The sequence below is a fragment of the Lathyrus oleraceus genome, chromosome 5 (genome assembly GCF_024323335.1).
Source record: "Lathyrus oleraceus cultivar Zhongwan6 chromosome 5, CAAS_Psat_ZW6_1.0, whole genome shotgun sequence".
Taxonomy (NCBI): domain Eukaryota; kingdom Viridiplantae; phylum Streptophyta; class Magnoliopsida; order Fabales; family Fabaceae; genus Lathyrus; species Lathyrus oleraceus.
This window is the reverse complement of record NC_066583.1, coordinates 565,829,492-565,901,580: the sequence shown is the minus strand read 5'-3', so window position 1 is coordinate 565,901,580 and position 72,089 is coordinate 565,829,492. Positions and strand designations below refer to the sequence as shown.

Below are 72,089 nucleotides of genomic sequence, written 5' to 3'. Positions count from 1 at the left end.
ATGAGAATCAGAGTCTTCGTAGCTCGGCTACCTATGGGTTAAAGAGGAGTGTGCTCGCTAAGACATCGCGTCTCATGCCTACGTATCTCATCTGGAATGAGAATCAGAGCAAAGCCGTAGTTCGGCTACCTACGGGTTAAGGGTTGTGTTTTTTAGATGAACGACGTTACTATGCAATCTACTGGATGCTCGACCTTTGGAGACTTACTCGCCTATAGTAGAAGGAGTTAACGTGTTCTTAGGAGAAGAAAAATCAATGAGTTTGTTTGTGTTTTAGGAATGCTCATGCAAAAAAGGAAGTCCTAGACGAAGGAACAGTGCTACCTTAATTGACATGCAAACGAGAGACTATACGAAGCCTAGCAATCCTATGGGGAGATGATCACACCATACAAAACAAACATGCATAAAGTAAAATGCCACCAAGGGGGCTCAAACATACATGGATAGGGTTTTAGTCAAGAGGGGTCATATCAACCTCGACAAACAAGCCATGGAATAGGTAATCAAATGGGCTCTGAACCACTGACACTGAACGTCAGGGTGAGCAGATCAGAAGGGTAATGAGGATAAGACCTCATAGCTCTTAGCCCGGGACAGGGTGAGCTCATGACAAAGCGTGGGGGTTCAGAAAGATGGAACCCTCTCCACTGACTGACCGGACAAAAGATCTTGGGCTTTTGTTTTGAAGCATCGACACGTAGTGCGAGCTTAAAGAACAACACACTGAATAACGGGGGATTGATTACTAATCCCTTTTATCCGTCAATTGCCTCTTCAGGGAGGTCTTTAGCACTGATGCCTCTTCTTGGAGGTCTTTGGGCACAAAAGTAAACAAACAAAAGAAAACATTGCCTCCTATTGAGGTCTTCCAACTAAGAAAGCGGTAAAATGCGGGAAAGATAAAGGATCAAGAGATCTACCACACGGATAAAGATCCAAAGTAATAGCAGTTAAAGAAATAAGAAACCCAGAGATCTCTCGAGCTGGAACCATCAAAGAAAGCAAGTCAATACAGGTAATCGGAATAAATCTCCAAATGGTATCCCACAAATAAAGTGGAATGCCAAGCAAGCTATCCTTTCAGGAGTCATGTGAGCCCTCACAAAAAACTGATTGGGGAGGATCGATTGAAATTGAATTGCACCGTTGGCTTTGCAGAACAATCTTAGGGTTTATATGAGAGGGAATTGGTTCTTTGCAAATGAGTTCCCTTCAGTCTCTGAAGGTTGCTCTGAATTAGTTAGAATCTCTCTAGGGTTTTTCCACTGATTTTTTTTTTTTGAATTTATAACCTGATTTTCGTGGCTTTGTGGGTTCAAATGAGAGAGGTCCAAGTCCAAGATTTTTCTGTTATATTTTATTTATTTATTTATTTATTTATTTACTTATTTTCGTTTTTTTTTTCATTTTATTTTATTTTATTTTTATTTTATTTTCAAAACGCGTGGGCTTCGCCTAGCAAGCATGACAGTTCAAGAAATTCCTCTGAGCGTACGTGATTCTGGTGGCTTTTCTTGGGACTCGCTAGGCGACCCATTCTGCTCGCCTAGCGAGCATGACAGCTCATGAATAAACTTTTGCTCCTTCAAGATTAACGTTTTGACTGATGAATAGACCCCATTTGAACATGTTGGAAGTATCTCAAGCCATTCCCTTGTGTTGACTAATCACCCAGATAGGACCCACAAAGTGTCTTGGATGATAATCAAGCTTCTTGGATCTAATTCCGATTGACATGATGAAATGCAATATGAAATGTTAAATGACCTAAAAATGAATGCATGAATGAGGGGGGCAAATTTTGAGGTATTACAGTATGGACTGTTGGATGTGATATGAGCTTTGGACTTAGGATTAGGCAACATTCCCTATAAAAAAAGGACTTGGCTAATGCCAACATTTCTGAAACCAAGTTCTTGTGATTTGAATTTTCATCTGATGCAAGGATTGAGATCCACTTGAGTTCATCTGCTACAAATGTTACTGTGAACCTGTGTCTAATGCCTTATTCTGAGTTATTCAAGGAGTATGTCATCTGATACATGGGAAGATTATGAAGAAGACTATGAAGTTTCTAGCTTGTACGTGGCTATCTCTATTTGATGCCTTGCTCTATATTGTGCTACTTGCTTATTGATATTTCTTAAGTTTAAAGTCCAAAGGAAAAGTGGGTTTCTATATGACATTCTTGTCTATTGGATTGCATCCCATTGGTCAGATCTTTTCAACTTTTAACTTTTAAATTTTTGCTTAGGATTAATCTCTCAATCTCCTCCCACTTCTTAAATTTAAAATCTCTCCCCCTTTTCAAAACCTTATTTGCTTGTGATTTCAAACTTAGACTCTATTGCAAACTATAAACTTTGGCCTTATGCCATTGCATTTTTAAACTTTTTTTATTAATCAGATTTGTGAATGAACCTAACCATATTGACTTAAAATTTCAAAAGACAAAAAAAACTAATACTCATCCAAATTCTTTTAGATCCCTTTGTGCCTCTCTTAAATTTTAATTTTTGTTAAAAGCAATTCACTCACTTTGAAATTGATACCACGAACTACGAGGTTTTGATCCCCCATTTTATGTTGGTACGTAGGCACAAGTCCGAAGATCTTGTCAAACACAAAAATATAATTAATGAATTATTTTCTCATCCCCACACTCTATTTATTGCAAATATCTTTTATACTAAAACACATACACACATAAAAAAAGGGCTCCCTAAGAGTACCTAGGACACTTTGGGTGCTAACACCTTCCCTCTGTGTAACCAACCCCTTTACCTGTAATCTATGGCATTTTATTATTTTTGATTTGAAAACTTCTTATCTTTGGGTTTTGTTCGTACTTTTCCCTTTTCCTTTGGAAACAATAAAAGCGCGGTGGCGACTCTGGTTTTATCGATGTTAAGTTTATCCATAGCTTAATGGTCATGAATTTACGTTAGAGAATTTTAGTGGCGACTCTGCTGGGGAGTAGTCCTCAGTGGGTTTAACCTACTTTTTTTATGTGTATATATTTATGTACTTGATGTTTGTATATTTGTTTGTGTGTTATAATATGCTTGTTGTGCTTGGTGATCTGTGAGTGGTGAGATAAGTTCTAACCCGAACTTGAGTGCAATTAAGATATGAGGCTGGTATAGTCATGTTCGACTTGTGTGGAGTAGTCCTTAACAAGTTGGCTTGAGACCCATCTACTCAATGGAAACCCTTTTGGAATTATTGATGTCACACAAGTTATTTGTGGTTAGGCATTACTTTCTCTAATTTGGGGTCCGAGAAGTTGAGGGCCGTAGTACATTTAACCAAACTTAGCCTATTTAGGACGTAGTGCGGAGACTGTCCATGTGTAGACTTGATAACAGTTGTTACGCGATACTACACTCAGACGAGTTTCTCTTGAGAATATTATGGGTTGATGAGTCAGTCATCCTAACCTGTAATATCCGATAGATGGAATTAAGACTATGGGAACTTTTTAGAACATGCTATACAGGTTTTATCCTTAGTACACTCCTTTGGGATGGTTCTTAACCTGACTTCATGCTCGTGACTTACAACAAACCCTTGATTCTTGGTTGATCCAATCAAGTCTTGTCAATATTAATGGAACTTGGGTGTTGATAAGGTGAAAACCATAATCCACCAAAATGGATGATTGATCTTGACAATGACTTGGTTCATCCCTTGACCTTTGTTTGTTTGCCTTGTGTGTGATCCCTTATTTATGATTGTTGCATTCATGCATTCATGCGCATCATAACATTCATCACACAAAAAATAACTTCAAGGAACTGAGGTTTTATTTGCAAATATTTTCAGACCATGGATTATGGATGAAGGAACACTAAGAAGTACAATTTCAGATGTCCCAATTTGAAAGAGTTAAGGAAGTTATCATCCTTTGTATTAGATCCCTTGGACTTCAAACAACATCATGGGAAGCTTCTATCTGTATTGTCTGCTGATGTATTGGAAGGACTCTTGAGTGTGTTGGTTCAGTTCTATGATCCTCTCTACCGTTGCTTCACTTTTCCCGATTATCAGCTTGTGCCTATGTTAGAGGAGTATGCCCATCTCTTGGGAATACCTGTTTCTGACAAGGCGCCTTTTAATGGATTGGAAGAGATTCCCATATCTCATCTTATAGCTGAAGCTCTTCATCTGAAGAAGTCTGAGATTGAGGCTCATTGGGTGAAGAAAGGAGGTATTTTTGGGTTAACTTCGGAGTTCCTTATTGGTAAAGCTACTACTTTTGCTCAAGCCGGTAGCATGGACGCTTTTGAAGCCATCTTTGTGTTACTCATGTATGATTTGACTTTGTTCCTTAACATTGACGACTTTGTTGATGTTAACGTCGTTAGAATCTTCTTGATTGGGAATCATGTGCCTACTCTGTTGGGTGATATGTACTTCTCTTTGCATTTGAGGAATTATAAAGGTGGTGGAACTATTGTGTGATGTGTTCCCCTTCTGTACAAGTGGTTTACTTCGCACTTGCCTCAGACGCCTGCTTTTATGGAGAACAAATAATGTCTATGATGGTCTCAGAGGCTTATGTCTCTCATTAATGATGATATTGTTTGGTATGATTCCATGATGAGTAACTTGGATATCATTAATTATTGTGGTGAATTCTATAATGTGCCTCTCATTGGTACATAAGGAGGAATTAACTACAACCCTGCTTTGGCTCGTCGTCAACTTGGGTTCCCCTTGAGAGACAAACCTAATAACACTCAGTTAGAAGGTCTTTTCTATCAAGAGGGTAAAGATCCCAAACATTTGAAGCAAAAAATGGTACATGCTTGGCATAATGTGCATAGGAAAGGAAGATTCGAGCTTGGTCCGTGCAACTGTGTAGCTTTGGAAGGTTACACTACTTGGGTGAACAAAAGAGCTTTGGAATTGAAGATGTCATATGCTTGTGAAAGACCTATGTCTATGGTTGTGGTTGAGCCATTAACTCTCCCTAACCAAGATGTAAAGGAGTTGGAAGATGCACTTGCCAAGATGAAGCAAGAGAAGGATATGTGGGAAGATCAGTTCCATGGTTTGAGTCGAAAGCATGAGGAGTTGCAACTTGAGTCAAAGGACAAAGACGTGCTTATTGAACTTCTTGAAGACCGAGCAGTGAAGAGATAGAGAGAGCCAGAGGGTCCATCTTCCTCTAGTATGCCTCAGCCTTCCGGTGCTTGGAAGAAGATTATCAATCAGCTAGTTCTTGAGAAGGCTCAAATGAAGACTTCTTTTGAGTCCAAGATTCGATGCATCCGAAGGAATTACCCGTCTGCAGTCAGATCATCTGACGCTGTTGTTAGGGGATCCTTAGGATGATTAGTTTCATTTCCTCTTGTATTTGTATTTTGGTTTCTGAAATTGTACTCAGTGTATTCCCTCCAAAAATTATATGAATAAAAGAGATTTTTATGGTTAATCAAATTGTTGTTATTATATATTTGCAAATAAAATAAGTATGTTCCTTGAAAATAAAAAAAAATAAAAACATTGCATTTCATGCATCATTTACATAACATGTTTTCTTTTACCAGATGTCTTATTGGTTATTCTTCTACGCTTCAGCCAAGCTGACTCATCGATATAACACTCGCGTCAATCAACCGAGAATCATGGAACACTTAGAGCAAGAGAATCGAGAGTTGAAAGACGAGATTGCTCGTTTGAATGACATGATATAGTATGTGCTAGTCGCTCAGAATCAGTCTTCCCCAACGCCTGCAACTCCTCCTCCTCAAAGGACTGTTATCTCGGAGGTTGCTACCTCAACTATGCCTGCCACTCAGTCTGGTCCAACTATGCATGCCGGATTCCCGTGGGGAATGCCACTGAACTTTGTGCCTGAAGGGTTTGCACCTAAATTTGCTTCCATGCCGGCATCTAGCCCGGTCATGTCTGTACTGCCTCCAATTGTTCATACCTTGCATCGTATTGAGGATACCATCTACCATTTCGAGCCGTCTGAGGACCCTGATGTTTATGAGAAGATGAACGAGATGAAGGATCAGTTCCTTGAGTTGCGGAAGGAATTGAAGACTCTGAGAGGAAAAGATTTATTCGGTAAGAATGCTGCTGAACTTTGCTTAGTGCCGAATGTCAAAATCCCCGACTTTGAAAAGGATAAGGGAAAATGTCAGGAAAATGTCAACGCAAACTGATAATGATCAATTATTGATTCACTACTTCTAAGATAGTCTGACTGGTGCCACTCTGAAGTGGTATATGGGATTAGATAGTGCAAGTGTTCGCACATTCAATGATTAGTGAAGCTTTTATGAAGCAGTACAAGTACAACATGGACATGCCGCCTGATAGAGACCAACTGAGGTCTATGTCTCAGAAGGACAAAGAGACATTCAAAGAGTATGCCCAGAGATGGAGAGAGTTTGCTGCTCAAATCAATCCTCCGTTGGAAGAGAAGGATATAACCAAGATTTTCCTTAAGACCCTGAGTTCGTTTTATTACGAACGCATGATTGCTAGTGCCCCCAGTGATTTTACCGAAATGGTAAACATGGAGATGAGGTTAGAAGAAGGTGCCCGTGACAGACGTTTATCTAAGGAGGAGGTATCATCGAGCAAGAAGTATGGGAGCAGTTTCGCCAGAAAGAAGGAAGGTGAAACCAATGCAGTATTTATAGGGAGGCAGAGGAGGCCTCATGTCAAAAGAAATATGAAACTACGTCAACATCATCATCAAGTTTCATCCGTTATTCCAGTATTTTCAAACAATTAATCAGCACCAGTTCAACAACAACGTCAACTACCGCCGCAACAAAGAACAAACAACTATAATAACACCAGTAATCAACAACAACAACAAAATTTCGAGAGGAAGAAGGTCTCTTTCGACCCTATTCCCATGTCATACGTTGAACTCTACCGGTCTTTGGTTCTTAAGAACCTACTCCAACCAAGAAATCTGCCTCAAATTCCAAAACCACTTCCATGATGGTATAAGCCAGAACTCCGTTGTGCCTTTCATCAAGGAGCTCCCGACCATGATATTGAAAATTGTTACCCTTTGAAGTATGAGGTCCAGAAGTTAGTGAAGAGTGGGATGATGTCCTTTGAGGACTGTGCTCTGAATGTAAAAGCTAACCCATTGCATGCACATGGTAATTCCTCTGTTAATATGGTAGATGGTTGTCCAAGAAGTTTCCGAGTGTTCGATGTGCAACGTATTCGTCAGTCCTTGGTAGAGATGCATAAGACCCTGTGTACCATCAGTGATTCTGAGAACGACCATGTCGGTTGTGCGATTTGCAGTGTAAACCCCTGTGGGTGTTCAATCATCAAGAGAGATATCCAGAAGTTGATGGATGAGAATGTAATCCAGATTCAGCAGTCGAGGGATATAGATGATGTCAATGTCATTGTTCCAGTGTTTAAGACCCATGAGTGGGTAGTGATTCAGTTTGACAGCAGCAGCATAACAACGCCAATAGATCGGTATCGTCGTTAGTAATACGGTTAGCAGGCCCCGTCCCGTATGCATCCGATAGAGTTGTTCCTTACCAGTATAATGCCACTATGTTGAAGAATGGTTAAGAGGTTCCGTTTCCTACAGCCGATTCCGTTGTGAACATTATCGATATAGCAAAGGTGACCCGTATCGGCCATGTGTTTGGACCTGTCTTTCCAAAGGAGGTGATAGAAGATGTGTCTGTTGGTAAGAAGGTTGATGTACCCGCAGTGAATCCGGTTAGTGCTCCAAAATGTCAATCTGGTGAATCCAGCAATTTGAAGCCTAGTGATGATGATGATGAGGTACTGAGGTTGATCAAGAAAAGTGAATTCAATATGGTGGAGCAGCTACTCCAAACTCCTTCGAAGATTTTAGTGTTGTCTCTGCTTATGAATTTTGAAGCGCACAAAGAAGCACTACAAAGAGTGTTGGAGCAAGCCTATGTAGAACATGATGTAACTGTGGATCAATTTGACCACATTGTGGCTAATGTCACTTCCTGCAACAATCTGAGTTTTTGTGATGAAGTGCTTCTTGAGGAAGGCAGAAATCACAATCTGGCACTACATATATCAATGAATTGCAACGAAGATGTGTTGTCAAATGTGTTGGTTGATACCGGTTCTTTGTTGAATATACTCCCCAAATCAACTCTGTCAAAGTTAACGTATTAAGGCGCCCCTATGAGGTTCAGTGGCGTGATTGTCAAAGCATTTGATGGTTCTCGCAAGACTATTATTGGTGAAGTGGACCTTCCAGTGAAGATAGGTCCGAGTGATTTCCAGATTACTTTCCAAGTAATGGACATCCACCCGACCTATAGCTGCTTGTTGGGAAGGCCGTGGATATATGAGGTTGGAGCTGTTACATCCACTCTGCACTAGAAGTTGAAATTTGTGAAGAATGGAAAGCTTGTCATTGTTGGTGGAGAGAAAGAACTGTTAGTAAGTCACCTGTCGTCTTTTTCATATATGGAAGTTGAGGAAGAGGTTGGAACTCCGTTCCAAGCTCTATCTATTGCTGAAGTGAAGAAAACTGGGGCACCCATGTCCTCTTTCGAAGATGATAACATGAAATAATATCACATTTTTGGACTCGATTTAATTAAATTGTATTATTATTTGTTTCGATTTATTTCATTTTATTCGATATTACTTGGTATTTTTCCTTTTATTTGTCTCAGGTAGCTTATTTGAAGCACAAGTGAAAAAGGAAGAAAAGGAGGTGCAAAAAGAAATGAAGAGAAGCAAATTTCACCAAACCAAAGCCCAGCCCAAAAGTACTAGCGCTGAGCCTGTGACGAGCGCCACACATGGTGTGACGAGCGTCACGCCCTACTGCCTTGTGTTACGAGCGTAACACATGGTGTGACGGACGTCACACCATTCTCCTATATTTTTGGCTTCAGAAGCGCAACAGAGGCACGTTGAAGCCTATTGTTACGCTTGATCTGGGAAAGGTGAAGACCATTTTTTTACGGAAAGAGTTTTGGAAACCGTTACAAGTAGACTAGTATAAATAGTCACTTCCTTCAAACCCTGCAGGCTCTTTCTTCTTCGTGCTTTTTCTATTCCAGCCGTGCAAGCATACTTTACAACATTATTTTTTATAGTTTTTACTTTTCTTTGCAATTTCTATTTTCTTTTTCAGTCAATCTTTCAGCACTTAATTAATTTTTCACGCAATAGTTTCTACACCGGAAACTATTGTGTATCTTTTACCGGATCTAACCTTACGTTAGACCCTAGGTTTTTTTTTCCTTCACTTTTATTTTCCTGTCCGATTGAAGAATTCAAGAACAAATCCAACCGGTTTGTGGTGGAGTGTTCAAGACTGCTATTAATTACTCAGGTTCTTTAATTACTGTCTGAATTTATATATGCCCTGCTTTATTGTTTATTTGCATTATTTGCCTGAGATGTTTCTATTTAAGCATGATGATTGTTTAGATCTGTTTAGCATGTCTGGCTAATTTATTTAGGTATCGGTATGTAAAGTAAGCGGAATGAAGGAATCAAAACTAAGTTGATTTAATTACACTTAAAAATAAAATCACTCTTTTTATGGTCTCAATTTACAGGTTTAATACCAAGGTTTTTGTACGAAAGTAAAAGACTAAAGAAGTTAAAATCAATAGAACGAGAGTTTGAGGTTTTAACTGGACAGTGTAAATTGGACATTAAGTCTAGATCAGGGCGAAAGCAATTTTTAGAGTTAATTAAATTCTAATCTTTTTCAAAAAGTATTTTTAAAAGTTAAATGTGAGGACGAGAGTTAAGCATTTGAATTTAATTATATAATCTAAGTCAACAGAGCGAGAGTTTGAGACGAGGGTATTTAAACGATTAGTATTTTCTTAAAAAGAGTTTTTATGGATTCTATTGTTTTCAAAAAGTGATTTTGGACTTAACTAATAAGTGACAGCTACGTTAATATAAAGTCATAATCTATTCAACAGAGCGAGAGTTTGAGAAAAGATTTTTAATCAATAGTATCTACTGAAAAGATTTATTTTAAAACCAAGAAACCAACGAAGATTTGATTCCCTAATTACGACGAACTACATACCGATATCCGCTTAATTGATATTTAATTTAGATCTAGTTTTAGTTTTAACTTTTCCCCCAAAACAATCAAAATATCATCCGCCTTAGCTTTACGAAGTAACCTTAGAAAACGGTATATCGATTCATAAGTCCCTGTGGGATCGATATCTTTTAAAACTACGCGATAGAACTGTGCACTTGCAGTTAGTACCCCAATTCGACTCATAAAGTCGCGATCAAGTTTTTGGCGTCGTTGCCGGGGACGTTTATTTAGTCGATATCGTAACCCTTCTGTTACGCTGTAGAGACTAAGGCAATTTTTATTTTTTAATTCTTTCTTTCGTTGATTTGTATGCCACACACTCGCTCACAAGGCGAGCCGTTTTACTTACGAATCAACGACATCGAACTATATCTCCGAGTCTTACGACGAATTCGGGAATATCATGCTGCAAACAATCTCCCTCCTATCGAAATTCCTGATCTCAAAAATATTTTTCCTTCACCAATACCAGAGATGGCAGAACCAGCTCGTGCTCTTCGAGATTACGCCGCTCCATCGCAAGATGAGGCGCATTCGAGTATTGTTCCACCCGCAATCGAAGCAAACAACTTCGAACTTAAACCTTCTCTGTTGCAGGCAGTGAAACAGAATCAATTCTCTGGAAATCCTACCGAGGATCCAAACCTTCATTTATCCGTATTTGTCCAATACGCTGCTGATACTGTTAAAGCTAATGGTGTCACTTCAGAGGCAATTCGACTTCGCCTTTTTCCTTTCTCGTTAAGAGATAAAGCTAGAAGATGGCTTCAGTCTCTTCCTTCCAACTCGGTTACCACATGGAACGAGTTGAAGAAAGTCTTCCTTGCCCGATATTTTCCTCCAAGCAAAACAGCTATGTTGAGAGCCCAGATAAATGGATTTAAACAGAAAGATAACGAGTCTCTTTTCGAAGCATGGGAAAGATACAAAGACATGATGAGACTTTGTCCACACCATGGTTTAGAGGACTGGTTAGTAATTCATACCTTCTATAATGGTCTCTTGTACAACACAAGGTTAACAATAGACGCCGCAGCAGGTGGTGCACTTATGGATAAACCTTATGCCGATGCTTATCAACTTATCGAAAGCATGGCCCAAAATCATTATCAGTGGGGAAGCGACCGAGCAATGGTAGAGAAACCTCAAACGAAAAGTGGCATGTACGAGATAAGTAGCCTTGATCATGTTAATGCAAAAGTGGAAGCCCTGGCCCAGAAAATTGAAAGTTTGAATGTATCACCTCCAACCACCGTGGTTGCCGCAACTCAAAATTGCGAAGTCTGTGGAATCCAAGGTCACACTCCTGCAGATTGTCAACTCCTAACAGGAATCCAAGCAGAACAAGTGAATTATGCTCAAGGAAATCCCTACTCACACACCTATAACTCAAATTGGAAGAATCATCCTAATTTTTCATATAAGAATAATAATGCTTTATACGCACCAGGACAAGCTCCAAATCAAGCCCCAACTATACCTCCTGGATATCAAAATCCGACCCCATCTACACCTAACAATAATGTTCCTAGGAAATCCAACTTGGAAATAATGATGGAGAACTTCATAGCTTCTCAACAGCAAACCAATAAAGATTTCTTAAACCAGAATATACACACTAGTGAACAAATCAAACAACTAGCAAGTAAAGTAGATGCCTTGGCTACCCATAACAAAATGCTGGAAATACAAATATCACAAGTAGCTCAACAACAAGCGCCTACTGCTGCCCCAACTGGTGCATTTCCTGGACAACCCCAACCTAACCCGAAAAGCCACGCTCATGCAATCATACTAAGAAATGAAACGGAAGTGGAAGGACCAGTAGATCCAAGAAATGAAAACCAAAACTCTAAGAGGTCAATTGAGGAAGAAAGTACACCAAAGGAAAAGGAAGAGAGTAATAAGGAAACTGTAGAAAAGAAAAAACCTTATGTACCTCCACCACCTTATAAACCACCTATCCCTTACCCTCAAAGGCTTATTAAAACCAAAGATGCGGGCCAATTTAAAAAATTTGTTGACCTACTGAAACAGTTAAACGTCACAATTCCATTTACAGAAGCTATTATGCAGATGCCCTCATATGCTAAGTTCTTAAAAGAAATTCTTTCTAATAAAAGGAAACTTGAAGATAGCGAAACTGTTACACTCACTGCTGAATATAGCGCTATAATCCAGAATATGCCTCCTAAACTTAAAGATCCAGGTAGTTTCTCTATACCCTGTCACATAGGAAAATTTGTCATAGATAAAGCCTTATGCGATTTAGGAGCCGGTATTAGTGTTATGCCCTTATCCATATGCAAGAAACTTGAAATGGGAGAATTAAGACCAACTAAAATGTCTGTGCAATTAGCAGATTGTTCTGTTAGATATCCCGTAGGAATTCTTGAAAACGTTCCCGTGCGCATAGGTCAATTCTACATCCCAACCGATTTTATAATTATGGACATTAGAGAAGATGAAGTTACACCCATTATACTGGGAAGACCATTCTTAGCAACTGCCGGTGCGATCATAGACGTAAAATGAGGAGGACTCACTTTCGAAGTAGGAGAAGAGAAAATTGAGTTCATTCTTTCCCAATTTTTGAAAGCACCTGCAATAGAAGATACATGTTACTTCATGGATATCATTGATGAATGCATAAAAGAAACAGAGTTAGAAAAGGACAAATCGTCTGACTATCTTGTAGAAGACAAACTCAACCAATGTTTAGCAACAACACCGAATCCTACGCAATGCCTTAAGAAACCAACCCTAGACCTGAAAACACTTCCCAAAAATCTGAGGTGTGAATTCCTAGACTTAGAACTTGAACGACCAATGATAGTTAATGCAGACCTAGGAAAACTCGAAACCAAAAAACTCCTGCATATCTTAAGAAAATATCCAACCGCACTAGGATACAACATCACCGACCTTAAAGGAATAAGTCCTTCTATTTGTATGCACCGCATCATGCTAGAAGAAGACTGTAAAACTTCTAGGGAACATCAGAGGAGACTGAACCCGATCCTGAGTGAGGTAGTGAAGAAGGAAGTAACCAAGTTATTAGAGGCAGGTATCATATATCCTATATCTGATAGCAAATGGGTTAGTCCTGTACACGTAGTACCGAAGAAAGGAGGTATAACAGTTATTGAAAATGAAAAAGGGGAAACTATAACCAAACGAATCGAATCGGGATGGAGAATGTGCATTGATTATAGGAAACTAAACAAAGCAACCCGAAAAGATCATTTTCCTTTACCATTCATTGACCAGATGTTAGAACGATTAGCAAAACATTCTCATTTCTGCTATCTAGACGGTTACTCAGGTTTCTTTCAAATACCAATTCATCCTGATGACCAAGAAAAGACAACATTCACGTGTCCTTTTGGCACTTTCGCTTATAGACGAATGCCGTTTGGCTTGTGCAATGCTCCCGCAACCTTCCAAAGATGCATGATGGCAATATTCGCCGATTTTCTCGAAAATATCATGGAAGTATTTATGGATGACTTTTCCGTATGCGGGAAAAGCTTTGAAGAATGTCTTGAAAACCTAGAAAGAGTTCTAGAACGATGTGTAAAAGTAAACCTAGTACTTAATTGGGAAAAATGTCACTTTATGGTACAAGAAGGAATTGTTCTAGGACATATCATCTCAAGTAGAGGAATTGAAGTAGACAAAGCCAAAATAGAGGTAATCGAAAACCTTCAACCTCCAAAAACTGTAAGAGAAGTACGAAGCTTCTTAGGACATGCCGGTTTTTACCGACGATTCATTAAAGACTTCTCTAAAATAACTAAACCTTTGACCAGACTATTGATGAAAGATGCTGAATTCATTTTCGACAACAAATGTTTAGAAGCATTCCAGACGCTTAAACAAGCATTGATCTCCGCGCCCATAATGCAGACACCAGATTGGAATGAACCATTCGAAATAATGTGTGATGCCAGTGATTACGCCGTGGGCGCTGTTTTAGGACAACGAAGGGATAAAAAGCTTCACGTCATATATTACGCAAGTAGAACTCTAGATGAAGCACAAATGAATTACGCCACAACCGAGAAAGAACTATTAGCAGTAGTGTTTGCACTAGATAAATTTCGTTCTTACTTGGTTGGAGCCAAAATAATCATTTACACCGACCACGCTGCTATCAAGTACCTCTTAACAAAAAAGGATGCTAAACCTAGACTCCTAAGATGGATCCTGTTGCTACAAGAGTTCGATTTGGAAATCAAAGATAAAAAAGGAACTGAAAACTTAGTAGCAGATCACCTCTTTAGACTTGAAAACCTGGAACCGGAAACAACATCGATCAACGATGATTTCTCGTACGATAAACTTATAGCTACTTTGGAAGAAAATAAAGTTGATAAACAGGTAGAAACCACCTTAGCTATATGTGTTACACCATGGTACGCTGATCTCGTAAATTATTTAGCTGCCGGAATAGTTCCATCTACTTTATCCTACCAGCAAAAGAAACGATTCTTCTATGACATAAAACACTATTACTGGGATGACCCTTTACTTTTCAAAAAAGGCCCCGACGGTATTTTCCGTAGGTGTATACCTGAAGAAGAGGTAGAAAATATAATCCAACACTGTCACTCCGCTCCTTATGGTGGACATGCAAGTACATCCAAGACCTGCTCCAAAATCTTACAAGTCGGTCTTTATTGGCCAAACATATGGAAGGATGTGCATACGGCTATCAAGAAATGTGATAGATGTCAACGCACAGGAAACATATCTAGACGTGACGAAATGCCACAAAAGGGCATTTTGGAAGTAGAGATTTTCGACGTGTGGGGAATAGACTTCATGGGACCTTTTCCATCTTCTTTCGGTAACAAGTACATACTCGTAGCAGTTGACTGCGTATCAAAATGGATTGAAGCTATAGCTTCTCCAACAAACGACACACGAGTAGTAACTAGACTCTTTAAGAATATAATATTTCCGAGATTTGGTGTCCCAAGAATAGTAGTCAGTGATGGTGGACCGCATTTCATATCCAAGGTACTCGAAAAACTACTGTTTAAGTATGGCGTAAGGCATAGAGTAGCGACACCTTACCACCCTCAAACCAGTGGGCAAGTGGAAGTGTCTAACAGAGAAATCAAACAAATATTGGAAAAAACAGTCACCACCTCAAGGAAAGACTGGTCATTGAAATTACCAGAAGCTTTATGGGCGTATCGAACTGCTTACAAAACTCCCATAGGGACAACCCCATTTAAGCTTATTTATGGAAAATCCTGCCACCTCCCGGTAGAATTGGAACATAAGGCCTACTGGGCTATTAAAAATCTAAATTTAAACTATAAGGCCGCCGGTGAAAAGCGAATCCTTGATATAAACGAATTAGAAGAACTCAGACGAGACGCTTACGAGAATGCCAGAATCTACAAAGAAAGAACAAAACAATGGCATGACAAGCGCATATCAAGGAAAATCTTCAAACAAGGCGATACAGTCCTGTTATTCAACTCTAGGCTAAAGTTATTCCCGGGAAAACTACGATCTAGATGGTCAGGTCCATTTCAAATTACCAATGTTTTCCCCAGTGGAGCGGTGGAAATTAAAGGAAAATACATTGAACCGTTTATCGTAAACGGGCAGCGTCTAAAACATTATCATCATACTGAGAACATTGAAGATTCACAAGTCCTGCACTTAGACGTAGTGCCCCCAAATTTTATAGATTATATTTGATAGTTTATTGTCGAGCTTGCGACATTAAACAAAGCGCTTAGTGGGAGACAACCCACAAATATTTATATTTTCATTTCTTACTTAATTATTCTTTTAAAATTTTATTTAGTATTCATTCTTAATCTATTTTAATTTTTCTTCTTCTATTCTTTCGGCATTTGGCCAAATCCTGACTAAAACTCTTGTTTTTCCTTTCTCTAGCTAACACTAACCTGATGGGACAAATTGATCGTATGGGTATCAAATTCAGAGGGAAAGCTCAGAAACAAAGGTTTGAGGAACTAGCAGAAAGAGAGATGCTACCTAGTTTGTATGCTGATGATTGGGCAATGACTGCCCTTGGACTAAGAGAGAGTGTCTTGTATTTGCTGAGTCAAATAGGGTGGGAAACCACTCCTATCCGTAGACAATTCGTCACTTATCGGAGACTGACTTTAGAATTCCTTAGTTCTCTGATCTATCTACCCAGCCATGGAAAAGGAATAAGCAGAGGTTTCATTCAGTTCAGAATGTTCAACATGGAGTATCAATTTAACATCCAAGACTTTACCAACCTTTTAGGTTTTCCTACCTCCTTTGATACATTCACAGTGAGCCAAGAAGAACTTTTTGAATATAGAGAACTTGAACACTTTTGGGGAAGCTTGACTGGAAATGACGATCCCGAGGAACATGAGTTTCTCTCTGGAAACATACATAATCCGGCCTTTCGTTATTTCCATAAGATCCTGACCCACACCTTATTTGGGAAGAAGTCAAACAGTACCTTAGTTTCACGTGATGAACTCTTCATCATATTTTGTGCTTCCCAGAACCGTCCAGTAAACGGTGCCACTTTTATGTTGGCAAATCTTGACCACCTTATCCAAGATGAACGAGCACCAATTCAAATAGGCGGATTGATAACCATGATTGGTAATGCTATCGGATTACGTCAGCCTATGCTTGACTTAAGCCCTTTCTGTGGCATTGCGACTATGAGTATACCCTTCCTCTTCAACACTATGTTTATAGCAAACCTAGGGTCTGAAGAGTTTGAGCTTATAATTAACAACCAAGTTCTTTGCCTATTCACCTTGCCTAGTCCAAGGACTAGTGTTCACAACCGCAATAACTGGCTCTACAATCTGAACACAACACCCTCTCCTGCTAGATCTACTGAATCCATCCAGGACTATGAGATCTGTGACGACCAGATCCCTTATGCTGAATCTGACCCTCAGACACCATCTGGCTATTATGATATTGATCCTCCTCCTCAACTTGTCCCGACCGAAGAATCGGCAATACCCGATCTTAGACATCAAGTGCCCGGAGCTAATTATAACACCGCCATTCAGGCTTTGATGTCAGAACAGGACGCCCTCAAAGAAGAGCTAGCTAACATGGGACAAGAATTTCTGGGATATATGAACAGTATGACAAATCAGTTCCACGAGTTGCTAAACCGTGTTAACTCCTTTGCTCCTCCGGCCAGAGATCATGCAGATGGATAGAAGTTGTTTTTCTTAGTTACTTAGTTTTAGTTTAAGTTATTCATTAATTTTGTTTCAAATTATTTTAGTATTTGTTTTTCTTTCGCATGTTTGCTTTTGTCTTCGAATGTTACATTATGATTATTTTATGAAGCTATTGATTTATTTTACTTTATTATGACTTATGCAAATATCTATCAATAATGCTCTCTACTGTTGCCACCTACATGACTTATTAAAGATATACATATATTATGAAACTAGAATAGCATGCAAGGCAATTTAAAAGTATCACAATAGCAAAATAAAATAAAATATATGTATAACAAAATAATAACAATAATATATAATGATAAAAACAAAGTACGGCTGTGTGACGCCCGTAACATCCCTGTCACGAGCGTGACACCGTCTGGCTATGTGAACGTTACTAACCGTTGGGACACGACCGTTACACCATCCCACCTTTTTACCTTCCCCATTTATTCACATTTACCCACATTTATTTACTTTTCAACCACTCCCTTTCCAACTCCCAAATTTTTTCCTATAAATACCCACCATACCTTTCTCCCATACACCACAAACCATTCTATAAAATCAATCTTATTTCCCTTCTCTCCTTATTACCTTTTTCAAACCACTTATCGGTATGGCGGGAAACCAAGATTTCGAAAATATCATCTTCCGATCCGAAGATGAAAATTATCAAAGGGAGCAGTTTGAGCGTTTCCAACAGCGAGGCGTCCAATCCACCAGGTATCCTGATTTACATTGTTTACAAGAATTAGGATTACTTCAAGGTATAGAATGGATGCTCCGCCTGGCTGATTTAACCTTTCTTTGCACTCATAATCAACCTACCTACCCCGCTCTCACCTTAGAATTTTTAAGTTCTTATTCGTACAACACTCTTACCGGTGAAGACGAGTACTTAACCGGTACCGCGACCTTCCGCATGTTCAACACCGAGTACTCCCTATCTCAAAACCAATTGAGCACCATGCTACAATTCCCTGTAGAAGGTCAAGTCCACCCTAGGATACCTCCGAACTCCCAGTGGCATATAAACGCCTTCGACCTCTTTAGAAAAATTTCCGGTGTGGAAACCAACAACTGGGATGTATTACTTGCTTCACATATACATAACCCAACCATCCGGTACTTCATCCGCATCCTGCAAAACACTATTTTTGGTCGACCGAACAACAACAAAGTCAACGCCAAGGAATTATTTTTCCTCCACTGCGTCTTTGCAGCAGATACACAGGTAAACGCTGTCTCCTTTCTATTTCATCATATCCGTACCCTATGTGCTAGAGGCCGTCAACCTTTTGTAATTGGTGGATTAATCACCACTATAGCACTTGGCTTAAATCTTGGGGATCGACTTCAGAATTTACAATCTCTCCCACCCCTATTGATGGATATAAGCTATTGTCGGTCCAGCCGCCTAATCAAAAACAGGGTAGGCGGAGGGTATTACCTTATGGTGAACAACCAGGAAGTCCCAAGTGTTGTTCTACCCAACATTGCCCTAACAGATGTCACCAATCCCAACCGCCACATCTATGATCTGAATGCTCCCGAAGCCACCGAGCCTACACAAGCAAACCCGCCTTCAGACGAGTTTGCCGAAATGGAGCAGGGTGATCAGGTTCTTGCACAACAATCAGTCCCGCTCAACCCTTCCGATAATGCAACTGGTCCATCCTCACGACGTCGTCGACGAAGAAGGCCAGCAACCAACGACGACATCATGGATGCTATCGATGGTATGCAAGCGCAGAATCTCGAAGTGATGCAGATGATGCGCCAGATGCAACAACAACAACAGGAAGCGAGGAATGCAATAACCGATCAGCGGTTCGCTCAGTTGCTCAGCAGGTTTGATGATTTGGAAGTACGTCAAAGATCACCAGGTCCAAGAACACACGGCGGAAGGCAACATTGACTCTAGTTTTTTTTTTCTTTTTGTATTTCTTTTGTTTTCTCTGAAACATTGGGGTTTCATTTAAGTGTGGGGGGGGGGGGGGGGGAAACCTTGTTCTTTAAATCTCCCCTTTTCAAGTATGTTATCTTTCCCTTTTCATTGTTATTCCCTTTTCTTATAAACAAAAAAAAAATTTATTAAGTCCCTAGTGTGAGAAAAATTTCAAGTATCTATTCCCTCAAATTTTCATGAGCCATAACAAAAATTCAACACACTCAGTAAATATAAAGGTTGCTTATTTTATCAAACTTGAGTGAAATCAAGACAAAATTATTACCATACCAACGCTCTAAACAAACCTCAACATGTTAGATCAGAAAGGTACCTGTTATACAAGTCCCTGGACTTTTAACTTTATAGTAACCCCGAGTAGTTTATACAAGAAGTCAGCACCATCTTAATAGCAAACTACGTGGAGGGCCGATGAATATAAGTGAATGATTCCCAAAATAAAAAATATATATATCAGGAAATGCACTAACTAAGTTAGGTGATCCTTACCAGATCATTTAATCTAAAGGCTGCATATCATATGAAAGCATAATACGAAAGATCCATTATGAGTTGGTTCAGCAGGTATCTGGTGCTGAACTTGGTAGGGCGGACTACGATCCGATCCCCCGCAATTTGCAATGGACTAAATAACGAAGTTACCCGACTTATGTACCAGAGCTTCAAGCTAAAAAGGGGATCATAATCACTAACCGGTCACTCCACTATGTGCGCAAAATGATAAAGGGCTTAATGTGATTTCGCTAGAATGAAAACGGGTGAAATAAGAGTAAAAGAACTAGGCTGGTTATAATAGCATGACTCAAACTGATTTGCATGAGGTAAAGTTATCAGATGTTGTAACGGTAGTTCTTGATGTCAAGATTAGACTCAGGTTATTTCTAAACAGGGTTTACCTGCAACCTATACGAATTGATATGTGTTTTGAAATTTCATCTGGCCAAATTTTTAAAACGATTTCTATACTTTATCTTGCTTGAGGACAAACAAAGGTCTAAGTATGGGGGAGTTTGATAACATGAAATAATATCACATTTTTGGACTCGATTTAATTAAATTGTATTATTATTTGTTTCGATTTATTTCATTTTATTCGATATTACTTGGTATTTTTCCTTTTATTTGTCTCAGGTAGCTTATTTGAAGCACAAGTGAAAAAGGAAGAAAAGGAGGTGCAAAAAGAAATGAAGAGAAGCAAATTTCACCAATCCAAAGCCCAACCCAAAAGTACTAGCGCTGAGCCTGTGACGAGCGCCACACATGGTGTGACGAGCGTCACGCCCTGCTGCCTTGTGTTACGAGCGTAACACATGGTGTGACGGACGTCACACCATTCTCCTATATTTTTGGCTTCAGAAGCGCAACAGAGGCACGTTGAAGCCTATTGTTACGCTTGACCTGGGAAACGTGAATACCACTTTTTTACGGAAAGAGTTTTGGAAACCGTTACAAGTAGACTAGTATAAATAGTCACTTCCTTCAAACCCTGCAGGCTCTTTCTTCTTCGTGCTTTTTCTATTCCAGCCGTGCAAGCATACTTTACAGCATTATTTTTTATAGTTTTTACTTTTCTTTGCAATTTCTATTTTCTTTTTCAGTCAATCTTTCAGCACTTAATTAATTTTTCACGCAATAGTTTCTACACCGGAAACTATTGTGTATCTTTTACCGGATCTAACCTTACGTTAGACCCTAGGTTTTTTTTTCCTTCACTTTTATTTTCCTGTCCGATTGAAGAATTCAAGAACAAATCCAACTGGTCTGTGGTGGAGTGTTCAAGACTGTTATTAATTACTCAGGTTCTTTAATTACTGTCTGAATTTATATATGCCCTGCTTTATTGTTTATTTGCATTATTTGCCTGAGATGTTTCTATTTAAGCATGATGATTGTTTAGATCTGTTTAGCATGTCTGGCTAATTTATTTAGGTATCGGTATGTAAAGTAAGCGGAATGAAGGAATCAAAACTAAGTTGATTTAATTACGCTTAAAAATAAAATCACTCTTTTTATGGTCTCAATTTACAGGTTTAATACCAAGGTTTTTGTACGAAAGTAAAAGACTAAAGAAGTTAAAATCAATAGAACGAGAGTTTGAGTTTTTAACTGGACAGTGTAAATTGGACATTAATTCTAGATCAGGGCGAAAGCAATTTTTAGAGTTAATTAAATTCTAATCTTTTTCAAAAAGTATTTTTAAAAGTTAAATGTGAGGACGAGAGTTAAGCATTTGAATTTAATTATATAATCTAAGTCAACAGAGCGAGAGTTTGAGACGGGGGTGTTTAAACGATTAGTATTTTCTTAAAAAGAGTTTCTATGGATTCTATTGTTTTCAAAAAGTGATTTTGGACTTAACTAATAAGTGACAGCTACGTTAATATAAAGTCATAGTCTATTCAACAGAGCGAGAGTTTGAGAAAAGATTTTTAATCAATAGTATCTACTGAAAAGATTTATTTTTAAACCAAGAAACCAACGAAGATTTGATTCCCTAATTACGACGAACTACATACCGATATCCGCTTAATTGATATTTAATTTAGATCTAGTTTTAGTTTTAACTTTTCCCCCGAAACAATCAAAATATCATCCGCCTTAGCTTTACGAAGTAACCTTAGAAAACGGTATATCGATTCATAAGTCCCTGTGGGATCGATATCTTTTAAAACTACGCGATAGAACTGTGCACTTGCAGTTAGTACCCCAATTCGACTCATAAAGTCGCGATCAGAAGACGCTCAAAAAATTGTTGAAGATGGCAGTTCAGATCAGTGGGCCCGTATGGTAGAGGTCGCCGAGAACAAGAGTAGAACTGGTTTGGGATTCCAACAAGGGTCGTCTCATGTTAGAGTTGAAGATGTGCAACATAGTTTCCGTTGCAGAGGGTTCTTGCATGGTAATGCACAACACTCAGTTGCTGTGATCGAGGGTGATGAAGATGAAGACTGCGCCAATTTTGTGACGCACAGAAAGGCTTGCAATAATTGGATCGATGTTGATGTTCCTATTATCATCCACCACTCTAAGTAATTTGTTTTTATCATTTTTAGAAAAATCTTTTTCCTATGCTTAAGGGAGAAGTGAACATTTTTGGGCATATTTCAAATTAATCATAAATAAAATACAATTCTATTCATCCACATCTATGATATTTTTGTTTTTACTTTTTGCTTTTCTGAAAATGGTAATCACAAAAAAAAAACATAAATAAATAATAATTGTCCATCTGCATAATATTTGGTCAAAAATCACTTATCTAAAATCAAAATATCAAATCATTATGCAGGTATGTATCTAAACCCATTGAATACAATGATCCTACTCCTTCTCCAAACTTTGATTTCCCTGTGTTCGAGGATGAGGAAAAGATTGATGAAGAAGTGTCTAATGAATTATCTCGTCTACTTGAGCATGAGGAAAAAGCCATTCAGCCATTCGAAGAACATATTGAGCTAGTCAACTTGGGTTCAGAAGATGATAAGAAGGAAGTCAAGATTGGGTCTCAACTGTGTCCAGAGGTTAAGAAAGGGTTGATTGATCTTCTCCGAGAGTATTCAGATGTGTTTGCTTGGTCCTATCAATATATGCCTGGTTTGGATTCTGAGATTGTGGAGCATAGATTGCCGTTGAAGCCAGAATGCCCGCCAGTCAAGCAGGAGTTGAGAAGAACTCATCCTGATATGGCAGTGAAAATCAAAGAAGAAGTGCAAAAATAGATCGATGATGGTTTCCTTGTTACTGCTGAGTATCCATAATGGGTGGCCAACATTGTGCCTGTTCCGAAGAAAGATGGAAAAGTCCGTATGTGTGTTAATTATAGAGATTTGAACAAAGCTAGTCCAAAAGATGATTTCCCTCTGCCACATATTGACACGTTGGTAGACAATACAACTAAATTCAAAGTCTTTTCGTTTATGGACGGATTTTCCGGATATAATCAGATCAAGATGGCACCCGAAGATATAGAAAAGACCACATTCATTACACCCTGGGGAACATTCTGTTATAGAGTAATACATTTCGGTTTAAAGAATGTTGGTCCAACATACCAGAGAGCTATGACCACTCTTTTTCATGATATGATGCATAAAGAGATTGGAGTCTATGTTGATGATATGATTGCTAAATTCAGTGATGAAGAAGAGCATGTTGAGCATTTGTTGAAGCTATTCCAGCATTTGAGGAAGTACAAACTCCACTTGAATCTCAATAAGTGTACATTCGGTGTTCGTTCTGATAAGTTGTTGGGCTTTATTTTCAGTGATAAAGGTATTGAAATTGATCCTGCCAAGGTCAAACCAATATAAGAGATGCCCGCGCCCAAAACTGAGAAGCAAGTCAGAGGTTTTCTTGGCCGCATGAATTATATCTCAAGATTCATATTGCATATGAGTGCCACGTGTGCACCTATATTCAAGCTTCGGAAAGATCAGTCTTGTGATTGGATCGAAGATTGCCAAAAAACTTTTGATAATATCAAAGAGTATATGCTTGAACCTCCAATTCTGTATCCACCTATTGAAGGAAGACCATTGATCATGTACTTGACTGTGCTCGAAGAGAGTTTGGGTTGCGTTCTAGGTCAGCAAGATGAAACTGGAAAGAAAAAATATGTTATTTACTACCTCAGTAAGAAATTCACCGACTGTGAGACTCGGTATTCTATGCTAGAAAAGACTTGTTGTGCATTGGCTTGGGCTGTTAAGCGTCTGCGTCAGTATATGTTGAATCATACCACTTGGTTGATATCTAAAATGGATCTAATCAAGTATATTTTTTAGAAGCCTACTTTAACTGGGAGGATTTCCCGTTGGTAGATGTTGTTATCCGAGTATGATATTGAATACCAATCTCAAAAGGCAATTAAAGGTAGTCTCTTGGATGACAATTTGGCTCACCAACCTATTGAAGATTATCAGTCTGTGCAGTACAATTTTCCTGGTGAAGAGATCTTGTATTTGAAAATGAAAGATTGTGATGAACCATTGCTTAAAGAAGGGCCAGAACCTGGTTCCCGTTGGGGCATGGTATTTGATGGAGCTGTTAATCAGTATGGTAATGGCATTGGGGAAATGATTATTACTCCTCAAGGCACGCATTTCCCGTTTATAGCTAGATTGACTTTCAAGTGTAAAAATAATATGGCTGAGTATAAAGCTTGCATTATGGGGCTTGAAGAGGCCATTGATCTCAAAATCAAGTATCTTGATGTCTATGGAGATTCAGCTTTGGTTGTGAATCAGATTAAAGGTGAATGGGAGACGAATCAACCCGGTTTGATACCATATAGAGATCATGCGAGGAGGATTTCAACTTTCTTTACAAAGGTTGAGTTTCATCATATCCCTCGAGATGAAAACCGGATGGCAGATGCTCTTACAACATTGGCTTCAATGATTATGGTGAAGTTCTGGAATAAAGTTCCCAATCTGACTGTGATACATCTTGATAGGCCAACTCATGTGTTTGCTATTGAAGAGATCAAAAATAAAAAGCCGTGGTATTTTGATATCAAGTGTTTCCTCCAAAGTCAGATTTACCCGTCTGGGGCATCTTTGAAAGATAAGAAGACTTTGAGAAGATTAGCTGGCAATTTCTACCTGAATGGTGATGTGCTTTATAAGAGAAACTTCGATATGGTTCTGCTTAGATGCGTGGATAGACACGAAGCAGACTTATTGATGACTGAAGTCCATGAAGGTTCCTTTGGTACTCATTCCAATGGACATGCTATGGCTAAGAAGATGTTGAGAGCGGGTTACTATTGGCTGGCAATAAAGTCTGACTGTTGCAAGTTTGTGAAGAAATGCCACAAGTGTCAAATATATACAGATAAGATTCATATTCCTCTGACACTATTGAATGTCATTTCATCCCCATGGCCCTTCTCCATGTGGGGAATTGATATGATTGGCATGATTGAACCTAAAGCTTCAAGCAGACATTGTTTCATTCTGGTGGCTATTGACTACTTCACAAAGTGGGTTGAAGCGGCATCGTATGCAAATTTAACCAAGCATGTTGTTGTGAGGTTTATCAAGAATCATATTATATGTTGGTATGATGTGCCAAGTTAGATCATTGCTGATAATGGATCTAACTTGAATAACAATATGGTTGAAGCTCTTTGCAAAGACTTCAAGATTGCACATCATAATTCTTCTCCCTACAGACCCAAGATGAATGGGGTTGTTGAAGCTGCAAACAAGAACATCAAGAAGATCATTCAGAAAATGGTTGTGACGTACAAAGATTGGCATGAGATGCTCCTGTTTGCTTTGCATGGGTACCGTACATCCATCCACACTTCAATAGGGGCAACCACTTTCTCACTTGTTTATGGTATGGAAGTTGTGCTCCCTATAGAGGTTGAGATCCCATCATTGTGTATCTTGATGGAATCCAAGTTGACTGAAGTTGAACGGTGTCAGACCAGGTATGACCAGCTGAATTTGATTGAAGAGAAAAGGTTAACTGCCATGTGTCATGGTCAGTTATATCAGCAGAGAATAAAGAAATCTTTTGATAAGAAGGTCAGGCTCTGTGTATTCAGAGAAGGTGATCTTGGGCTCAAGAAGATTTTATCTTTCAAACCAGATGCTAGGGGCAAATGGACTCCTAATTATGAAGGCCCATATGTTGTTAAGAGAGCCTTTTTAGGCGGTTCTTTGATTATTACAACTATGGATGGTGAAGAGTTCACGCATTCTGTGAACGCCGATGAAGTCAAGAAATACTTCGCCTAAAAATAAAAGAATAGCTCGCTAAGTTGAAAACCCGAAAGTGTGGCTTAGGAAAAAATGAGCGTCTCGGTGGATTGAAAACCCGAAAGGGCGATCCAGGCAAAACTTAGAGACATAAAATTGAAAATAATTATCCCGATAAATTGAGTACCCCGCCTTGGGGAAATTTATGCAAAAATTAGGGATTATTGCATGTAACTGTATCCTACTGATCTTCAATCTTGAAGACATTCTTGAGCACAACGTTTGGTTCTGATTCATATTCAACCAAAGCCAGGAGCATAGTGGATATTGAAGTCGGTAGAAGGATTAGTGATCATTGTATTCAATGTATCCCTTTTCCATGTAAATTACCATTTTTCAATTTTTGTAAAGATATATGGAGTCTTGTCATTTACATACTACCATTCAATTAAATAAAGTTGAGCTTTTTATCCAATTGTTTCTACTCTTATTTATTCAGCAAAATAGAATAAAATTTTATGGTGATCATTTTGAAATTGAATTTTTAAAATCAAAATCTTATTTTTCTTAAATAATAAAAGCAATTACTTTTAAGAGCAATTGATTTCATTTAAGGAATATCAACAGTGGTCTGAGAACAGGTGGGCCCTAAAATGCGAAGCATAATTGGTTTTCCCCCAAACAGTTGGCATGATCCATGTTTCCTCGCCAGCAACATTTCAGCATCTCCAGCCGAATTTTGTTGGTTCCCCCAGCTGAGTTTGTAATTGCCTCCTTCGTTTGTAAGTGCATTTTCTCAGTGGTTTGCATGGATCCAGCACAAGATTTTGATTCCCCTCCGGTCTCCAGCAGATTCCAGTTAGCATTGATTCTTGAGCAATATGTTTGATCCTTTGCATGGTTGACTCCCATTTGATATGGTGTTGACCTAAAATTCCCCGCAGAGTTGATGGTGCAGATCCTCAGCAGATCTTCCCCTTTTCCCCAGTCAGGGTTGAGCCTTTGAGATGGATAATTTACGTTCATCCTTTAACTCTCTTTCTCCAGTTGATCCCCTCCTGTTGAGATTGGTTGAGTTGTTGCATTGATGATTCAAATCGACGGTGTTTGTATCCTTTGTGATTGTTTGTCAGCATAATCACCATATATACATATACATATACATATACGTCCATTATTACATTATTGCATTTTGTGATTCATTATTTCTCTAATCCTCTGCTATGGTGGTATCCTTCCCCCCGTGCAGTTTCGGTGTGTCTGTCCTCTTTCAATTGTAGAGTGTCAGCCCCTTCAGCCGAAAGAATTCAACATTTCTCATTCCCCACTGAGTTATTTCCTCATGGATGATTATTATTTCAGCTTCCTCCCCAGTTGATTATCTGGACGGAACCATTCCCCCTAAGTTATATCCTCATCGGGTTGAGTCTTTGATTGACCTTATCTTTCTAGATCTTGCCTAGATAGATGCTTTTGGATCCCCTGAGAGTCTGTTACCCAGTAATTGGTAATATTCTTCTCAATTTGTGAGTATTTTATTTTTGCCCAATACCCTGTAAAAATAATCTATTTCCTCTTTCTCCTCAATGGATTCGTTTTCATATTCCCTCAGGAAATTTATCCTTGATATGTTCATCTTAACCGATGATGGATATTTTCTTCCCCTACTTTGAGTTTATCCTTGATATGTTCATCTTAACCGATGACAAATATTCTCGTTTTGGTGTTCTACCCAATAAATGTAGTTGTAATCCCTATTTTCCCCAGAGGGCTAATCCTTGATATGTTCATCCTAACCGATGACGGGTTTCCTCCTCTCTTTGGTCTTCTGCCTAGTAGCCGGTAGTTGTAAATCCTGTTTCCCCTTTTGCAGAGTCTATCCTTGATATGTTTATCCTAACCGGTGGCGGATATTCTCTCCTTTGTTATTCTATCCAGTAGGTGATAGATATAATTCCTATCTCTCCCATCGGAGTCTATCCTTGATATGTTCATCCTAACCGGTGACAGATATTCTCTTTTCGGTATTCCATCCAGTATTCAATAGATGTAATTCCTACTTTTTCCGGCAGTTTATCCTTGATATGTTCATCTTAACCGATGACGGATATTCTTCCCTTTGAGTCTATCCTTGATATGTTCACTTTAATCAGTGACATATATTCTCTCTTTTCGGTCTCCTGCCCAGTAAATTATTCTTACCCAGTAGCTGGTAATGGATACACCTCCTGGTTGCCCTCGGTGAGTCATCCTTGATATATTTACCCTAACCGGTAACGAATATCCTCTATGACAGATTTTATTATCTCCTTACCCAGTAACCGATAGTAGATAATATACTTCTGATACTCCTGTGTTGAAGTTCTTTTCTTCCCCAGTTGAGTTTGAGTGCGTATTTTCCCGGTGAAATCGTCGTTTCCTGTTTGGTTCAAGCATTTCAGCTTTGTTTTGATTTACCTATTTCCCCTGCGGATTTTTCCTTTTATCCCCGACTGAGTCTTTCCATTGATTTATTTTCATGGAATCCCTCGTGTCCCCCAGCAGTTTTAAGTCGTAGCCTGGCCTACGCACAACCTTTTTATCCCCCAGAGTCTTTGTCTTCCTGGTGAGTGTTCCTTATGGAATGCATTATGCTCCAACGGACTTTCAGTCTCTCCGGATTCTTTTCCTTTGTCGAAACATTTTTCCACAGAGATTATTTTTAACATTTCATATCATATGCATCATGGGGTCTCTTAGGGACCAAAATTTGCTTCTATTGTTGTTATTTAAGCCCATTCTACTGAGTCGATACGTAAATTTTAACCTTCATCTCCTCAGCTAGAACATCCTTAAATAGGAGCAGCTGTAAGACCTCAATTTTGACCCTAAGACCCCTCATGCTATATCATCATATGCATTAGCATTGGGATCACAACTTGGCATCCTCCTCACCCCTCATTCATTGGGTTTGCATTGGGAGAGGTCACCAAGCATATTTGGTTGTATCATACTTTTTTTCATTATTTACTAACCAAAATACCAAAAATATGTCAATGTATAGTTTGTTGCTTTTGTAGGTAGTGTGCATGCTCACCTATGCTCTATCAAGTTCATATCTAAGGTTTGAGACCCTCAATGCAAGGAGCTTAATAAATAATTGGTTTAAATTGGCTCTAAGTGTCATATATGAATCCCCATGATCTTCACATATCATTTTGATCAAGAAATTATCAAGAGTTTGGAGTTTGTTTGCATTGGAAACCCTAGTTCATCCGGGTATCTTGTGTGACTTCTTCAGCAAGTTTCTTCAATAATTGATCAAATATTTCAAGGGATACTTCATGTTACATCATCTTATGCATATATGATCCTCAATGAGTCCCATAAGTCAAGAGAATGTCAAGCTAGCAAGTTGGTTCATGATGGTTGATCAGAGAAAGTCAACTAGTCAAAACTGGGGTTCCCTTGACCCTATCTCCTACAATTTTTGTCATGTAAAAATTATTCCAAGAGATAATTTACTCTAAATTACATTTCAAACAATTTTCATATTGAGGTCTAGAGCTAGTTTTTCTTGGAAATTCATTTTTTATGATGAAATATTATATGTCATTTTGTCTAAACCCTAGTTTGGAGGTCAGCTTCCCAAGGCCATAACATGCTCATTTTTTATAATATGGAATCCATTAAAATTCCATGATCAATTTAAATATATCTACTTAAACTTTTATGTTCGTAGGAAGTAAAAATTCAACATGAAAATGCATGTGCTAAGAGGAAACATTATAGGTCATTTTGAGCCAATACCATTGAACAAGTGATTTTCCTTTACTTCTAAAATGAATAACTCCTTCATGATAAACCCAAATAAGGTCAAATTTGTGACCACATTGAAGAGGTTTGAAAGATTTACAACTTTTATGAAGGAACTTTTCTCATTTGAAGTCCATAGAAAAAGTTATTCAAGGTGAAAGAAGTGAACATTTGACTTGGGACTTAGAAATTTTGTAAACATGTTTGATTTCCCAAACTTACACCTCAAAATTCACCATGATCCCAACTTCAAATTAAACATTGTTCAACATGAAAGTTGTTCCCCTTGATCTCACCTTTCCAAAACATCCAATATCATCTCATTTGGATTAAAATTGAGGGACTTGCGCATGGGTGTAAGTTAAGGTATCATTTGGATAATTTCAAGTTCCACTTTTCATATACATTTGCATAAGCTTCTAACATGATTTAAGCATGAAGTATATTGGATTATGGATCAGAATACATCATTTCATTTGCATAATGCACGACCATGCATCCATGCAAAGGAGAATTTGAAAATTTGCCAATTTTGGAAGTGTGCAAATATCATTCACATTGGCTATAAATAGAACCCTTTATGATCAAAATTGAGATCCCTTTGGCCCAAGCTTCGACCCTCTCCCCCCCCCCCCCCCTCAAACCCCATTGAAAGGAGAATCTTAAAGGTTTCTTGAGAAACCGAGTTTAATTCTTCTTCTGTTTTAGGATTGAAACTCTAAGAGTCCAAGCCTTCTAACCATTAAAATCATCTCCTGCAAGATTCTAGAGTCAAGCCAAGCCAAATTAGAAGCCAAATCAAGCAACTTTGAAGCTCCTCGAAGGTGAGATTTCAGCAACTTCTTCTCTTTGATTCTCTCTCAATTCTTCACTATTCTTGTTGATTTTTGGTTTGGTGAAGTCCTACCAATGTAGGCAACAAGATTGAGAGTCTTTGAGGTCAAATCGAAGCAACTCAGTTCATGATCCTCAAAATTCAACTCCCTGTATCTTTTCATATACTTGGAATTGAACAAAATTGAGGCGAAATTCGATCTCCTGAGCATTTTTTCTTTAAATCCATGTCTTACGTTTTCATTTTGGTGATGGTTGAAGGTGGACCATTCCGGTGAGGTCCACCGGAGAAGAAGACCGGAACTCTGGCTCCGGCGATGTGTTGGCAAGCATCTCAACAACATGATCCATTTAAATTGTTTTAATCTTGGGCGTTGCTTTTGATTACCACGCGTGTGTCTCAGTTGACCAAGGCATATGTGGGATGTGCGCTTATCACCATATGATATGCCACCTCAATTATTGAGGGAGATCAGATGACCCACTTTTTTGAATTTTTGAATATTCCATTTAATTGCTTATTTTTAATTAATTCATATTAATTTCATTATTTATCCAAAAAATATGGGACTTTCACCAAAAAAAATCAAATATTTTTTCTCTTTCATTTTATGAATTAAAATTATTTTTTGGATCAATATTGATATTTTTCATGATTTAATTGTTTTTATGTATATTTTTAATTGTTTAAAAATACTTCTTACTTTTCAAAAATAATGAAATTTTTTCTCCAAGGTCCTTTGACCTTATTTGACCTATGATAAATATCTTTGCCATTTATTTGGTGTTTTGAAGAGGTTTTAGGTTTTGGATAAAACATAATTTGATTTAATACATTTTAATTTTATTTTTAATTGTTTAATTGTGTAAAAATTATGTTGAGACATTTTTATTGACTTGTGAAGTTTGACTATATGCTTGGGTCTTGGTCAAGGTTGATTTGACTTTTGTTGGATTAAAATCATTGGATTTTGGGAATTGATGAAATGTACACTTCATCTCCCAAAATGAATGACTTATTTTTTTTTGATAAAATTCCTCCCATGACCAATTTCTGTTTGTCTCATTTTCCCTCCCTCTCCATCTTTAATCACATTCTATCTCATCCCTTCCATTGACCAATGACATCTCAATATCCTAAGGTTAGTTGGTTCATCAATAACTTTATGTTAGATGAACCAATACAAGTATGGATGAGATTAGGTCCATCCTTTGATCATTTTTTCTTTTTGTGTGTGGTATGTTTTAGGAGTATGGTTCATTATACCATATATCTAACATGCATTAACACCAAAAAATTTATTGCCCAACCTCAGATAGTTGTGACTTCTACATAAGTCCAATTACGATTGCTTAGCATAGCGCTAAATTTTGACCCAAAGGTATAACATTCTAGTAAGCGATATTGTAAGTCTCCCCCCTTTTATGGTATTGTGTGGAAACTTGGCCTTTTTCCTTCCTTTGGAAGATGTCTTGGTTCAAGGATCCATGCTTGTGAATAGAGGGTTGAGTGTTCTCCAAGAGAATAACTTAATCAATTGAAAAGTAAAACACCACTAACATCTAATCAACTAACATTTGACTAACTTCTATTAATCTTGCTTTTATTTTCAAGTCATTTACTTTATGCAATTTAAATTCAAGCCATTTATCATTTATCATTATACATATCATTTAACTTGTTTATTTTAATATCATTTTCCATTTGCTCACTTGAGCTATATATTGTGATTGTATATATTTGTTTGTATTATTTTGTTTGTGCTTGTGGTATTAGGACCTTAAAATACTTAATAAACAACAAAAACCCCTAAAAAATGTTTGTGTGGACTGTTGGATGTGATATGAGCTTTGGACTTAGGATTAGGCAACATTCCCTATGCAAAAGGACTTGATCATGCCAACATTTTTAAAACCAAGTTCTTGTGATTTGAATTTTCATCTGATGCAAGTATTGAGATCCACTTGAGTTCATCTGCTACAAATGTTACTTTGAACCTGTGTCTAATGTCTTATTCTGAGCCATTCAATGAGTATGTCATCTGATACATGGGAAGATTATGAAGAAGACTATGAAGTTGCTAGCTTGGATGTGGGGTATCTTTATTTGATGCCTTGCTCTTCATTGTGCTACTTGCTTATTGATATTGCTTAATTCTAAAGTCTAAAGGAAAATTGGGTTTCTATATGATATTCTTGTCTATTGGATGGTATCTCATTGGTCAGATCTTTTCAACTCTTAACTTTTAAATTTTTGCTTAGGATTAGTCTCTTCATCTCCTCCCACTTATTAAATTTCAAATCTCTCCCCCTTTTCAAAACCTTATTTGCTTGTGATTTCAAACTTAGACTTTATTGCAAACTAGAAACTTTGGCCTTATGACATTGCATCTTTAAACTCTTTTTCTTAATCAAATTTGTGAATGAACCTAACCATATTGACTTAAAATTTCAAAAGACAAAAAGAACTAATACTCATCCAAATTCTTTTAGGCCCCTTTGTGTCTCTCTTAAATTTAAATTTTTGTTAAAAGAAATTCACTCACTTTGAAATTGATACCACGAACTACGAGGTTTTGATCCCTCATTTTATGTTGGTACGTAGGCACAAGTCCGAAGATCTTGTCAAACACAAAAATATAATTAATGAATTCTTTTCTCATCCCCACACTCTATTTATTGCAAACATCTTTTATACTAAAACACATACGCACATAAAAAAGGGCTCCCTAGGAGTACCTAGGATACTTTGGGTGCTAACACCTTCCCTCTATGTAACCAACTCCCTTACCTGTAATCTATGGCATTTTATTAAATTTTATTTGAAAACTTCTTATCTTTGGGTTTTGTTGTACTTTTCCCTTTTCCTTTGGAAACAATAAAAGCGCGGCGGCGACTCTGGTTTTATCGATGTTAAGTTTATCCATAACTTAATGGTCATGAATTTACCGCTACAAGTATTGCATACTATGAAATCATGAATGCAAACACTATAGCCCCGAGAGTCTATGCGAGTGTGCAAAATAAGCTGACAAGTTAAGTAGTACTCTTATGTGGAAGTGTGACGGAATAAATAATTGCGTAAAGCAGGGGACCCTGAAAGAAAAGGAATGAAAAAATGGTGAAAGATCTCAGCAGTATTGTGGTAAAAGTTGATTCTTCAACTATTTTGGGGGGTGACATTGAGGTCAAAAAGTTTTGTCTTGAAAATTGCTTGAGGACAAGCAATGAGACAAGTTTGGGGTTGTAATTAGTCACCATTTATGCTATGTATTTTGTCACTTATTCGGCGAAAATCCAAGTAACTTGTATTACTTTGTTTTAATTATTGTTTTGTTGAGTATATTTCCTTCACTAATAGCTTATTTAACTGTTTCATCATTATTTAGTGTCATTTCTATTTTTTTGTCGCATTTTATGCTTTGGATGTGTGCATTTTCTGCGTTTCAAGTTCAAGCAGGTAATCAAGCAGTATCGAATGTAAAAACAAAAGAGAAGCGAACATAATCGAAAATAAGATTTCACGGTCCAATAGGCCTGCTACGGCCACTCGTAGCACCTGCTACAGGCCGTAGCAAGAGGCCCTGTTTGCACTGAAGAAACTAAGTTAAATAGAGACCTACTACGGCCACCCGTAGCACCAGCTACGGGGCGTAGTAGGGGTCTGGCACAAAAGCAGAAACTACCTAAAACAGTGGCCTGCTACGGCCACCTGTAGCACCGGCTACGGGCCATAGCAGGCATGCGTGAAAAAAGTCCAGTTTTGACTTTTCTGTGTTATTCTTAAGTGAGGGACGATTTGGTCGATTTGAAAGCGAATTAAATAGACATTGGTGGATATGTTTGAAGAAAGAAAGGAATTTTATATATGAGGGAAAATTTTCAGACAAGAAGATGATCTTTAGATAGAACAAGAATTGATACGATTCAGAATTAGAGAAATTAAGGTTTTGGGTGAAACACGATCTTTCATGAGCGGAAGCAATTGAAGATCAAAGTTCATCTGAATACTTGTAATGTCTCCGTTTTATATTTTTATTTGCTTGAATATTATGAGTAGTTAACCCCCCCCCCCCCCCAATGCTAGGGGGTGTCCCTGATTTGAATCTATAATGACTTTGAGTTTACATTTGCAATGACAATATTATTTTTCAAAACTATCGTAATCTTTTGATGTGTTTAATGCTTTCTCTTTTGGAACAATTGAGATTATTGTATGATTATCAATTATGCTGGACCACCATTGATAATGCTTTCATAAGATTATTTTGTAGTAGATATCACCTAGGACTAGGGATACCCTGTATGAACTAGATTATTCTCGATATATTAAGACTTAATTTCACCGGTAATTTTCTGTGGACATAGAGATTAGGGATGAATGATTAAAGGTTTTCTCACCAAGGCCTTGGGAGAAAATACCTTTGAGAACTTGTAGTAATTAATTGATATTTATTGATGCAATAGTGACTCCGAGTTGTTATAGGGACAAATTACACACCTTCCTTGGCATGTTCCTTTACCTTGAAAACCCTTTTTACAACATTATTTATTTTATTTGTCATTATTTTTATAAATTTGAATCTAAAACCCCCAACACAATTTTTTGTTTAATTGAACAACAATTCTAACTCAATATTTGCGAGCAGTCCTTAAGATCGACATTCAGGGAACTTTATCCATTATTACTATACATGCAAAATAGTACACTTACTATTTTTCTGATCAACGGTAAGTTGTTTGAATGGAGAGGATGAGTGAACTAACTCATCGGAATCGGTTTCAGAGTGGTGCTCCGATGACTTGGTGCAACTCATGTGAGGTGTTGGGAAGGTGAGTTAGGGCATGGGAAAGTTTCAATGATGTTCAAGGATAGATTCTAGGTGATTATTTTGAATTGAATTACTTTGGAACTTAGAAATGGTAACTTTGTTCTTGGGTGAGAAAATCGATTTTGCAGCAAAGGTTTTTTTGGCTTTCTAAGCTTGGTTTCTAAGTGAGACACCTTCCCTTATTTATAGGGAAGGTGATGGAATGGTTTTGAAGGGAGAATGAAGTGGTTTGGTCAGAAATCCCATGTGACTTGAAGCATGCTCGAAAACGGATTTGAGGAGACATGGAATGATACATTCTAAGCTTGTTTCCTTCACCAACCACTTGGTTTTGGTTCTTAGCACCAATTAGGAACAGACAAAGGCAATGAAATAGTCTGCTATGCATTTAAACTTTGGCCATTTTAGGAAATTTCTGAAAAATCACATGGCATCGGGTTTGGGGATTTGAGAGGTCTCTACATCAAAGTTAACCTCCATTTGGGACTTGGTATGTTACATAATATGTTACAGGTCAATAGAGATTAGATTGTAATGAAATGAAACCTCGGTGATTGGATTTTCAAATTTTGGCTGAGGTGTGTCTGGTTTGTGCATCATGGTAAGTTAGTAACTTTGAACCAAGGCCAAATGAAATTGGCTCGTGCATTTTGCATGAAATTTGTACCAAATGTTCCTTTCCATGTCCTTTATTAGATGAAAAAAGAACTAGGACAAAAAGAGATGTGGTTTGGAAATGGCAATATGGTAAAGTAGTGGTCTTGGTCATGTTTTTAGGGCATGCCAGGCATGCTGGACCAGTTTAGCCAATGCAAAAATTGAGATCCTTTCTCAATGAATTAGGTTTTGTACTTTGAAACAAAGTTGGAAAGGTACTTAATTAGGACATTTTGCTCGAAGTGGAACTTAAAAATCTTGTAAGATGAGAAAGTTATGAACTTTGGAACTTGCCATAGGTCATTCTTGCCAAAATGTGACCAACCAACATGACAAAAAAATGTGACTTTGAGATTTCTTGATTTTTGTTGTGCAATTATGGATGTTTGAAGCTCATATAATCATATAATGATGTAAAATGAGGCTTGAGGATTTGTGGAGTGATGTTAGGTCAAGTTCATAGGTGAATCAAATGCCTTGAAAGTTCAAAAACCATGACCAAACCAAGTACTTATAACATGAATTAAATAGATAGTTAAATGGTGAATTAAGGTTGAAAATGACTTAAGTTGATGTTGAATGAGTGATGGTATGATAGGGTGATCAAAATGAAGCAAAGTCAATGATCAAAAGATGTCTAAATTAGGGTTTCTTTAATCACAAGCTTCATCAAGAATCATGGTTAGAGAAATTAGGGTTTGGTGATGCAAGGGATATACTGAGATGTTTCAAAGGTTTAAGGCATGAACAATCTTTGGATTTTAGGGTCCTCGGTGACATGGTCATGATTCATGATGAATCATGACTTGTACAAGTCAAATGAGGGTCAATAGCTAGGGCTGAAGTCCTTGGGTGACCAGATGAATCTTGATGTGTCTTATATGGGGACTCACCATCTAATTAGGGTTTTGGATAGTGAGATGTCTTGAATGATCCTCCAAGCTTTATTGGATGCTTGAAGATAGAGATTAGGGTTAAGGTGGCTTGGGCACACCTCAACATGGCCAGAGAGGGTCTTGAGGCTTCACAGATGAATCTCATGCCTTGGGTTTGTGGATTATTGAGGGTCATTAAGTACAAATGCATATGAGATGACATGTATTGAATGTATGCTCATGGATTAGAGTTCAAGAGGATGATGTGGAGGTAGGATAAATTTGAGGATATGACAACGGATAAATACCCATTTAAATAAGTGGGTATGGGTGCGGGTACCTTAGTACCCAACACACCCTATACTCGCACAATATATATATATTATATATATATATATAATATATATATATATATATATATATATATATATATATATATATATATATATATATATATATATATATATATATATATTATATATATATATATGTGTATATTTATATTATTATATAAAAAAACATGTCTATCAATTTTTAAAATAATACCATTATAAAGTACCACATTTTAATATAAATATTTATTTATTTTATAATTCAACAATAAAATCTTTGAGTTTTTTTAAATAATAATTAAAAAAATTAAAATATTTGATATTTAATAATTAATCGATTTATTTTTACTATAAATGCGAATAACGAGTACGGATATGGATACTTAGGTACCCACTGAATATGAATAGAGATACAGACATTCATGCCCACGCATTATGGGCTCGGGTATGAGAATTATTTTTAAACTAGGGTATGGGGACCGGTATTATAGTACTATACTCAAACCTACTCATTGTCATCCCTACTACATAACCTCTAAAACATTTCTAAATTCGATCCCAAAGACCTCCAAACGTCAAGAAACTTATAGCACGCGAATACCACACAATAGCATGTTAATTTCTATTAATCTAACATGTTATTTCACCGATTTAATTCGAAAATCCATAGTTGTTCATACTTTAAAATCTCAATCACGTAACAAAACTCATGTTTATGAACACATCGCATACAAAATAATTATCCCATATAACGTACATGGATTTGCAAGTAATCGTAACATAAAAACAGAACTGGAATCATATTATTCATCACAATCATTATAACTCAAAGGAAGAACAAACTCTATAGGAGGTTAATGACTCATCTACCACATACATTATTGAAGATTATTCTTCCCCCTTATCTTAATTTCTAGCAAGAATTCTGAATTTGATGATGTTCTCCTCCTTTAAGCTCTAGTTATCCTCTTGTTCTTCTCTTTATCATAACTCTTCCTCCCTTTTTTTCTCTTTTTCACTTTTTTTACATTCTGATATCACTCCCTTCTCCTAACTCTCTTTTTAAAAACAAAACTTTTTTTTCTTCAGGATATGGATATTCCTACTTTACCCTCACATTTCTTTCTAATTTTCACATTACCCCTAAAATCTCTACAAACTCTTATTCCTTTTTCATTTTATTATTTATTTAAATAATAAACTAAAAATATTATTTTAATAAATTAAATCATTTTAAATAAATCTACCATCTCTAATTACTTTCTACACTTCCATCATACTTATTTATTCAATTAAAATATTTTTTATTCTAGATTCTAAATCATTTCTAAATATCAACTTCAACAAGTCACAATTATTCTCATAATCCTATTCTAAGGATTGATGAGGAACAACAACAGTGTGTTTGGTTATGCTCATAATCCGATTCTAAGAATGAGTTATGACATTCCTAAAAATGAAACAAAACGATTCTAAATTAAACTTTTCATCAAATAGGAAACTTGCGGTGAAACTAGAATTCGTCTTGGAACACCATAAAGAGGACTTGCCACATCTTCAGAAAATGAATGAAAAAAGTGATAACAAGTTTGAAAATGAAATGTGACCCAAACACGAGACATATTCTAAAGGGTTGTTTGTAGTTTATAATAAAAAATAATACTACTCTTGAAATCAAAATTCAAGGACTGTCATTTTAAAGCATAATCCACTCTCCCCCACTCAATTCCAAACTTGAAACACAACAATTGACAAATACACAATTACCTATCTTTATGTCGATAAATAAACTCAAACATACATAAAGATCAAAAAAATCGTACTAGAGGGAATTGTGCGTTTACAGTCATCAACAATTTCCCCATAGCATATCAAAGTATAGACGGAAAACATAAGACCATTATTGAATAAAAAAATTAGACTAAATTGAATTATGGTATATTTATGGGAACCAAAAACATATTTAACTCAACTATTACTATGTTATCTGAAAATACATTCTTACTGGTTGTCTTGTAACGGTGCATTGGCAACTCATCTCTTACACGAATCAAAGTTTTGACAATTAAATGCAGGGAGTTAAAAGTAAAAGCAAGAACTAGAATTTTTCATAATTGCATATCCATTCACAATAAAAAGGATGACACCAAATAGTAAAGGGATAAATTTTATAAAGTTTAACCAAATCTCATCAAAAGGAACAAACTGAAACCAATGTATTCACATGACTAACAGAACAACTAACAGAACCTACATATCTGAACGATCAGCCTCTAACAAAAAAATGAAACGAAACAGGCACTGTAAACCCATTAACGAAATCAACTTTTTATCAAAGAATCATTCATCGTCACCAGCACCCTTGGAGGAGCCAGCTTTCTTTGGAAGCAACAGGTTGTGAATATTGGGCATCACACCACCATTGGCAATGGTAACATCACCAAGAAGCTTGCTCAATTCTTCATCGTTCCTAACAGCCAATTGAATATGTCTTGGCACAATTCTAGTCTTCTTGTTGTCCCTTGCAGCATTTCCAGCCAATTCAAGAACCTGTACAAAGAAAACACACATTAAATTCAAAACCCTAACCAATTGAAACTAAACTTAATTATCAATCCTAATCAATAGAAATCAAAATAAATTATTAATCCTTCAAAACACAAAATCTCCACTTAACTTATTCAGAATTACTAAGAACGATTAATTTGAATAAATTGTGGGAAAACATGTTGCAGTTACGAAACCCTAGATCATCATGCGAGACATGTATACGAAATTGAAATGAAAATTTTCAAAAATAATTAGCAGTGAATGGAAAATACCTCAGCGGCGAGATATTCCAGGACGGCAGCGAGGTATACCGGAGCACCAGCGCCGACACGCTCGGCGTATTTGCCAGCCTTGAGGAAACGGGCGATACGGCCAACGGGGAACTGGAGGCCGGCCTTGTTGCTTCTTGAGGTCGACTTCTTAGGAGTGCTGGAACCGAGTGTTTTACCTCTACCCGCCATTGATGAAAATTTTCACAGATTTGAAAACGGTTTCGATGAGAGAAGTGATGGATGCGAGAGAAAAATTTCAAGTGTTCTATTGAGGTTTGGCGGTTGTGAGGTTTTATATTGTGAGGATTCACTGAGAGGTGCAAGTTGAACCAATGAGGTTGATTGACGCGGATCGATAATGGTTGCTGTTGGATTGTTTTTAGTGGACGGTTGAGATGAGTTTGTTGTGTATGTATGAATGTATACACCGATTATTCTAGACCGTAATGTAACTAGCGAATTTTTATACCTTTTTCTTAAGCGTTACTCGATCTCTCAAAATTTTCATGTAAGAAAAGCAAGATTTTTTTTAAAAATAATTAAGTTTTTCAAATTTGATATTTAAATAATCAACATTTTAAATTATATATTAAAATATTCATATTTAAAAATATGTCACATATATTTAAAATTGATTCCAAACGCCACCTTGATTGATGTATGTATTATGAACATGTCAATATCAATGATACATGCATTGTTGTCCTAAGAGGATGTGTTATTCTCTCTAGCGCATGCATGTTGGCCTAAGAAGAGGCGCTCTTTCCCTAGCGCCTGTGTTGTATTGTTTTTTTTATAAATATGTCACTCATTATCCATCATTTTGTCACCCATCTTCTCATGATTTTATCATTACTTACCATGTTTTTACACAATGTCTCAACATCTTTCGATGCATATTGTACAATAGCTTCAACAACCTTTGAAATCAACATTTGCATTACACCTTTTCTTGTATTAGAAGTAGCAATTATTTCTTGTAAGTTCTCAAATTCCTGCATAAGAACTTTAATCATATGTCTTTTAACAGGACCATACTTGGGCGGGACTTCAAGAACATCTTCACTAACAACTGGATCAGGTTCATCATAATGTGGAATATTGTGAAGAACAATGTATGACACATGTTTCCCAACACATAATTTATAACTGAAATTCAACAAATTATGAGAAATGCCAAATTCATCATCAACAAGCATAATATCATGTTTTTGATTAATAAAAAACCCATAATTCAGAGAAGGAAACCCAACAAGAAGTTTTATGGCATGGTGTATTACTTTACCCATTTCTTAAAAGATATGATTCTTTCGTTCTATAATCTTAATTGTTTGGGGAGAGATGGTAGTAGAAAACTCATAAGCACTTCCTTTAGTAGTGGAAAAAAGTGGAAGTTGGAATTATCAAATTCTCTGTCATGTTTGCTTTGAGTGCGAATGATCTTTCTAATTTATTTTACCTTTTCACGTTGTATACAATGGAAAAGAGATTCACAGACAAAGAGGGTATCACACTTCTCAAGTCTAAAGTAGTTATCATCATAGTAAAACATATATCTTTGTCCTCCATAACTGTCATCTTGCATGAGTCCAATAATACTCATATGAAGTGATTCAGGAACACAAGTAAGATGTTGAAACATCTTATGTGACATCTTGGTTTTCTTTCCAACTTCACATCCACCATAAAATTTACCTTCTTTGAGATCATAAATACCAATGACGTCCTTTTGTGAGGCAATTTTCCTCATACTTCTAATTTATCTATGTCACAACTTAATTTCCACAATGTGATCCATGATATCAGTAACATGATCTTCAACATTCTACTATACAATGTTAGCAGCACTCATCTTTGTCTCTACAGTTTTCTTTCTCTTAGCGATGTCACATGTCCAATGCAACTAATATCAAAGAAATAATCTTCCTAAGACAAGACCTTGAGGGAGGTACAAGCAATATGAACAAGAACATTAGGCTTGCCCCACCAAACTTATTGATGACACGTTTCATACTTCTCATTCCACTAGGGATGCATATGTTGATGATGTGGATGTCTATCATACAATTTATAACGGTATGGTGGAGTGGAGTAGACAAAATCAATGCACTAGTAGTCATGTTTGGCAAGATGTTAAGACTTGTACATGGCATTGTACATTATGTTTTTTGAATAAGAGTAACAAACATATTCTTTGAATTGGATGGCTCATCAATATATACATAACACTTTTCATGTCTTTGACATGAGTAGTGAAAGCCATAACATTGTTTGCTTTATTAGATCCACCTTTTTCATTTATCTCATCATTAGTGATATTGTAAATTTGTCTTTGTTTCCTTAGAAAACTTAAGCAATCAACTTGAATATGTCCAAAGCCTCTACATTTAAGACATTGGATCCATTTGCCTCTGTAAGAATAATTGAGATTTTGTCTTTCACCATATTTTCCTTTATGCTGAAAGTTACACCGATTAAAGTTATGATGTTGATTGTCCTTGACATTGGTAGGGTCATTATTACCAAATCTCTTATCCAGTATTCTCATGACCTTTCACGAGATATCAACAAACTTGATATTTTTTCAGTATCATATTGTACTTATTCTTAACAACCTTCATAATTTTCTTCAGCTATAATCTTTGGAGGATTATTAGCACAATCAAGAATCGTTGGTCAATGAACTGATCCTGCTTCTTTGGCATTCTCCATCTTGAATAAAATAAGAACCTTGGAACACACCCAAATAGAATAGGATGTCTGCTTTGATGCCAATTGAAATCATATTCTTCGGACAGAAAGATGTCAAACACAATGTCTGGCACAATTTGTATGAATAGATGATTGTGTAACTGGCATGATTAAAGAAAAATATGAATAACACAAGAATTGATAACTCAGTTCAGTGCAAAATCACATACATCTAGAGAACCTTAACCCAATGAAAGGAAACTTAGTCTTCGTAGTCAAAAGTATAATTTGGTCTTAGTTGAACCCTCCTGGTTCAATGCCTCTTTTCCTAATACTACTCGTGAATATTTATTCAAGAATCTCTATAGAAAGTATTCCACTCATAATAGTCTGAAGTATAATTTGTCTTGTCTGAACTCACTTCGTCCAGTGCCATTTTCTTAATACTACTTGTGAATATTCAATCATGACTCCCCGTGAATTTGAGACACCTCTCACTTTCACTCGAACTCTCTCTCAAAAGTTTGGACAATTAGAAAAGTATAAGAATGATTAAACGATTACAACTCAAAATAAAACTCCATTCCTATTAATATTAATGTCACTAGCGAATAAAGTTCAACAATAGGAAATTGGAAAAAAAAGACTCAACTAATAATTCTCCTATATAGTAGATATTTTCTATGAAGTTATGAGTCTTCACACGTGAGATGTGCTCCTTAAATATCCACACAATGTTCAACTCCAAAACACTGTAGGATCTTCATCTTAAATACATTTGATCTTCTAAAATGCACAAGAGATCAATATTCAATAATGTTGATTTCCAATCTTGATTGATCACTTTCAAAATTAATTTGAATCTCTAAATCAATATTGTTGCATTTGATTCATATCATATCTCCTAAAAACTCATATAATCAATCAAATATTTATTATGAAAATTGAGATCCTTGTTTGATGCAAATCTTGAACAAATAACCACTCCAAATGCAATCTTGCTAAAATCAGATCTTTTCCAAGTCCAAACACATGCTAACACACTTAAATCTCTGATATAATAGAAGATAAAACAAAACTTAAAAGAACAAGATATACTTCAATTTGTCTTGCTCTCAAAGCAACCAGTTTGAGACAAGATATCTCACAGATTGTGTAACATTTGGATCGATATCTATCCATGTAACAAAATTTCGAGTCTTGAACAAATAAAATAAAATATTTACTTTGTGTAAATCACAATTCCAACTTCTCAAGTAAATGATTCAGAATAAATATCTTTATTAAATCGAATTTAATATTGTTTCCTTTAAACCAAAAAGCACATGATTAATCAAATATTTGATTAGATATAAAAGGAAACAAATCTCCTTTAAATAAATGAGATCTAAATATTTTAATAAATGCAAATCTAAATCTCTTGTTTAAACCATGTTCAATTAAGATCTTATCCAAATAAATATATGATTTAATTAAATCTTTGACCAAACTAATTTGAATTAAAATACTTCTTAACTTCAGTATATTTAGGAAGAACTAAAACAAAAACAAATCTTGAATAAAATCTAAAGTGAATCAGAATCCAATTTCTACTGAAGTTCTTTGAAATAAATATTTGGTTGTGGGAAAGTTGTTGAGCAAGATATACTCATCAACTTTTGTGACATATTTCTTTCCATTTTTCCTAAACAACAAGTTAATCCAAGTGTAATACTCCCTCCATTTTTTATTATAAGTCGTTTTTTATTTTCCACACGTATTAAGAAATGTAATAATTATGGTATGAAAAAGATAAATTAGTGAGAATTTTACAAAATTATCCTTCATTAATGGTATTGGAAATACAAATTGACATAATTGAAAGGAGAGAGAATAATAAATATTTAAGGGTAATAGGAAAAATAACATTAATAATTCATTGGTATTATAAAACAACTTATATTGTGGTACAAAATATTTTTTCCAAGTGACATATAATAAAAAACGGAGGTAGTAACATATTTTAATTTATATTCATTGTTCTCAAATATAAGTTGACTTTTGCTTTAACTTTTAGGCACATGTATGAGATGTATGTTGAAAGAGACTTAAGAAAGTATTGTTTCTTAAACTCACTCGATATTCAATTTAACAACATGGACCAAACACTATCTAGACGTACATACAAATAAGTTGATTCATGAGAAAAAAGAATATTACATAGGACCGTTTTACCATGCGTAAGTATATATGAATTTGTGTTTTCTTTTATAAATCAATTTTATACATATTATTACTTATTATGGATGTTTATGCAGTTCACATTGGCAACTAATAATTCTATGTCCTAAGAAAAATAGTGTAATTATGCTATGCTCATTATACTATAATCTTGATTCAATGATGGAAGATGTTTTAAGCGTGTAAGTGATATTATTTGTAATACTCAAATTTTACATTTAGTTTTGAATAATTTTTATTCATGTTTAATTTTTATCAACATGTAAGGTTATAGAGGGATACAATTTAATGTCTTGTAAAGTAAGAGGTAAAAAGCCAAAGTTATTTTTCTCAAAAATAAGTATTACTTGAGCCTTTTGATATTCTTTTATTTTTGCAGATGTATTACTCGTGCTTTGTGTGTATTAATAACTATATGAAAATTATTTGTAGACGCGAAAACAATCTAATAGATATTTGTATGGATACTATATTATGAAATATATGTTTGATATTGTCTCCAGAGGTATTAGTAATTCACGAGTTAAGGTATTAACTTTATCCACATGCATGTAATTTATTTATAATTGTTAAGTTAATGTTGTGTTTGGTAGCTAGTAAAAAGTTTATGTCGAGATTGAATCTTAAATGTTATTGTTTTGGGATTATTCTAATTTAAATTTTGTTCATATTATAGGTGTTCAACGATCCAACACCATTCACATAAGAAGATATAGATGATATTCAATCATGTTAGATTGGGTGCTTCCTATCTTTTTATGAATTTGAACAACACTAGTTTTTTTTTTTTGTAAATACTGTGTATAGGTTTTTTGTTATACGTGTATTTGGTTTTGTCATTATTTTCTGTTTTCAAATATGTATATAGGTTCTCTTGGTGTATCATTTGTATATGTGTACATTTGGTTTTATAAACAATGTAATTTGGTATTTTGTGTATATTTGGTTCTATTATGTTATAAAATAAAAAGTTATGATTTTGTCACAAAATTTGTTCATAGGTTTTGTTTAAAAAATAAAGGTTAAATTAAAATTTAAAATAAATTATAATTGACAATAAAATATGTTTTACCTCTCATTTATTATTTCAAACTGAGGTAAATACTTACTCTTCCCCTCGCATAATAGCAGAGACTAAGAGGTATGTGGCACATTCTTTTCAATTTTGAAACTACAAAAATGTTATTGTTGAGGATCGAAATCGAACCAATAACCAATACAATTTTTCCCTCGGCGTAACTACAACCGAGGGAAAAGATGGAAAGTTCTGATTGCTTTATTGTTTAGTTAGTTTCTAACATAAGAATAAAATCAACCATTTTTCAAAAATGAACAAAAAATAAAAACTCGATCCAACGTCGAGTATTTTTCTCAAAAATCAAACCATTTTAAACCTTTATTTTTAATCGATTTCTACCATTCCCAATTTCTTAAACATTTCATCTTCCACCATTTTCAAACTTTCAAACCATTTTATCAAATCACCTTTCTGCGAACGTTAATCAAACGTTTGATTCAACGCCAAACCATTTTCCCAATAAAAAAAACACTTAATTCTTATTAAACACTTTTCAATAAATATGGAAAAGGAAGGGGTGGATACCACGAGACCCAAATGCTAGAATTCGAAATGAATATCTCGCTCATCCAAACTTTCGCCATCATTCAAAACTTTCAACGCGAATTTTTCAAATATTTTCTTAATCAAACCTAAAAACATCTAAAAATGTCAAACCCTTTTGCAAATAAGATGGAAAAGGAAAGTGATGGATACTAGGAGCTCCAGAGGCTAGGATTCGAGATGGATATCTCGCCCATCCAAGTTCTTGCTATTACTCAAAACACATCCAACATATCAAACTCTTTTCTGTCACCGTGTGATTAATCCTCAAAAGACAGAGAAGTCATCCATGAAAACCTCCATGGAATTCTTAATGATGTCTGAAAATATTTCCATCATGCAACGTTGAAATGTGGCTGGAGCATTGTGCAGTCCAAAAGGAATTCTTCTGAAAGCAAGAGTACCATAAGGACAAATGAATGTAGTATTTTCTTAGTCTTTAGGTGTAATGGCTATTTGGTTGTATCCATAATACCCATCTAAGAAGAAATAATACTCTTTACCAGCCAACCTATCCAACATCTGATCAATAAATGGCAGAGGAAAGTGTTCCTTCCTAGTGGCTCTGTTCAGCTTCCTATAGTTGATCCTCCAGCCTGTAATTGTTCTTGTAGGAATTAATTCCTTCTTCTCGTTGCTGACCATTGTCATGCCACCATTCTTTAGCACACATTGAATTAGAGTCACCCATACATAATTATAGACATGGTAGATAATATCAACATCTAACCACTTGATGATCTCTTTCTTGACCACTTCTTTCATAATAAGGTTCGATCTCCTTTGACTTTCAATGTTATTCTTAGAATTATCCTCCAACAAGATTCTATGCATATAAACTATGGGACTAATCCCTTTGATGTCAGAGATCTACCAAGCAATAAATTTCTTATGCTTCTTCAAAATTGTCAGCAACCGACCCTTTTGCCCAACAGATAAATCAGTAGCCACAATGACTGGAAACTTTTGTCCTGCCTCTAGGTAGGCATATTGCAAATGGGAGTTGCTTAAGCTCCAGCTCAGGTGGAACCTCTACTGATGGTAACCTTTGATTCTTCAGTTTAGTGGATAATTCCAATACCTTTACAGGTTCTTCAGGAATATATGATTTGCATAAGGGTCCACTAATGATACCATCATGTTGAACGTCTTCTTTTTCTAACTTTCCCAGCTCTTGCTCTAACACATTATTTGACTTGAGTAAGTTCTTGTGGATGATTCCTTCCCAACTTGATATCATGGAACATTCAACTACATCTTCTTCAGGATACTGTAAGGCATTGAGTATATTAAACACAACTTGATGTCCATTGACTCTCACAGTGAGTTCTCCTCTTTCCACATCAATTAAAGTCCCACCAGTGGCTAGGAAAGATCTTCCCAACAAAATGAGAGTTTCTTCATCAACATTAAAATCCATGATAATGAAATTATCAGGGAACACAAACTTGTCAACTCTCACTAATACATCTTCTATCTTCCCTTGAGGATAACAAATGCTTATGTCAGCTAGCTGGAGAGTAATTGTCGTTGGCCTGGCAGCTCCAATTCCAAGTTTCTTGAAGATGGACAAGGGCATGCGATTTATACTAGCTCCAAGACCACATAGTGTCTTTCCACGTAAAGTATCTCCTATTATGCAGGGGACAGTAAAACTTCCAGGGTCTTTCAGTTTTTGAGGAAGCTTGCCTTGAACCAATCGGTTGCACTCTTGAGTTAGTGCAATAGTTGCAAATTCTCCTACTCTTTTACTCTTAGTGAGCACATATTTCATGAACTTTGAATAGTTTGGCATTTTTTGGATAGCTTCAATCAAAGGTATATTGATGTGAATCTGTTTTAAGATTTCCATGAACTTTCCAAACTGCTCCTCCTTTTTTGCTTTCCTAATCCTTTCAGGAAAAGGAGGTGGAGATCTTTCTTGAACAAACTTCTGGACTCTGTCGACTTCTGGATATTTTTTTGAATTGGAAGTCACACCAGTAGCCTTGTTGTCGAGATTTTCTTCATTATGTCTTTCTAAGGAAAGCTCCTCATTTGACTTCTCTTCATCTTATGAACTGTCCTGAACTAGCAGTTCTTCACTTGACTAATCGTTTCTTGATGTGGATCTTTCACATCTTTTTTCACTTCTAAGCTTAATGACTTGACAAATTTCGATTTTCTTAACTCCATATGTTGAGGCTAGAGCTTAAGTAGTGCTTGGGAGAGCACATTGATTTTCTTGAACTAAGTGCAGTGGCAATTTTCCCCGCATGGTTCTCTAGATTTTTGATGCTTACTCCTTGTGATTGGAACTGGTCTTTTGTCTCTTGAGTGAAGGATTTTAAAATATTTTTAAGCTGGTTATTCCATTGATTTGCCACAACATAATTAGGTGCATAATAACCAGGAGAAATTTGTGGTTCTTGAGTTACTTGAGGCTTTATTTGATTTTGGTTATTACTCCATGATAAGTTGGGGTGATTGTGCCAACCAGGATTGTAAGTGTTGCTGTAGAGGTTATTATACTTGTTGTTGCTAACATAGTTAACAAAAACAAGGTTTGTTGAGCATTCTTCAAATAAACGAGCACCTCCATAGTACATACAAGAAACCGCTGATGCATTAGTAACCACCTTGATAGGTTCAAGCTTTGTCATTTCAAGAGTCATAAGATTCTTCATCATCTTATGGATTTGAGCCACTTGAGCAACAAAAGTTGTAGTCTTAGTGACTTCATGAACACCAACTGGTCTCTTTTGAGTTGAATTAACATATTTCCTAATGACAGTACATTGATAAGTGTTGGTAGTGATACTCTCAATCAACTTGTAGCCTTCTTCATAAGATTTAGATAAAAGAGCTCCACCACTTGAGGCATCTAACATATTCCTTGAGGAAGGCACCAATCCATTGTAAAAAGTTTCAAGTTGAATACATATTGGTATTCCATGGTGGGGACATTGTCTAAGCAGCTCCTTAAATCTTTCCCAGGCATCAAATAGGGAATCATCGACTCGTTGTCTAAATGAGGTTATCTCATTTCTCCTTTTAGAATTTTTGGAAGGAGGGAAATACTTGGCCATAATGTTTTCATCCAAATCATTCCATGTGGCAATGGGATTAGGCACCAAGGAATTTAACCAACTTTTGGATCTATCCCTAAGAGAGTATGGAAAAAGCCTCAACGTGAATGCATCATCAGTGACACAAGGAATCTTAAAATTACTAGCAATGTCCATGAATTGTCTTAAGTGAAAGTGAGGATCTTCATTTGCGAACCTGAGTATTGGCCAATGGTTTGCAACATCTGAAACATCATGGGCTTGAATTTAAACGATGGTGCATCAACTGTTGGTCGTATGATCCTAGTATTCATGGAATTTGGATCAAAGATTGCATAATTTCTGATGTTTCTCTCCCTATCATTGGTAATTCTAATAACATCATTATCTGCCATGACAACTTTTGCCTCTTCTTCGTCTAACTCTAATTCTGGTACGTCATCCAGAATGAAAGAAGTAGGACTCCATGAAAAATCTCCAGTAAGTTAAAATCTCCTTAGTACTCTGAGAGTTCTTTTAGGTTCAGGATCTCCTCTATAGACTGGATGCAACAACCTGCACATATAACAGTTAAGCACTTGTCGTGACACCAGAGTAGAGAAAACATTAAAGGCTCAAACGCTTAAATAATAAAAAAGAATAGTAATGCATACAAAATCAAAAATGTAACTTGGCACTCCCCGACAACGGCGGGAAAACTTATTGCTTGAAAATGTGTCACATGCAAGTATACATGTATATTTAGAAGTAGCAAGTGATGAAAAGTAAGGGTATTGTACCCTCTAGGAGTGAATGTTACTTGGGTTGATTTTTCAATAAACTATCTTTTTAACGTAAGCATGACCAGAGATAAAAATAATATATGAATGTCATAAGTTCAGTCTTTCCTTCCTAAACCAGATCTAAAAAGTGTAAAGTGAGAGTGAAATGATATCAGATAGTGCATGTTGACCCAATGTCCATTAATGTTATTAAAGTAATTATGTGTTCATGATGTGTAATGTCGTTCCATGAAAGGCCAAAATGATTTAGAGGTGTATTTCTATAACATCAAAGCATGCATTACTAGAGCAAAGGAACAAATCTCTAAGTCATACTTACAACCCTAAAATACATCTATTATATTATGAAATCCTTTATGGTTGTTGTTCCTTGTCTCTAAGTAAACTAATCAAATGAATATCTATATCCTACTATTTTCAACTACTTTTATTATGAAATCCACTTGTTAGATCTCCCATAACAACAAGCTAGTATCTTTTTCTAAGTTGATCACTCAAAGAATCAGATTTGGAAGCAAGTTAACACATAATAAAATAAAGCACTAAACAACACATCACTTAACATAAAAACATCATAACATTAACTTCCTATTGCTCAACATACAAAAAGTTTAGCTCATGATGAGCTAAAAACAAACTACATACATGGTTCTCAAAAGACACATTCATAAACAAATACTGAAGAAGAAATGTAAATCTAAGAGTAACATGAAGACTTCTTCAGATGGATAATCAACAAGAGATGAATCCAGTCGTGCCAGGATTCAACATCTGGTACAGGAAATGATGATAAGAAGAACTTTATTTTCTCTCCACTAACCTCACACTATTATATTTTGTCTTGTGTTCTGAAAAATAATGCTCTCCCTTTTCCCCCTCAATCATCAGCAGAGTCTATTTATAATCCTTCACTAGAGTTTCTTGTGATGTCTTGGATCATGGGCCAAAAATAAGGAAACCAAATCAAGCCCAATACATGAATCATCGACTTCACATCATTCTTTCTGCTTAGCAAGCAAGGAATCAGATATACGGGAACAATTGTGGGGGACAAGGCATCTTGTGACATAATACCACAATAGAGTGTAGACGACATTGTCCTTTTGCGTAAAGTAATGGTTATACTATCGTACCATCTTTGTCTTCTAGTGCCTCTTAGTCTTATCCACTAAATTCAAATGATTTTTCTTCAATACAAAACAACGTTTCCCTCTAGTACGTCATTCCTTCCAAGCTTTCCCTAGGAGCTCAGTTCCTATCTCCATTTAATTTCTTTGGCAAAGTTCATCTTCCTGCTTCAGCTTGCACTCCCATGTGTTGTCCTCTATAATATTGACTTAGCTCGACAGAACTAACCTTAAATCAAGCAACAAACTAATCTAACTAACAAAAGGGATCACCTATTATGCTCCAAGCTAAATGCTATAAAACAACTAAAATAAATTGAAAGTAACAATTAAAAGGACAATAATACTAACAAAATGAAAGAACTAAGGTATACAATTACTCACTAAATATGGGCCATCAACTATGATCAGAGTCTGAACCTCCAATGGTAGAACCACCTCGTTCAGAGTCTGATCCTTCAGAGGCATCCTATTTTGATCTTTCAGAATCTGAGATACTTTGTTTCTCCACATATGTTTTTAACAAGGTTTATTCAAAGTTGGTTACTCAGCTTTATGATCCTGCACACTTGAACATATGTTAGTATATCCACTTGTTATTTAAGTACTTTGTTATCATCAAAGTCTAAGAGATGTGAACAAATCTTGTTCCAACAGACTTCATTGCTCAAGCATACAAACAAGAGACTTCGAATGGTCAAAAGCACACAAGCAAGAGACTTCAAATGCTCAAACACTAAAACAAGAGATTTATGACTATATAACAAACTGTTAAGAGATTTGGGTAACAACTAACTTGATATACAATCATAGGTGTAGACATAATACAACTTAAAAAGACTCTAAGACTTAAGAACTTCTAAAATATACAAAGTGTTAAGAGGTTCTAAGTATAACTATTTTGACAGAGCGATTTCTCATTTAAATGCCAAGGTTTTTTAGTCTTATATTGCATTGTATTAGTCTTCTTTTTCATGTCTTCTGCTCCTTATATAAAGAGGAAGAAAAAAGACGTTGAAGACTTTTACCAAAAGATTGGATAATCTTTGTACTTGTTTGCACACATCAAGAAAACAAATTTACGCAAGAGGAATTATCCGTTAAAGCTCAGACAACAATGAAGAGATTTTTCCTTAAGTCTTAACGTGATCAAAAAGTCTCTGAGTTTATCAGAGTTTCCTCAATTGAAGAAATTATGCTTTAGAGGTTGACTTTCTTCAGACTTCACTCTTTAGAGACTGATCTCTTCAGAGCCTACTTCTTAACTTCCGATGCTTCAAAGTCTGAACCACCAGAAACTAACTTTCTTCAGAGTTGACTTCTTTAAATACTTTGTTATCATCAAAACCCAAAGGATATGATATCAACCAATTTTGTTCCAAGAACATAAACTCCCTCAAGCTCCTTGTTTAAGTGACAACAATAAAGACTTCATGATATGTGCTAACTAGGATTCGGGGTCTGCTTAGCCTAAAATATGTATACACTTATCCCCGACTCAGCTAAATTGAATCAAAACTATTCAGAATATTGACATACCTCCATCCAACTCCCTTTTAGTTTGGAGGTTCATGTATGATAAGATACCTACAGGGATAGCTAATGAGAAGAGGCACCACTTTGGCCTCCAAGTGTTGTCTCTGCAATCTTGAGATGGAGAGTACAAACTACATTTTCTTCCGATGTAATTTTTCAAAGAACCCATGTCTCTGGCTTGGAAGGAAAATCATAACCATCAACTTATCACTATCCTTGGAAGATTGGTTCATCACTGTATAATTAGTAAGTCCAAAAAATGTATTTTGATTATGAAAGTCGCAATGATTTTCCATTAACCAAATATGGGATACAAGAAGCAACTTTAGGTACAAAAATCAGACCCTGGACCTCAACTCAAATCAACAAGATCATGGCCCAAGTGAAAATGACAGGTAACAATTCTCTCAAAACAACCTCAGCTTCTATGACAAAGTTCTCCCTTATAAAAGCCTTTGATGGCAACATTCATCCAACTAGATGGAATTTACAACCCTACTTCTCTTTCCTCTGGTTGTGGTGGCATTTTTAAAAATTGCAATGCAGACTTTATCTTGGCTTTTGCAGAAAGCTTGTCGTGGGACTCTTCCATCTATGCCGAGTTCTGCGCGGTTATGAAAGCTATTGAAATAGGCAAGAGCAAAGGTTGACACACTTTAGAATGATTTTGTAAAGAATATGTTAGACATACTTTTCTTTGAGTTCTTCACATTAAGTTCTTTACATTTTGATGGGGTTAACCTTGCTCCCCTCTCCTGTGTAATCATTTTTCTTTCTCAATATCTAAATATCTGCCAAGATAATTGAACATATGCAAAATTAAGACATCGATTAACATAAACTTCATCTACTCGTAAATAATTTAAACATCCATTTGATACAAAATGAGCAAGTGTATGAATTGTGTGCATGAGACAGTTCTCCAGCAGGTAGAGAGAGTCAAGAACATTTTCTCTCTAAAAAGACAACAAATTCAATTGCTAAGTTGTGTATGAGATCAACATAGGCAACAAAAATAATAACATAATATACACTTAAAATAAAATGAGCAAAAAAATACAAGTACATAGAGTTACATAACTGCTGAATACATGAAGTAATACAGTAAAACTAGGTAGCAGCAACTTCTGCAGTTTTCTTATTAGCTTCCTTCAGTTTCTTCCAATTTTCTTCACTATCAATTATCTCTCCAGTTTTTATCAGGTAGCGAACTCTTTTACCATTTTCAAGAACTTTATGACCTACGCGGCTTGTTACATCCTTTTCTTTGGAGTAAAGCATCACATTTGAACTGTGGATAGGAGCTTCGACCTGGAATTCAAGGCAATGGTTTCTCAATGAATCAGATTAATCACACATCAACGCATGTTTCTAAACCTTCCGGTTCCCAAGAAAAAACGACCTTGGTAATATGAAATTCAGCAGAGAGGTAAGTAAAGCCCAACCAAGGATTGTTACAACAAATATTCGAACACGGATTCTCTCAAACGAAAAATAAAAGTTATATAATACGAGATTATCTAACTCTTGAGAGTGAAGAATTCATGATAATGTTTTTCTAGCAAGGGAGATGATAATCACCTTATTTATTTGTCCGGGTTCTCCCTCTTGGTTACTTTTCACATGCTTTGTCTTCAAGTTTATGTCTTTAACAATGACACTGCTGTTGTGTTTGAAGATCTTAGTAATCTCCCCTATTTGACCCTTTTCATGTCCCGATATGACTTTCACTGTATCTCCAACTTTAACATGCAATTTGTGTAATACGGGAAGGCTGTTTGGTTTACATTCCTTTCGCTCCCATCGTTTAAGCTGCCAGACGAGAAACAGGAAAAAAAATACATGAGTCGAAACAATTTCTAAAGCTACCTAGACAATATATTTATGTCGCTTAAAGGTTTATTCTCGTTTTCATTCTCACAAGATATGAAAGCTTTACTCCATCGTTTAAGACTGTAAAAGAAGTTTTAAATGGATTCTTTGTCAGATATTGTTTTGGGAAGGAACCTGCCATAACTAAAGCTTTTGGCATCCTAGCGGTTCCACAGTGTATTCGCACAGATTTAACTCCTTTTGACCTAATATATGACTAATCTCCGCACAAGTGAGTCATAACTAAGGATCTGCACCCCTTTCCAAGAATGTACTATGCGAGAATCTAACCTAGGTCAACCTCACAACCTCGGCCTGCACAACCAGCTGCGCCATACCCTTCGGGTGATTCTTTGTCAAGTTACACTATTTTTAAATCATAATGTTTTGTTTCTATTAAGTATCTACGGTATTGCAGTTATGTCTTAACAAGTTTTATAATAAAAGGCAATACAGGGCCACAAATTCTGTATAACTCTATATATTGCGGATCAAACTTATATTCTAGGAGTTCACTGGATTATTTTAAACTGCAAACTGCAAAAAGCACAATACTCTGCTGTGATCTCATTATAGTTAACTTCTGGTCCATTTATATTTTGATTTAGCAAAATCTGAAAAGGAATAATAATTTTAGTCATGGATGAGGCAAGAATTTGATACTGACCTTCATTACAATAAGACATTTCTTCTCTGTTGGCTTACCCTGCATATCAGAAATATAAAATTCATATCAAGTTAGTAGAGTAAACTTTTGGCTTACCCTGCACATCGAAATTGAAAACAAGGCAATAACCCCAATTCAGAACTTTAGCGAACCAATTTCTTATAAGGGACTTTGATGGAAAAATGTGTTAATTCTATCAAAATTTGTGATTATCTAGACACAATTATCATGCGAAACTGAAAATAATCAGAATCTATCAAAATTGGAATCTTGAAGACTTAGATAGCAAAATTAAGTTGCAGATACACATAAATTGAAACAATCAAGGGAAGAGCAGTGAGAAAATAGGCATAAAAAAGAAGAAAAATAAAATAAAAATTGAAATGCTGATACCCATAAAGATGGAGTCTTTGAATTGAAAAAAACCCATACGGATAAAAGGAGAAAGGAAGCACGTGGAATGATAAAAACGGAGAAATGAATGGAGAGTAAGAGAATGAGGTACCTGAAGAAAAGGGGAGAGAGTGATGGGAGAGAGAGGTTGGCCTAAGAAAGAGTTGGAGGAGAGGGAGAGTGAGGACATGGAACTCTGAAGAGAAGCCATAGCCATAGCTACCATTGTTGTTGTTGTATGTAACCTCTTGTTCTTTTTTGCTTCTGCTTCTGATAACGATTCTGGATAATATAAAATCTCAAAATAAAAGAGAAAGAGAGAGAAAATGAAGAGAATTTAAAATGGACTATGGGCTTCTAATGGACTATGGGCTTTAAGTAGACTACTTTTCTACTCCTTTTTCTTTATTTTATTAAATTATTATTATTATAATAATTATTAAATTTATTATTATTATTATTATTATTATTATTATTATTATTATTATTATTATTATTATTATTATTATTATTATTATTATTATTATTATTAGCATAACCGGTATAAAAGGTAGAAATGACAATTGACACAATTTATATAGGGTTGAAAAAAATCTTTGTATCTGAGCTCATATATACACTTGTACCCATACTTATACATTATGAATAACTAATTATCCATATTCATACTCGTTTACCCGTATTTTAATGAAAATTATTGATCAATTTATAATTTATTATATTATTTTAAGTTTTTAACAATATTTCAAAGAAGTTAGTGAGTTAAGAAATAATCAAACAATTATATTAAAATAAGTACTAATTTAATAGTAATATATTTAATAAAATTAACCAGTATATATTATATAATAATAATAATAATAATAATAATATTTAAATATATATTATGCTAGTATATACATAAGGTGAATATTAAAGTACTTGCCTGCATCCATTTCCATTTATTTTAGTGCATAATTGATTGTAACCATGTCCTTACCCATTATGCAAAATTTTATACTATTTATTGTAAATAGTTTTTACCAATATCTAATAGGGATGATTCCAATTTTCATTTCTAATAAATGGTCCTACTACAATGTTAGTTAATTTTTCTATAAATTTGGTTTTTGTACATACAGTCAATCTTTCGTAACAATTTATAAATCTTTTTTTTTTAAAGATGGTTAAAATTAAAATTATTGAAAGTATTTATATTTTTTGTTGGGATTAAAGAGGACAAAAGTATACAAAAAATACTAAGGATCCTGTTGATTCAATTGAGAAGATGAAAGAGATGAATTTTTATTAAGGGAAGAGAAGCTGAGGAGACGTGAGCCTCATGAATATGAAAGGAGAAGGGAGGGAATATCATGAAAGATTTTATAAAAGCATAACGATTATAATATATAATTATAAAAAGATTATCGAATACAATAAAATTTAACAAAAAATATTATAAACAAAAACATTATGATAATTAAAAAATAACATTAAAGTATAAACAAATAAAAATAAAATTTAAACATATATAATGATAATAATATGAAGATATAAAAATACAAAAAAATATAAAATGAAGATCAAATTTGCTCAAACTAGAACTTTTAGCATTTTAATAAATTAAATTTATATATAAATAAATAAGGGCAAATATATAATATAATTATAGTTAAAATGAATCACTTCTTATCCCCTTTAAATTCCCCAAAACCAGGGGAAGCAAAAAGTGGGTCATGAGGGATTTTGGTCCCCTCCATTTACCTCCCCTCTCATTTAAATTAGAAGCACCCATCTTTGCATGCTCATCAACAGACAACATAGCCTCACAGTATATGTGTTTCACCCTATACTCAACCATATTTCTCAAACAACTCTTTATGTTGTACATCAGACTAGTTCCCTGTTGAAGCTGATTCTTGCCCTTCCCTAGTAGTTACTAAATCTCCATGCAATCCAATTGAATTTCTGCGTGTTTATAATCTTCCATATGAGCTAGATGAACACCTTCCCACACACCTCATAATTTAGTAACTAACACAAAACACTTGCTTAAAATCTTCACAAAGCCTGCTAACCAATCACCATTATTGCTCATGAAAACTCCATCATGTCCAGCAACCCCATTTTTGAGCACTGCCCCATCAGTATTCAATGCCACCTAATCTGTCTCACGTGGATTCCACTTAATCTCCATAAGAGTCTTTTTCCTAATTATGCTCTTGTTAAGCATCATTGTACTATCTCTATAATGATTGACTTGTACAGAAATGAAGTTTAGTAAGCTATGTGGCATAACATAATCCTTGTTATGTAGTTTTTGGTTGTGCCAATACCACATCGAATGACAAGCTATCACTCAAGTGGAAATCCAATCTTCTAGTTCCTAATAACTCCCCATGTTTATAGACAGTTCAACTCAAGCCAATCTTGTAGTAGAGCATTAAAGAATTTATCATTGAATCTACTTCCAACAAGATGCCTCCAAACATGCTTGACCATGCTAAAATCTCTTAAGGCATGAAGAGTGGATTCCTCCTCCCTTGGAAAAGCAATCCATAAGGGATCACCAAGACCTCTATGATGCAACATCAATTTGGTTTCAACACCATTATGATGTGTCAATCAAATAAAAGACCTAACCCTCTTAGGTACTTTGATTCTCCAGATCCACTACAACAAACAAGACCTTAGACAGCGCTTTTTTTAGCCTTAGACAGCGCTTTAAAGCGCTGTCTAAACCTCCGCTGCTAAAGGTTTAGACAGCGCTTTTTTAAATCTTAAAAGCGCTGTCTAAGCCCCCCCCTTAGACAGCGCTTTGGCCAAAAGCGCTTTATAAGACCCTCTTATTTTAAATTTTTTAGGTATACCTTAGACAGCGCTTTTGAAAAGCGCTGTCTAAGCCCCACCCCCTTAGACAGCGTTTTGGCCAAAAGCGCTTTCTAAGACCCTCCTATTTTAATTTTTTTAGGTATACCTTAGACAGCGCTTTTCAAAAAGCGCTGTCTAAGCCCCCCCCTTAGACAGCGCTTTTGCCTAAAGCGCTTTCTAATCCCCCCCTTAGACAGCGCTTTTTACAAAAGCGCTGTCTAAGGTATTCGAAAATTTTTGAAGCTTTTGTTTTAAACCACATTTTTTCCAGGTTTATAAACCAGAATTTCTACCTGTTTTCAACCAGATTTTGACAGACAATTATCACATTTTATATATGCCATTTTGGCCTTTTTTCTACCAATTTTTGGCTAACAAATATATATATATACCAATTCAAACCAATTTTGCCTTAAATGTATCAAAATATATACAAATTTATGTACACATTTACAAGTCATAACATATACTACAAATGTACACATTAATTACACAAATTTATGAACAAACATTGAGCTCTATCATGAATTGACACCACTCCTCTTTGATTTCGTCCACTTGATCCTTTGTATAAAATGCACACTTGAATTCATCAAAGTACTACATAATAATATAACATATTTTGAATTAATTCCAACTATTTAATTATATGAGATATGTGTAAATATAAAAATAACTCATAAGTTAGAAATACATACATCGGTGGGAATCTTTAATCGGCCCAAAGCAAGAGTATCTCGCATAAAGTAAACCGGATTAACACCTCTTTTGAAACATAAAGTAAACCGGATTAACATAAAGTAAACATCATTAACATAAGTTGTTTAATTAATAAAACAAAGTAGACCGGATTTACCTAATATATGTATTGACAACGGTGACGCCGATTTCTTCATGACTAAAAACTTGCATGAAGTCTTCATTACCAATCATTTGGTCGTAATCAAAGCCGAAAATCCCTACCTCCATATGTACAGTCCGAACACCTCCGGTCGGTATATCGGTCATCTCTAGAAATGTCCTGAGGCACGACCTATACTTGGTGGTAGGTTTTTTCCTAGCTACGGTCTTCTTAGCACCAGAACTTTTTACCCGTGCGGAGGCGTTGCTAACCTCCTTTTTTGTTGTGCGGAGGCATTGCTAACCTCATTTTCTTGAAGCTACATGTCATATAAATAGTTAGATCAAATTAAGAATGTAACAACTTCCATGAATATATGTCATATAATTGTATATTACCTCTTTTCTTGAAACCGTGGACTCGGTATGCCGTGGAATCGCATTATCTTTTGATTTGGATTTTGTGGGAGTCTATTTAACATAACCAAGGAAAATATGTAAGTAAAATTTTAAGCATAAATTTTAAACTTTGAATATACACATTAAAGTTAACATAAGTTTTAAGCATACCTCATATCCTACGCATATGAGGTTTGTCGGCCATGCAACAAACGAACCTACTGCTTCGTGCACCGTTGTTGCATCCGAATCATCGCTAGGATATGGTAATGTTGCATTCGGCTCAACTGCAATATCAACTGATACCTTCAAACATCCAGCAGGGAGCTCTCTAGTGTGGAGTAATACTCCGCTAACGTTATGCACTTTTCCCTTGCCAACCATCCGATAGTATGGTGACGACAAATACAGCTGACAATGGGAAATGCCCTAAAACCAATAATAACAAGAAATCGTTAATGTGTATATATGTCAAATACATAATTTAAGCAAATAGTTCAATTTATGACAATTATATGTAATTACCTCTGGTCTAAGGGGGGGTAATTTGTAGAGTCGTAGGTTTGAAGCTATATCTCACAAATTCTATCAAAAAGACATGAGCATTTGAGCTTGACAACATGGACCCAGATACTAAACCTTTGTCAATACAAGGAGCAAACCAGAGAAAAATAATCCTGTTCACTCATCACTGCAGTTGATCGGAATACTTTTCTACACAGCCTAGGACAAAATAAACTACCACGTACAAGGATTACTCAGATGAAAACTGTCCAATATTAAGAAGACATTACCTTTGTCTCTAACAATTCTTCGTGAAATTTCATTTAGAATCTCAGCAACTTGTGAGTCCTTTAATGCAGAAGCTCTCCTTAATTGAATTAAATCAGCTACAACATCAGGGTTGAATGGTTTCTCGTTCATAGCATATCGAATGTATTTGCGCAAAATTTCTTCCAAGACAAAACCTGTCTGGATATGAATTTTTTGTTACTTAAAATCAATGACACATGCAGAGGAAGTCAAAAGTATGGTAAGCCAGCAAACAGAAAAATGAATTTCCATGAGATTTTTCCAGCCAGCAAAATGAAAGCTAAGAACTACTTTCATGATCTAGACAGATGGCATGATCTTTTATTAAAGAAACATTTGCACAGAAAAAACATATCATGATTAGGAATCGAAGCATATACACATCAACAACAAAAGTTTCACCTAAGGTTAGACAGGTAAAATCCAATATTTTAGACAGACCGTTAATATATATACTACAAAGAATATTACAATGACTTGATGATGGTAATTTTATACAATACCAGTTTAGAACTTATGGTCTTTTAGTGGAATCATTGTTCTTATTTTGTAAAACCAAGATACATTATCAATAATAACGAAACCGATATAAATAGGAGCAAATAGCCAAATACTCAGCCTTATAGATTAGTATGTAAAAGAAAACAGTGTTTCTAATGCAAATGATAAGCAATCAAGTATGTCAAGTTACCCCTATCTGATAGGCACTCGTGCAGAAGAACATAAAAAAAGAAAAATAAGTTATCATTATTTAAAAATTAAAACTAGAAATCAGTTCATGATTTAACCTTGTGCGGAATACCAGAAAAGGAGAAGTAACAAATGATTCAATTCAGTGTTCTGAATATGAGATTCACTATATGTAGTTGCAGATAGTGTTACGACTATCGTGATAGTGAAATATTTTACCTTGCTGTGGATTTTTAATCTGTTACCCTAGCATTGTATGACACTGATTCTCAACAGATAAGAAGAATCTACTCTGCTGTCAGTTATACTATTGCTACAAACTTCTCCACATACTTCCTATCAAGGTAGCACTTGTTACATTACAACCCAAAAGAAAAGGAGGGCTGAAGATCAACTGGCCTAACAGTTGTCTCATGGGCCCAAGGAATGGGAAGTGTAAGGAGAAACAAAGGACAGTTGAGAAAGAATCTTGTGATGGAAGAAGGGGAGCTAGTTGAGATGGGAGAGTTAGTTAATGATGGTGGGGAAGTTATCAAATAGTAGGAGAAACATATGTTAGTTGTGAATAAAGAGTTTCCCTATGTAATCAAATTATTATCATCAATAAATCTTGTATTTACATCTATCTTGCGGGTTTCTTTAATTTCAAATAGTTGAGAATATTGGTTTGTATCAGAAATCAACAAACATGGGGAAGAACAAAGCTTCTCTACCCATTATTGACGCAGATTCAAAAAGTGATTCCATAACCCCTAGACAAAATGTGAGGCCATATATTATTCAACAGCAAATGTCAAATAATGACCACATGTCATATTCAAGGTTTTAGAAAAAGGTCTGCAACTGCAACACAGACCTGCAATATCAAGAGTTTTTCTATATCTCTATGACTATAAAGTGTCAGCAGTTGCAGTCACATTTGTATACAATTTTTCACAATAACAAAGATTGCGACAAAAATTAATTACAAACTCAGGTCTACAGCGAAAATATAAAGGTTTTAGATGTCTCTACAACTGAAATCGCGGTTGCATTTGCTCGCATTCTGCGATAATATCATGGTTTGCAGCATAACTACAATCACAATTTAGAATCATACCCAACTACAATTTAAAGTAAATATTTTCTATAACTCACCTTATTTTCGATTCCTTTGAGATCATCAACCTTAACTTCATCTCGTCCTCTTTGTAACAAATCATCAACAGACTTACACAACAACGCATTTTTACCAACCTGAAACAAACAAACAAACAAACAAACATTATAATTTCCTATAAGCGCAATGAACAAAAAAAAATCCAAAGAAACAAAAAAACCAACCAATTTCCTGCGTTGTGCTTTGGGAGAACTGAATTTCCTAACGGTTTTAACAAACGCGATAACGAAAGTGAGACCAGCATAACCAAGAGGAACGGCGAGAATCCACGACAACGAAGTGGGACCCACTCTCGGACCGGGAATCGCTTGGGTAACAGAACCGGTGAACTCAACGAGGTCGAGAGCTTTTTCTTGAATCCACGAAAGTTCCTCTTCTACTTCAACCTCAACAACTTCATCTTGTCTAGATTGTTTAGGGTTATTGTTACTGGAAGGGTTTTTCGATGATGACGCTGAAGCAACGGTTGAGATTGAAGTAGGTGATGATAAGAGTGGTTTTGGGTGGAGTGTAGGGAAAAAGAAGGGTTGAGATTGAAAAGGGGTTAGGGATGGGTTTTTGTTTGGGAGAGAGAGAAAATGGGAAGTGAGAGAAGAAGTGAAAGCCATTGGAATGGGTTTTTTTTAAATTGAAAGACTTTAAACAGCGCTTTCTCAAAAGCGCTGACTAAGGTCTATATTTAAAAGCGCTTTCTAAAAGCGCTGTCTAAGGGGGGGTCTTAGACAGCGCTTTCTAAAAGCGCTGTCTAAGACCCCCCCCTTAGACAGCGCTTTCATTATTTTTTTAGAACATTTTCCGTGTTTTATTTTTATTTTAACCTTAGACAGCGCTTTCTTTTAAAAGCGCTGTCTAAGATGCGCTGTTAAAAAACCTTTTTGGCGTAGTGATCCTACTCCACTTAGTGTCCTTTTAATCCTCACTCAAATTGTTGATCTTAGGAAAGGCACTAGATATGGTAAAGCACCCACTGTTAGTGTCATTCCACCTGCAATGATCCTTCTCATACTCATCTCTGAGTGGTCGAATATCGATGATTATAGTAAGCATCTCATGATTGAAATATCTTTTAAGCATACTCCAATCCCATTATGCACTCAGTAACACAATCAGACACATTCCTTTGGTTAAGACCTTCAATAGGAACAATTGAATATTCCTACAGTCTAATACCAGGACCTAACCAGCAGTCCTCCTAAGCTCTAACACTTCTTCCATCACCCACAAGCCAGATGGACATACTCTCCAACAATTCCCAATTATCAATAATATTCTTCCATAAACTAGAATCTTGCACTTTGGCATCCACACCATGATTAGCTAGGATTCTTTTCTCATACTTTCCTCTCACTGCCCTACACCACAAAGCTTTATCCTCACGCTTGAAATTCCAACCAAGCTTTGCAATGCATGCCTTGTTCATGTCTGTCAGTACCCTTAACCCTAAACCACCATATTTTTTTGGCTATGAAATCTTCTTCCACTTGACTGCGCACATGCGTTTATCACATGTTTCCTCTCCCCAAATGATTCGCCTTTGTATATTTTAAATATTCTTAAGACGAGTCTTTGTTAACATGGTTGTCATTATAGAGTAGGTTGAATGGACTCTAAAACTGCCTTAGCCAAGGTAGTTATACCAGCAAAATACATATGTCTTCCTTTTCAACCTGTAAGTTTATAGTTGATTTTATCAATCAAGAATTGGTAGTCTTTGATCCTAGGGCTCCTACTAGTTAAGGGAACACCAAGATAGGCCTCTAACTCATTTTTTCTTTGATGTTGGACATAACTAGAATCTTCCTTATGATGTGCATATTAGTGTTATTAGAGACCAATATGCTAGATTTATCACAGCTGGCCCTCTGGCCAGAACACTTGCAAAAAGCTTCTAGAACTTCCATTATATAAGACATCTTCTTCTTAGTGGCATTCCCAAACAAAAGGAGATCAGCTGCAAACATGAGGTGTGATATGATATATCATGAATTTCCAGCTTTAATACCTACCTAACTACCATCATACACTATATCACTTATCATATGAGAATGTTTGTTCATGCATAGCACAAAGAGGTAAGGAGATATGAGTTCTCCTTTCTTAATACATTTCCTACTTTCAAAGTACACTCCTTTTTGGCCATTCCATAACACATTCACCTTGGCATAAGAGATCGATTCCATGATTATGTGTAGAACTTTGTCAAGGATACCAACTTCCTTCAACACATAAGCCACAAAATCCTAATTCATCATATCATAAGCCTTATACAAATCTATCTTGACAGCTAAATAACCTTTATTCCCTTTGAGTTTATTCATACTATGTATCATTTCATTAGCCACCACAATGTTTTCATGGATACTCCTATTAGGATTAAAACCAGTTTGGAAAGGATAAACTATATAATTAATGCTCTTTTTCATTCTATTAACAACAACCTTGCTCAAGACCTTATATATGGTATTGCACAAGGATACTATTCTAAGCTGATTAACATTTTGAGGAGTAATCACTTTAGGGATAAGACAGATTGTTCATATGAATTAAATATTTTTATGTTGCGGTTAATTAAATATCAATTTTATTATAGTTGAATTTTTTAGTATATACCATAATCAAAGCAAATAAAATCAAAGTTTTCTCTATAATAATATTATTGTATTGGAGTGGGATTTTTATATCAAAGTAAGTATACACCCCTATGAATAAATTTTAGAGCTCTTTGATTCTCAGACTCATAAATCACATTTTCAAAATCATGATTCCAAGTAATATCAAGACCATGAGAAATGGTTTGAAGCTCAACATTAATATTAGATGTGAAACCACAACTTCTTACAAAACATGTGATCCAACCTCTAGAAGAGTTTCTCAAAAGACCAATAAAGCCGGATAGCCCTTAATTACCAATGAAACTACCGTCTTCATTGACCTTTATCACACTTTCTAGGGGGGTGTCAAGACACAAGTCTAGAGTATGATATCTTATTAGAACCATAAAAATATTACTTGGTAGAGTGTAAAAGAGTAGTTATTTGGCTAAGAATCTTCTAGAGATCGATTGTTGTCTTTGAAAGATTCTTCGTTACGATATTTTCAAATCATCCAACAACAAATCAGAAACGAAAGGCCATGATTGACGACCATATTAATTTTCATCCAATTATATATCTTCTTCATAAAAATGAATATGCGATGAAAAATTGAAACTATTCCAAACTTGCATGGCCTTAGGGCAATCTTTAAAAGCGTGTAAGATGGTTTCATTAGCTGCACCACATATATAACAAGAGGCATTTGTTGACATGTGATAGTGACGTATGTATAGTTGGTAGGTAACTTCCCATGCATGATAATCCAAACAAAATCACGAATATTTTCAGGTTACTTGAGGTTCCAAATCCAAGACCAAGTCATTGTTTGAATATGAGGTGAATTGGACACAAAGGTTAACCAAGAATAAGCTAATTTGGTATAATAAGTACATAATACTGAAGGTTTCCAAATAAGAATATCATCTGAGTTATCATTAGTAAAGACACTAGTCATTTCCATTTTTATCCCGAGGAAGATGAGTGGGAGTGATATTGAAATTCCAAGTACCATAACTGCAAACATCTGTGATATGTTGGTGCATATACTACTCATCCACCAAAGAAATTTTGTTACAAATTATACCATTTGGGAGCCATTTATCATACTAAATGGAAATTTCCCTCTCCCTACTATGGTGATAAAACCTGGACCGAGAGCTTCAATTGCTTTAACAATAGAAATCCACGTGTGTGATGCTCTATCGTAATTATCCGCCTTTAAGATGCCATATACATAATTATATCTAGCTGATAATAACTGAACCCACAACTTGTCAGGATTGTGAAGAGCATTTTCTACAGTGCCTCAATTAAGGATAAAATAACTCTGAAGAAGGCCAATGAGGATTTCTAAATGCGGTATAATACGTCAAACCAAGACCTTAGAGACAAGCTTGAAGATGACATTACATAGACTAATGAGTCTAAAATCAGTAAGACTTTGAGGTTCGTCAATTTTATGGATATGCATGATAATGGTCTCAGTAAAATCACCAGGGATGTGACAAAAAAGGCACCATACACTAATTTTCAAATATCACCTCCTACAATACGCCAGTATATAGTAAAGAAAATGGGTCGGAATCCATTAAAGCCTGATGCTTTGTACGAAGACATAAAGTAGATAACATCTTTAACTTCCCTTCTGGATACCAGTTATAGAAGGGTATCATGAAGAAACTGTGGAATTTGAGGAATTTTGTGAAGTAAGAGGCTATGTGGATCACATTGAGTATTAGATTGAAATATCTTCTTGATAAAATTAGAGGCTTCCCTCTTTAAAGTCTCGTCAATAGAACACGAAATTCTGTCAATTTTGAGACTAGTAATCTTATTCATTCTCCTCCAAATCATTGTTTCAGCATGATAGAATTTGTTACCTTTATTCCCAAATTTGATCCAATTTTCTCTAGATTTTTGAAACCATAAAAGTTTTGTTTCTTCTAAAATCAATGATAATTGTGTTTGAAGCTTTCCTTCCAATTAGATGATATCAGATGATGAAGAGATATTCAACTGCCGGTGGACACTTTTAATATGAGCCTCAACCTATCTTTTCCTCTTAAAAATATTACATAGAGACTTCGTTACTGAAAATGATGAATTTTTCCTTGATGCTAGCCAATTTAGCAGTTATAGAAGGACCAAGAACATTTCAAGTATTGTCATCAAGTTTCTCATAATGGGTGAGAAATCCGAGATGCTTGAAAGTGAAAACTTTTTAAGTGGAATTGATCTTATGACACTTAAATGATTTTTTAAAGTAAATGTTTAAATAATATAATCAAATAATAAAATTTAAAAATACTATACTTTGATGAAGAACATAATTAGAAGAAGAATACTACACTAAAATAAGTATTTTCTTTAATATATAAATATAATTATTATTATATGAGTCAAGTAAAATAATAATTTCAACACAACAAAAATTAAGAGAAATAAAAAATAATAATAAAAGAAATGTAATCTTTAAACAAATCTAAAGAACAAACTAACGAGGTTTTAGAAAAAAAACTATAATTTTGTATTTTCCTTTTGATAAATTTATATTTAAATTTTGTTAAGTTAAATTCCTTTTACGATTGAAATTAGAAATCCTTGTAAACTCTTAGATATGTTGAATTGAACTATGAATCATTAGTGTAAATTTTTTTACATTTTCGTCTAACCAAGTGACTACTTTAACATGATTTTAAAATATAAAATGACTGCGTAAAAGAATTTTAAAATATTAAATGATAATGTAAAAAAATATACTCTACACAAACTATTAGTGATTAATTTTTAGTATTTTTTATTACTGAAAAAAATTATGTTCTTGAAAATTGAATTTACAGAGTCTGTTAAACATATAGTATTAACTAAAGAAGAGAGACAAATAGAAAACACTTCTTAATTCATGAACAAGCGAGATTTTCAATTTAGCAAGTCAAATAACACTAGCATTTTCTTCATGTAAGAGTAGAATGTATATAATCCATCAAAGGTGCATAAGGATGAGCAAAATGCACACCCTCTTGAATAAACTTTAGAGTCATTTAAGAGGCAAACTCGACATTAATATTAGAGGTGTAATAGAATTATGTCTCTTGATTGTTTCATTATACAATAATGAATATATACAATGATGTTGGGTCATGGTTGACTCATTAAGATAATTTGCTAATCAATATACATCAATTCTAATAGTTGATACAATGAATACTATATATTCTAATACGCCGCTTAGTTGAAACTGGAGGTTGATGAATCTTGAGACTATCTCTGAAGTCATACAATAACTACAACGTAAGGCCCTTTGTGAAAATGTCAACTATTTGGTAATGAGACGAAACATGTAGAACACGTACTTGACCTTTATAAACCTTTTCACGTATAAAGTGGATATCCATTTCAATATGTTTTGTGCATTGATATTGGATAGGATTACCTGACAAGTAGACAACACTAACGTTGTCACGATATACTATAGTGGCTTTCGTGACCTGACAATGGAATTCTAATAGTAGGGTTTGAAGCCACCATGATTCAACAACAACATTACCAACACCATGATACTCTACTTCAACACTAGAGAGACATAAGGTTGGTTGTCATTTTGAAGACCAAGAGACCAAATTATCCCTAAGATAGACACAATATCCAAAAGTGGATCTTCTAGTATTTGGACAGCCTCCCTAGTCAGCATCAATATATGTGGTGACTGTATCAACCAGGGAAGAAGATATATGTAGACCGTGGGTATTCCTAAGCGGATTGTCTATTCCTATTTGGATACAAACTCAATGACAAGCGCGGTGAAGTTTGTGAGATGTATGATTCTATTGTCCGAATTAAGCAAACGGGATACGTTTTCATGGATTAAGCAAACATGATTGATCAGACACAAAAACGAATTAAGCAAACGTGACGTGCCTATGTTAGGACCATACAATCAACCAAATTGAATCAATATATTTCATGCAATCAAATTAAGCATACAAGAACACAAAATATCATTGAAAGGAAATAAACTAAAATTAACATTATAATAATCTCAAGTTTTGGAACCTGAATTACGGCAGATCGAATCAGAGGGATTAGTTCTCCATGGAATTCGCACAAGCTTTCAAATTTTCGTGAATAGTCATACCGTGTACTATTTTCGGCTGCTTAGGTTATAGGAAAGTAGAATAAACCTAATTTGGTCAAAACATAACCCAAGCCCAAACTAAATAACCCAACACAAAATATAAATCTAGTGCTAAAGGCTTTAACGGATTTTTCAACTATGCTACAGTCCGTATTAGCTTCTTACTTCTTCATGAAAGTCGTAGCTCTTTCTCTTAGCTTTCCAACAACTGGTAGCATGCCTCGATCTGATACTCCTAGCTCCAGTTATGAATTTATTCGTGCAGACTGCTAATGCTGAAAATAAACTGCGAAAAACAAATAAGTGTAAAAATAAGATAAATTATAAAAACACATTAAAAGGGAAAAATAATCAAACTAAAACATGGAAATGCATAAGTATAAATATAGAAGAATGTGCATCAAAATGCACTGATCAAATTCCCCCACACTTGAACTTTTGTACTTCGAGCAAAATTTAAAATAAATCAAAGAAAACACAAACACATCATTAGTTACTCATCCTAGGCTGCAAGTCTTCTTCGGTTAAGCTTGCATCGATAGGTACTAATCTTGCACACTAAGGATATCGTAGGAACACTAATCCACAATTGTGTAGTCATAAACCTCCTGAATACACAAATCAACTCGAATCATGTTATTATGTTAAAGCCTAACTTACTCATCCTTCTTTTTGCTCTTTTTCATTCAGGCGCAATCACATTAAGCCCGTTATCTCCACACACCCATAGCAAGGCGACCGGTTAGTGACTCTGATCCTTTTTGCACGGGATTCTAGTACTTACGTGGCATAACCCTTTGCTTACTCAGTTGTAGTTGCGGGGGATCGGACCGTAATCCGCCCTACCAAGTTCAGCACCAAAACATGCTGAACCAACTGACAACGAGTCTTATTTTCAATTTTTTTGAAGGTTCTACATCCGTTGGGTTAAGTGACCGGGTGAGGGTCACCAAACTTAGAAGGTGCATTCCCTTTTCTTTTTCTTTTTTTTTTCTTTTTCGGAACACTCACTTATATTCATCGGCTTCCCTGCGTAGAGTGTGTGTGAGATGGTGTTGACTGCTGAAATAAACTACTAAAGAGCTGTCAGAGAATGAGAATTTAAGGTTAAAACATAATAAGAATTTGAATCAATTTCCATATGCAGGAGACTTACGGTGTTAAGACGATACCGATCTTGTGAATTTTCCCCAAGTCTCCGCAAACTAATCTCAAATTAGTCAGTCTATAGCCTAAAACTTTCAAAAAGATGCATTTTATTTTATTTTTTTATGACTAAAAACAAACAAAACACTAACAAAAACAAGGAAAACAAACGAAACAAACGACTTCCCTCCCCCACACTTAAAATAAGCATTGCCCTTAATGAAAAGACATTACTAATAAAGTAGAGAGAAGGAAAGAAAGACTCCCTGATTAAGTTGCAGGGTAGTTAGGTGCTTCTAAAGAAAGCTCCTTTATGCTGACATCTTCAGTCATTGAACTTTCATGGAATAGCTTCAAGCGCTGCCCATTGACTTTGAAAGTCTTGTTAGTACCTGCACTTTTTATTTCTATTGCACCATAAGGGAAAACATTAGTAATAACAAAAGGGCCAGTCCATTTGGATCGAAGTTTCCCAGCCATAAGCTTAAGGCGGGAGTTAAACAGTAAAACCTGTTGGCCCACAGAAAATTCCTTCCTAGAAATCATTTTATCATGGAAGTGCTTAGTTTTCTCTTTATAAATCCTAGAGCTTTCTTAAGCCTCTAGTCTAAGCTCTTCCAGTTGTTGTAATTGGAGTTTTCTTTCAATACCTGCTTGTTGCATCTCCAAATTACAACTTTTCACCACCCAATAAGCACGGTGTTCTATCTCAACAGGAAGATGACATGCCTTACCAAAAACAAGTCGATAAGGAGACATCCCAATGAGTGTCTTGAAAGCTGTTCTTTGGGCCCAAAGTGCGTCTTCTAGACGACGACTTCAGTCCTTCCTGTTTGACTGCACCATTTTCTCTAACACCTGTTTGATCTCCCTGTTTGAGATCTCAGCTTGCCCATTAGTTTGTGGGTGATATGCAGTAGAGACTCTATGCACAACTCCATACTTCCGGAGCAAAGCTTCCATGGTGCGGTTACAGAAATGAGTGCCTTGGTCACTTATGATAGCTCGTGGTATTCCAAACCTGCAAAATATATTAGACCTGACAAAATCTACAACAACTCTAGAATCATTAGTCCTAGTGGGGATAGCTTCCACCCACTTTGAAACATAATCAACAGCAAGCAAAATGTAAAGGAAACCAAATGATACAGGAAAGGGACCCATGAAGTCGATTCCCCATACATCAAATACCTCATAGAAAAGCATATGCTGCTGAGGCATTTCACTCTTGCGAGTGATGTTTGTACCTGCTATCTGACACTCTTTACAAGTGCGATAAGTCTCATAAGCATCCCTAAAAACAGTTGGCCAATAGAAACCTGAATCAAGGACTTTTCTTGCAGTCCTTTGCGGACCAAAGTGTCCCCC

The 72,089-nt window shown here is 35.8% G+C and overlaps 6 protein-coding genes, 1 long non-coding RNA gene and 2 other non-coding genes across 9 annotated transcripts; 1 reads left to right on the top strand and 8 right to left on the bottom strand.

The window, feature by feature from the left end:
* Positions 1-10,936: 10,936 nt before the first annotated feature.
* Positions 10,937-11,043, bottom strand: LOC127088471 (small nucleolar RNA R71). The gene has a single exon (XR_007790305.1). It is a non-coding gene; the product is annotated as a small nucleolar RNA R71 (small nucleolar RNA).
* A 28,425-nt stretch (positions 11,044-39,468) lies between these two features.
* Positions 39,469-40,413, bottom strand: LOC127086479 (probable histone H2A.3). Its single transcript, XM_051027253.1, has 2 exons — positions 40,140-40,413; positions 39,469-39,867 (listed from the first exon to the last, which is right to left on the bottom strand). The coding sequence occupies exons 1-2, from the start codon at positions 40,326-40,328 to the stop codon at positions 39,658-39,660; spliced, it is 399 nt and encodes a 132-aa protein (XP_050883210.1). The 5' UTR covers positions 40,329-40,413; the 3' UTR covers positions 39,469-39,657.
* A 6,690-nt stretch (positions 40,414-47,103) lies between these two features.
* On the bottom strand, positions 47,104-47,505 carry LOC127082093 (uncharacterized). Its single transcript, XM_051022322.1, has one exon. The coding sequence runs from the start codon at positions 47,503-47,505 to the stop codon at positions 47,104-47,106; it is 402 nt and encodes a 133-aa protein (XP_050878279.1).
* A 106-nt stretch (positions 47,506-47,611) lies between these two features.
* On the bottom strand, positions 47,612-48,466 carry LOC127082091 (uncharacterized). The gene has a single exon (XM_051022321.1). It carries the CDS (start codon positions 48,464-48,466, stop codon positions 47,612-47,614), a length of 855 nt encoding a protein of 284 aa, XP_050878278.1.
* Positions 48,467-48,836: 370 nt separating this feature from the next.
* Positions 48,837-49,895, bottom strand: LOC127082090 (uncharacterized). Its single transcript, XM_051022320.1, has one exon. It carries the CDS (start codon positions 49,893-49,895, stop codon positions 48,837-48,839), a length of 1,059 nt encoding a protein of 352 aa, XP_050878277.1.
* On the top strand, positions 49,600-49,706 carry LOC127090302 (small nucleolar RNA R71). The gene has a single exon (XR_007791825.1). It is a non-coding gene; the product is annotated as a small nucleolar RNA R71 (small nucleolar RNA).
* A 4,103-nt stretch (positions 49,896-53,998) lies between the features above and the next one.
* Positions 53,999-56,444, bottom strand: LOC127086478 (50S ribosomal protein L24, chloroplastic). The gene is made up of 4 exons (NM_001426914.1): positions 56,208-56,444; positions 55,703-55,741; positions 54,745-54,975; positions 53,999-54,474 (listed from the first exon to the last, which is right to left on the bottom strand). Exons 1-4 carry the CDS (start codon positions 56,319-56,321, stop codon positions 54,274-54,276), a joined length of 585 nt encoding a protein of 194 aa, NP_001413843.1. The 5' UTR covers positions 56,322-56,444; the 3' UTR covers positions 53,999-54,273.
* Positions 56,445-59,332: 2,888 nt separating this feature from the next.
* Positions 59,333-59,760, bottom strand: LOC127083214 (uncharacterized). Its single transcript, XR_007788337.1, has 2 exons — positions 59,644-59,760; positions 59,333-59,545 (listed from the first exon to the last, which is right to left on the bottom strand). It is a non-coding gene; the product is annotated as an uncharacterized LOC127083214 (long non-coding RNA).
* Positions 59,761-60,817: 1,057 nt separating this feature from the next.
* Positions 60,818-63,456, bottom strand: LOC127082089 (uncharacterized). The gene is made up of 4 exons (XM_051022319.1): positions 63,011-63,456; positions 62,825-62,923; positions 60,979-61,156; positions 60,818-60,861 (listed from the first exon to the last, which is right to left on the bottom strand). The coding sequence occupies exons 1-4, from the start codon at positions 63,452-63,454 to the stop codon at positions 60,818-60,820; spliced, it is 765 nt and encodes a 254-aa protein (XP_050878276.1). The 5' UTR covers positions 63,455-63,456.
* Between the last annotated feature and the right edge of the window lie 8,633 nt (positions 63,457-72,089).

Coding starts and splice junctions, on each gene's coding strand:
- LOC127086479 (XM_051027253.1), bottom strand. CDS start 40,328: ATGGCGGGTAGAGGTAAAACACTCGGTTCCAGCACTCCTAAGAAGTCG. Junction 39,868..40,139: donor TGGAATATCTCGCCGCTGAG/GTATTTTCCATT, acceptor TTCTTTGTACAG/GTTCTTGAATTGGCTGGAAA.
- LOC127082093 (XM_051022322.1), bottom strand. CDS start 47,505: ATGCATAGAATCTTGTTGGAGGATAATTCTAAGAATAACATTGAAAGT.
- LOC127082091 (XM_051022321.1), bottom strand. CDS start 48,466: ATGCCAAACTATTCAAAGTTCATGAAATATGTGCTCACTAAGAGTAAA.
- LOC127082090 (XM_051022320.1), bottom strand. CDS start 49,895: ATGGACATTGCTAGTAATTTTAAGATTCCTTGTGTCACTGATGATGCA.
- LOC127086478 (NM_001426914.1), bottom strand. CDS start 56,321: ATGGTAGCTATGGCTATGGCTTCTCTTCAGAGTTCCATGTCCTCACTC. Junction 55,742..56,207: donor CTCTCTCCCCTTTTCTTCAG/GTACCTCATTCT, acceptor TCTGATATGCAG/GGTAAGCCAACAGAGAAGAA. Junction 54,976..55,702: donor AATGTCTTATTGTAATGAAG/GTCAGTATCAAA, acceptor CTCGTCTGGCAG/CTTAAACGATGGGAGCGAAA.
- LOC127082089 (XM_051022319.1), bottom strand. CDS start 63,454: ATGGCTTTCACTTCTTCTCTCACTTCCCATTTTCTCTCTCTCCCAAAC. Junction 62,924..63,010: donor AAGCACAACGCAGGAAATTG/GTTGGTTTTTTT, acceptor TGTTTGTTTCAG/GTTGGTAAAAATGCGTTGTT. Junction 60,862..60,978: donor AAGAATTGTTAGAGACAAAG/GTAATGTCTTCT, acceptor ATGAGTGAACAG/GATTATTTTTCTCTGGTTTG.